This window comes from Athene noctua, chromosome 16, assembly GCF_965140245.1.
Source record: "Athene noctua chromosome 16, bAthNoc1.hap1.1, whole genome shotgun sequence".
Lineage (NCBI taxonomy): Eukaryota > Metazoa > Chordata > Aves > Strigiformes > Strigidae > Athene > Athene noctua.
Window position 1 is genome coordinate 887,619 of NC_134052.1, and position 50,998 is coordinate 938,616.

The window sequence follows — 50,998 nt, forward strand, 5'->3', positions numbered from 1 at the left end:
TGCAGCGAGGTGCACTGTAGGCAGATCTCCAGAGCTGAGCACAGACTGGATCCACACTGCATAGCTTAAACTTTTCTAGACCTCACCTGGCCTCTGTACACCATATCCAAGACAGGAGGTCTTTTGGGGCTAGATCTGTCCTGTCATTCTGTGTTTGTGGAGCCCTTCCATAAGCAGAGCCTCATTTTGGTTTGGATTGTGAATCTTTACTGCAAAACAAGTGATACATACTAATAGTACAACATCACCTGTAGAGGAGGGCTACGTACAGTACGCTGAGACAGCTGTTTGAGCTCCTCCATTGTCTGAAAACAGAACACAGAAATGCATTTGAGATCACAACAATCAAAATTGTGGTTATATTTACATGTATTTACATATGGCAGTATGTTCACAGGAAAGGCATTATACAAAAGAAGTAGGTAGACTCATGACCAGCTTCAGATTTTTCCAAACTTAAGAATTATACAATGACTTGAACGAAATAATTTCTCCTCTAATAGTGGTACAATACCTTAGAGAGAAGGGAGACTTTTTGCATTGCAGTCACAATCACTTTTGATCTGGGATTTTGTGAAAACTGAGTGTGGCAGGAAAGAGAACAGTGGGCGATTTGCTACAGACACGGTAGGTAGTGTGGGGATACACAGGAGTCATCCTCTCCTTCTCGACTCCGAGGAGGTGGAGAGGTGAGAGCGGCCGGATGGGGAGCCCCCGGCTGTGCTAGGGACAGTCCTGGAGGATGAAGCAGGTGTTGTCAAATGGGATATTTCCCCCTAGGCAGCAGGGCCAGCTCTGCGAGGACAGGCTGCATCTAAAAATTCTGTGGCCACTGGAGGGCCCTTCTTGGGCAGCATGTTTCAGTGCTCAAGTGCTCCCACTCCAGAAGCTCTTCTGCTCTCCGCACAGATGTTTCATTTTTAGATCGTGCCCTTCCTCTCTGGGAACCAGCTTTGCCTGTCAGAGCTCTTCTTTCCCTGGTTAGTGTGCAGATGTCCGCCACTGGAGACGAAGGATCTTTCCAAAACCACTGTGATGAAAATACCTGTGTGTTACAGGAGCTCTTCCTACATCACCTGATTTTTTGCAAAACTTCACAAAATCTTTAGTGTTTTTGATTTGTTCATGAAAGAGCTCCAGGTTTCATCTCATGGTGTTTACTGAGGCCTGACTCCCTTCTCTCCGACAAGTCAGCGTTCAGCATAAGCCCGTGGAAGCCTGTCGAGTTGTGCATCAGGTGGAAGGAGGCTCTGAGATGGTCCAGCCAGAGGGACCCAGCAGCACCCTGGTGGGTGCAGCTCTCCCCTGGCAGCTTAGCCGACCAGCTCACACTGAACAGGCTCTTTTGGACCCCCCACCCCAGCTGAGGGACTCCTCAGAGAGATGCTGGCAGAGCTGCAGCAGAGCTGCAGGACACCCGTCGTCATCCCTGAAAACCAGGGACCTGCACCCGCTGCCCCGGGTACAGCCGCAGCGGCTGCTCTGCCCTCACCTGCCCCCGGCAGCCCCCGCTCCCCCCCAGGCACAGTGTGGGGCGAGCTGCTGGCTGGAGTGCAGAAACACACGGCCTGCCCAGGGCTGCTCCTCGGCTGGTCTCACACCCGTGCCCAGGGACAGCAGGGGACCCCCGGCCCTTCCTCTGCACCTGTGGCGGGCGTGGTGCCAAGCCGCACCGGCAGCGTGGATCTACCCACCCCGACAACCCCAGCAGCATCTGTCCCATCCCGGCCGGTGGGAGCAGGGCAGGCTCCATCCCCTCGCAGCATCTGGGCACTGAACAGGAGGACAGTGATGGAAACAAAATAGTGCAGCTGAGGGGCCAGAGCATCCTCGTCCCCACAGCTGCAGGACAGTGGTGCTGACTTCTGTGTTGTCTCCCCTTCAGGCTTTACACACAGCTCGATGCACACAGGTGAACAGTGGTACCTAAGGCTAGAGAAGCACTGCCTGTTACCTGTGCTCATGAACGGCATCAAGACTTTGTGAGAAATACTGCTAAACCGAGCTAACATGTAGCAGCAGAGCCTGTCTGCAGCTTATCCCGATGAAAAACCAGCATGCGTCGACAGGAAGCAATGCAAACGTGGGCAGAGATGAGCTGATCACACTCCAGATCATAACAGTCACATTTGGAAAAGGCATCTTTTTTCTTTATTTTGTTTGGGTTTATTTCATTCCTTTAAAAATTTTCTTTATTGTTTTTCTCAGACACTTTGTATTTTGTATTTTGTGTTCTGAGCTCCTTACTGACACTTTCATGTAAAAGTTTCAGGACAAATTCTGCTTCAGAGCTGCTAGATGTCTGCAATAGCCAGGCTGAAATCAATGCAGTTACTCTGCACACACGCATCTCCAGAATACGGCCCTTTATTTCACAATGTCTATCATCTCACCTGTACAGAAGGAAACATCAGGTTTTTCTTGGTACCTCACATGAAATTAATCAGCTCTCATCACAACAGATGGACTCAAGTATCAGAGACACTGAGCCAATTAGTAGATTAAAGGTTTCAGTATCGAATACATCTGTGCTATACTGATTCTGTTTTTAAACAAAGAAACTGGGAAATAATTGAAAATATCTTTATGTCTCTTAGCTGTGACCTAGGGGCCATCTTCCCATCTTCCAATTATTTTAAATTTTCTCTTTTTTGCAACACAGGCCATGATCCAGCAGAGCACTTAGGAACATGCTTTATTTTAGGATTCTGGATAATTGCTGTGAAATTGTACCTTGGGTCATGTAAGCGCCCTTTTGAATCAAGACCAGAGTCTTTAACTCGCAAATGAATACACGGTTTCCAGCATCAGAAGCGAGTTGGTGAATTCAGTTAATAAGGAGGAATCTTATCTTTCAAGTGTTTTGTGATATGCCATGCAAAATACTGAAGCAATGACTCGACCACTTATTTTGCAGCTGTGCACAGTAAACCTCTGTGCCCAAGGGACAGATCACTGCTGTACCATACCAGAAAACCCCAAATTTCCACCAGTCAAGATTCAACGCACAAAAGTACATCGTCCCCTTCCCGTGAATCCTGAAGAGGTCTGCTCCAAGACACGTCATTTTATGAACGCTCCAGCTTCAGACAGTGACCAACTCTAGTGCTGATGACAGAAAAATCAATAAATAGAGTTGATGTTCCTGTGGTGAAGAAAGTCTCTTCTTGCCCTATGGGCAGTGTGGTGGCACAGAAGACAATTTCCCAAAGACCATGTTGTACTTGTCCTGTCTCTCAGCTGAGGCCATTGATAGATTTGTAACAGCAAATACCATCGAACTTCCCCTCTGCTAGGGAGCTGCTGTGCTCTTCTCATGGGTGGCTGCGCCTCAGCGAAGCATAAAAGCATCTCTGCCCTTCCTCGGCACAACGTGCACGGCCTCATGTAAGATGCTTTGAGATCCTCAGCTGACAGGTGGCAGGAACGATTAGTCCAATTATCTGCTGTAGTGCCCTGACTGCCCCAAAATGACCTATACGCTCCCCGTGTCAAATGGTAACGAGCATTAGAAGGTGTGTTACAGAGGGGTGTTATGGGGCCCCTCGGGAGGAAGGTTGGGGGTGACTGGTATAATCATCAAATGAAAGACTAATACAACCATAAGCAGACATACATATATAATATGTACAGTGGCCATGGATGCATTTGCACCATGAAGGAAATTATCAAATTTTAGACCACAGAAAACGATCAGATTCCAGAATTTTTTAGTGCCAGGTGTCTCTGTCTAACTTGCTAGTAAAAAGAGAAGGAAATGTCCAAATGTGGGTTGAATGAAGTGGTGCAGCTCTCAGTTGTGATATTATTTCTTCACTCTATTTCAGACAAGAAATGCAGAAGTCTTCTTGTATATATATTATATATATTATATATATAATAAATATATATTTATATATATTTGCATTACATGCTGCAGACAGAAAATTATCTCAGTAGTGTTTAGTTTGTTTTGTACCTTTTCTCTCACTCTCTTCAACTTTTCCAGTAGAGCCACCAGTATCAAAATATGGAGCTGAAGTACAGACATGAATGTAGTAAGCAGAAAATCCCAAGCCTCTCTGCAGGGATTACATGATTCAAGCTTTCAGAGCAGACTGAGATAAGGCAGTGTGAGGGAAGTCCTGAACCTACCTAAATGCTCTCCATGTGGTTTTCAGTCTGTGGTCTGTGGATTTTTACAAGTCTGTGGAGTACTGCTAAGATATCTCCAGAAAGTATCTAAGAAAATTAAGCCCATTACCACTAATCTTAAATTCACCATGGAGGAGTCTGAACCTCTGTAAGAAAACTATTGCAGGATCCACAAGTTGTTAAAAGTTAAAACCATTGCTCCAGTTACAAAATGAGACTGCCAGTGAGTCTGCACAGCAACTTGATTCAAAATATTTACTCCCGAAATTCAAGGTATGTAGCGATGTGAGAAAAGGAACTAACACAGGAGGCTGCACGCTGGCAAATATCACTTGTCCCATATATATATATATAAAATACAGAGTATTAAAGGACTCACTGATATTCCAGCTCCAGGCACCTACAAACACTACATTAGGCTGTATTAATTACTGACTTACACAAGAGGCAAAGAATGAACTTGGGAAAGACAGAGAGATGAAGATGACAGGGAGATGAGTATCATCAGCAGCTGGTTTTTTTCCTTTGCTAATGTTCCTGCTCACTAAAATTAAGATGCTGGCTAGAATTAGGCTTTTGAAAAAACTAAAATTACTAACAAGACTCTGCCAAAAGAGAAGTGTGCTCCCTGCATTCCTGTAACAAGGACCAGGCTGCTTGCAATTAAAATAATTTAAAAATAAAAGAAAAAAATCAGGGTGCTGCATGTTTGTGCTACTAACTCCTCTGGTGTCATCCTGGGTGGGGAATGCAGAAAGTCTACTCAGCAGTGTGTATGTGGGGCTCCGGCCCTGGAAATGGAGCAGGGGTCATTTCAGAACATGCACGTAACTTGGGCCGATTTGTCTAAGCCTTGTTCAGTGCACATGTCATCTGGGAGGTGTTACAATATTGTGGCTCCGGCAGCATCCATGCTCCTGGGGTCCTTCAGGCCAATGATGAAACTGTTGGTTCTCCTGGCCCCATGAACTAGGGAGACCACTTTGACTTTATCCACTTGATGGCCCCTGGATACAAGAAATTCAATATCTTCTTCAGGAAACTCACCTGTAGGGATTTTAAAAGAGGAGTTTGCAACTAAAACCACTGCTGCCTTTGATGCAAAGCTCTGGTCTAGCCTTGTTGGGATCTGCAGTGTGAAGGAAACTGCCCGCAGCCTCTTCAGAAGGGGTCCTGGCCAAGCAGGCGGGAGGACCAGCACTCCCCACCCCACGGAGCCATCTGCCAGCTCCAGCTGCAGAGGCTGCTCAGAGCTAGGCACCGCTCTGCGCAGTGTGGGAAGGGAGAGGATCCAGAAGACCATTTAGAGATGTGGAAGATCCTCCACTTTGGAAAAAGAGGAAAATATATTGTTGGCACCTACTGTGGTTATTCTTCTTATAGCACACAAGGCAGTCCCTGCTCTTAAGAGCTTAGTTACAAATAATAGTATTAAGAGTTATTAGTCAAAAGAAGGTACACGTGAGCTCAAAACAAATGATAGTAAAACAAGTTGCCAAATAACAAACAGTGACAAGCCTTCCAACTTCCCATTCATGTATTCCTTAATCTTCCAACCATCTACTTTAGGCTGCTTGCTCTTCTGCTTTTATTTTGTTTATCTGATGTTTTGTAACTTCTGTGTGAATAGAAGTGCCTGAGGATACAAAGCTGGGGATGCAGCTGGACAAACCGAGCAGGCACACAGAAACCCCACAGTTATTTATGTTATATACATTGCAGATGAGTCTTAACATAGGTCTTGTTAATGCCAAATGTCCAAACCCACAAATTAGGACCTATTACAGTTCTGGATTTGTTTTAATTACATTCTAGTTTCCAAGTCTGCAGATCACACCCAACAGACATTTTCAGATTTTCCTCTGGAACGAGAAGGCCTAGAAACTTTGGCTATTTTGTGTGAAATGAGAACCAAATTTCACGTAATGGTTAACTCTGGTAAGGTATGGGGCTTTGTGAAAAACACCAAGCAGACCAAGACTTGTAATAGTAAGGACAAGAGCTGGCAGTACAGTCTCCAGAGTGCAGCACTGATGCTGCATTTCCACTGTCAAGCTACAAGCCTTGCCATAAGCCTTGTCTTCTCCCCAGCTGGTGGAGTTAGGGGACATGGACTGGAAAGTGAAAGAACATCATTTATGACAGTGGTAATAAAGTGTAGGAAGATCTGCTAGCTTTCAGGGCCTGTCTGGGTGAAGATGTGGCTGAAATCTCGTTTATTTGCATATACTTGATGGCATCATATCACCAAAAGGTTCTAAGGACAGGACAAGGCTGCTACCAGGAGGTAAGCTGGGACAAGGGGAGGGCTGGGGAGAAGCACCTGGAAGATTTTGTACCAGTGGTGTTGGAGGGGCCAGGGACCATTCCCAGGATGAGAGAGGGCATGGCTCAGCAAGGGTGCCAAGCTCTAGAAGAAGCCAGGTTGCTTCTTCTTGTCTTCTCCAAACCCCTCTGCACCCACTGGGGACCCTAGAACATGGTGAGCTGTGCGCTGGGCTCTCCTACTTCCACAGCAGTGCACTAAGAAAATCCTGCTACTTTTTGAAACACTTTAGGTCTGTAGGCTGCACCACACCCAGTGTCTATACTCACTGTCAACCTGCAAGGTGTTGGACTGAAGCTGTGGGTGAAGTCGACCAAGTGACAAACTTTCACTCAGATTCCTGTTAAATGTTAAAACATTTACCAAAACCTGCAAGAGAATAAAAGATCCTCAATAATAAAAAAAAGTAATGAAGAGAACCAACTTCCCAAGCATTCCCCCGATGGGTGGCTCCACATCTGCAGATACAGCAGGCAGTGAAGATTTTGAACCATTTACCAAACTGCATGAACTAATGCAGGGTTTTGCACATATGAAGAGGCCCTTGAAATATGGCCTGTATATTGTTTGTGGAAAAGCAGTACTTTTCAGGATTGCCTGGGCTTTTTGTCACACAGTTCCTGCTAAATTAGGAGAGTTGTGTGTCTGGAACGTGTTTGTTACAGCCAAAAGCTCAGCATGTGACTTCTCCAAACAAAGCATTAGGAAGCAATGGTTGGCTTTAGTTCTGCTCTGAATAATGCCTTCCAAAAGGTAAGGAAAATCTGAGCCATTCTTGTGCCTTTCTTTTAGCAATCCCTTGCTGTTGTGCATGCAATCAATCTATTGGCCAGTACATCATACCTCATTACAAATCATAAATTTGGAGGAGCTGCCCAATTTATAGCAAGTGTTGAGCATGGAGGAATTCAGTCTGGAATGCACTAAAAGAAGCTTTTCATAGGGAAAAGGGCTTAAGGGCTGTCAGTCTCCTGCAGTTCTCTGAATACCAAATGCTCCTTTTTTATCCTAACAATCCCTAAGATGAGATTTGAACAGGTATTAGAATGACACAAAAACATTATAGATTTTACCAGATACTTTTCCTCTACAATTAATAGTGGTGACACCAGGAAAGGTGGAACAGAAGTAAACCAGGAACCGGTGACATCAAAGATTGAACTAATTCTGAACTAACGACAAAGACTGAACTAAGGATTACTGAGTAATCCCAGGGTCATCAGTTTCGGCAGAGCCTGGGACATTAGGAAGGGCAAGTCTGTACTGCAGGAAGGGACCCTGCCCAGTGTTGAGCTCAACAGCTGCTGTGAGAGGCGGGTTCCTGGACACAGCACTGACCTGCACGATGCTGCTCAAGGCTCTGTCCCCATTGTTAGCTCCCAGACACAGGTACGTCCCGCACATCCCCTCCGACGGTCTCACGATGGTGGGCAACAGAAAAGACAGGGGCCGTTTCCGAGGCTGAATGAGATTTTGCTGCAGTTGAAGAAAAGACACACCAAAAAAATTTCAACAAGCTAGCTAAAGCTTTGCTGGTGCTCAAGTTGCGCAGGTTAACTTCTTACTCTAAGCTTCAGTTAGCAATTGCACTCGTGTAGTTTTACAGTCCTCACTGATATAATAATGCTCTCTGATTTTAATAGAATCCATCCCATTTCACACCATTGCTCTTTTACAGAAGGTATATGGAGCCATTCACCCACTTCTAAAGTACCAACTCAGAAAAGTGGAATGGTTTTGCAATACATGGCAAGAAGAAACAGCAAGGCAGCACTGGAAGCCACTAGTACTGATCTGTAATTGTTTCTTTCCAAGAGCTGAAGATTTTTTTTCTGCTGTTACTTTTAAACCTGAAGAGCAACAATTCATAAAAAGAATCCTTAATTCAAGTCCACAGAAAAGGACGGTTGCTTTTAAGTGCTTCTGGACTGCAGGGAAAATAGATGTGCAGGGTCATTTGATAAAACTGCATTATAATGATAACTGATACATATGAGCCACTATGTTTTAGTGGCTCATATAATGAAAAAATAGGAGCTTTCTACAGACTGTTGTCTCTCAGTTATTAATAAGGCATTAAATAGCCTCGCTGTTGTGGAGGTGAGAATAAAATTGGAAAAAATGGTACGGACAGCTCAAATAAAGAATTTGTCATGTAATTCATTACCGGCCTGGGAATGGAGTGGTTCACTGTTTTATTCTGCCAGGAGAAGTCCAACATCTGGCTGTTCAGGAGGACTCCAGATGATGTTATTATTCCACTGCCAAAGGGACGATTCAAAGAACTGAAAAGAAACATGAAGAAATCTCATAAAAATCCTCCCAGCAACTTTTGTACACCTTGAGGCTTTCAGGGCTCCAATTTTCTGTTCCATCTTGGCTTGATAGAGACTCTTTGGTCGTTCTTTAGGGCTGGTTAGATGTGAGGAGTGACAGTCTCCATGTACTAAGGAGCAGGAACCCTGTGGGTGATAGCAGCTCTGTCGCTCCCTATGTTTAAGGATTCCCCTCTAGGTGATGGATCTGTCTCCATGCCCCCATCAGTCCTCAGATCTGGCCATCACCTCTTCTCCAGGGAGAAGATTTAGGCCAATCCCGACATGTTTCATTGTGAGAGGGCTGCAGGATTGCACAGGGCAGAGCAGCACCAGCTCACACATCTCCACCCCGTCTTCCCCATTTCTCCTGCTGCAGGACTAACTGGGACAGAGCAGCCCAGCTGCTCCAGGTCTGGTCCTATCCTGTCCTGCTGAACCTGCTTTCTTGTCCCTGCTCCCACCCTCTGAGTACATTATGGAGGGAAGAAGTAAATCCTTTACCTTACAACTGCAACAATGAAGTCATCGGGTCCCATGACAAGGACCTGGCTAGCAGCAGGTCCACTATCCATGGAGAAGTGAGGCACGTGAAGATCAGACGAGAAGGACTGGGAGTCATTAATCAGCTGGCGCAGGGAATTAGCTTCTGATTTACTTCAGCAGTGAGGGAGAGAAAGAGGAAAGCAAGCCATGAGCCTAGGAAGCTAAGTGTCTCTTGGCTAAGCTGTGGGGGTACATCTACACAGTTACGGGCAGTACCTCCCTGAGGGGGCTGGCACTGAGGACAGGGAGCCCCTCTGGTTCACCAGATGGAAGGAGACAAGATCCTCAGGCTGCACAGAGAAGCAATGCCAAGCACCTCCCAGGCTCTGTCCACAGTGGTAAACTCAGCCTCCATGGACAAGGGGTGGCACCACCCAGGTGAACACCAGTCCTCCAGGAGGAGGTCAAGTCATGTCCAGCTCTGGCCACCAACCATGGCTAAACCTGGCTCTGAGGTGAGGCTGCCATGGGTGCACTGCAAAGGCACTGAGCCCCATGGTGTGGAAGGGAGAACCAGAAACTGCACGTGTGGTCATGACCACGTGGATGGCCATTTGTCCAACCTGCTCAGAAGGAATACTCAGAGGGGTGAGGATGTGGGAGGAACCCTCAAGATCAAGCTGGCTCTTCTGTGTGAGGACATCCCACCAACCCTTCCCCAGAGGCCTGTGCTATCAGCTGTGATCCTTGTGGAAGAGGGACCCCTGGGAGGACACTCAAGGACTGACCTTTCCTCAATAAAACAGAGGTAGAAAAACCTCCGGTTTCCTTGTGCACTGAAAAGAGCAAATCCAGGCATGATATCCAAACCACACATCTTGCAACTGTCACCGTGCCTGTCAGCCTCAGACCTACCTCACCATGCCTTCTGCGGCGTGAGTGATGGATACATCATCAGATGGGTCTCCCAGGTTGCTAGCTAGACTCAGAGCTATTTTTAATGTCTAAATTGAACACACAGAGAAAGAAAAGAAAGAAGGAAAGAAAGAAAGAAAATCATTTAGGTGGCCCTGGAAATACAACTTTTGATACTCCAAACGGGAAGAGGTATCTGGTCTCCTGGCATGTTGGCTAAAGCCTGTGAAGAAAAATGTCTAAAAGCCTGGTCCTGGGAATACCTCAGTGCAAAGGGCTACCACACGTGTGTATGGGGACCAAAGGGCATCAGTTTGGCACGGCAAACTGTGCAAGGGGGAGCTGAGCATACCCAGCAGCAATCGTACAAGGTGAAATAGGCCTGGCAGGAGCTGACCGGCTGGCTCAGCCCAGCTCAGTGGTTCAGCTGCATTGCCAGCTGGCAGACTGGGTCACCAGGATGACACTTACTTTCTATTTCCATTCCTGAGTGGTCACCATAACAGCAGAGATCACACTGAATCCCAGTGAGACAGTGGGTCCTGGGCTCACCGCTGCATGTGGGCAGCAGCTCCACTGGCACAGCACCACTGACAAGCAGAAATGAGCTATTCCACTCACCGGCTGGTACCCATGTTCCTAGTTATAAGTCATCCAAAGTCTTTGAACAGAAAGCATTAGTCCCAGCATGCTTAAGGGAATGACGGTGTAAAAAGTGGAAGGGATCTGGTTTCTTATACATGCAGAATCCTGCCTAAGCCAGTCCATTGAGAATGGGAAGATGCAATTTCGAAAGACAGTTTATCCAGCCCTGGTTTTACAGTGCGTAGCCAGAGGACAGACACAAGAAATATGCTCTTCAATCAAGCCAGCTTGTGCCTAGCAGAAGTGCATTAGACTCAGCCTGCAGGCCATGCCATTTTCATTCAAGATTCAAGGTAGATAGCTAGATGTGACTTCTGTTTTGAGATGTGTCATGCATCAACAACTTGTCCTGAAGTGTCATCATTTATCTTCTGATGTACAGTGTAGAACATGATCAACTTTTGGAGAAGGTGGCATTTCCATGAAACAGTCTCCTGACCGCTGTACCATACAGAAGAGGCTTGGTGGCAAAGGAAGAGCTCTACTGAAACAAGCAGCCCATATCCACCCCACAGGCACCAGTTAAGAACATCTTGGTCATGGCTGTCCCAGGGCTGGACTATCTGGTGCTGACCTAGCACTGAGTCTCAGCCATGTGATCCCAAGTAATCAGGTTTACACATCTTCTGACGTGACTGCCCTTTATCTGGAGGTTGCTGTTCCTCAGCTGAGACATGATAACCAATGAGTGAAACTCTCAGCCTCGTGCAAATACAAAGAAAATAGATTCATCCAAAGCTTTCTGAAGAGAGCTCAAAAATAACTTAGGTGAGTCACCTTCTCTGCCTCTGCACAGGCCTAGCAGCATGTAACATCTCCAACTGTTGCATTTTTGCTGAGAGGCAGTAACTTCCAAGCACCTACTGTCCTGTCTGCTACGAGGATGTGGTTATATCCTTGCTTAAAATTCCCAACTCATAAAACCCAGCTGTGGATCCTTTAAGCATCCAAGAACATAACTCCGCTTACAGAGCAGGAAATGGAGCACTTGCTTGACTTTTTGGGAAGCTGGAATGTTTTTGTAGGGCTGACAGCCCTAAACACTGGAAGAATCATTATCGGGACCACTGAGATCATGAGGTTGGCTAAAATGTAAAGCTTTAAAAAAATACAAGTGTTGGGAGAGTTTTCCTTGTCATCACCACGTACAGGTTTTTGCTTGTGGCATCACATTGCTGACTCTTCTTGCAGTGCCCTAGCAGTGCTCTGGTATGGTCAGGGCCACTGGAGCATAAGAGCTGGAGGAAATAGGTGGTACCACTCTCAGCTGCTGTGGGGTCATTCTGAAGAGATGATCATACATACAAGAAATGGGCAGAAGCCAGTTTGTTCTTCTGAAAGAGCTCTGCTTAAGCGATAAAGATCTCAGCTGAGCAGGAGGCTCCAGCATCTGCACCTACCTGAGGCAGCAGCACAGCTCAGATTTACACCTTAGCAGTCTATTTGCTCATTCTCCTCTGGGAATTACCTACAAACATTTTTGTACAACCAAGAAATAAATAAATTCTTCTCTAGCACCACAAGAAATGCAGTCAAATGTTGAACCTCCTCTTACCTCTGCCATCCAGTGCAAGATATTCCCCCTGGATACTTGACTTGTGATGTTAAAGTCCTCAAGGATATTCAGTGCTGTGATCAGTGCAGGACCTGCATGCGGAGGTGGGGGACTGAAAACAAGATGACCTGTGAAGGGAAGAAGAGGGGAGTGAAGCTGCTTTCGTCAAATACTGTCCAGTTATACTTTCTCATAAGCCAGTGTCCTTGAGGACAGGGAAAACTTTCCAGATTTGAGGGGAAATAATGGAAAGCAACATGATTTGAAAAGGATTTCCCAAAACGTTCCTGTTGTATCTTTTTGTTTCTTTATGATGGATGAAGGAAGCCCAAATAGGGTTGCTTTTTTTTACATCTGAAATTCAATTCTTGTTGGTTGGCTGTTTTTTCTGGATTGCAGTTGGAAGAATGGAGATAAAATGGGTTTGCAACATTACAGCTATAAGGAGAGTAAATATAGGGATTTCTAGAAAAAAAAAAGACATTTTAGAAACTTGTTGCATAAAGTAAGTTTTTTCTCCCTTGTAGATCAGCTTTGGGAACTGTCTTCAGACACAGGTGCTAGCCTATGGTCCAGCTTCTATCTAGATATTGCATCAGTATGTAATCATGTTGTAGCTTTACACTCTATCAAAACACCATCAGTCACTATCAAGGAAAAACCAGGCCCATTTAAAAGTGCTGAAAACCTCTCGAGCTGCCTATGATGCATCAGTGTCAGTGAGCAATAGCAGGAAACTCCCCAGAGGGATTTTCTGCAGATGCCTCAGTGCAGTTTTGACTTCAACTCTTGTTAAATTCTGTCACCACCTCTTGCCAGGTGAAGCAAATTTTTAACTAGTCACATGGTAACGGGTCAAGCATTTACCTCGGTAGACTGTGTGGACAGGATTCTCCACTGTGACACTGTAATTGCTGAAGTCTTCCTCCACCAAGACTCCTCCATAGTTGTGGACCTACACAGGAATGCAAAGCAGTGCACGCTGAGAAAGCTGGGTCAAGGCTTTCTGTGTTCCTTGTGCTGGCCCAGGTGAACACACACCATATTGTCAAACAAATACCATTGAGATTCCTGTGCCAAGTGCCAGGTTCCTCAGGATACCCTCAAAATCTGTGCTTTCATAGCCTCGGTGGCCTGGCTCACCAGTCAGCACTGCTGGAAGGCTCTGCAGCTCACCTCCAAAAGGTCACCCACCTCATGGGTGCTCTGATGACATTCTGCCTGTCCATGAGGATGAGGACTGGCACGGCCTCGCAGCCTTCCCTCCTCTGGGTGGCAAGCACGAGTATGTTAAAGGTTATGAAATATTTGAATACTGCCAGGATAAAAGATATATATCGATCCAGGAGAGAAAGAACCTGGGTGTAGCAGATTGCCATAGAAATCTTTAGCGTATAATTCCCATCCTATTTTTAACTATTTCAGATGATAGTAGGTCTGCTGTATCCTTGGTCTTTCTGTAGGATACTCCTAGAGGTACAATTTACTGGTTTGGTAGTTTTCATGAACACAGCAAAGACAGGCAATTCCCTCCACTGCAGGTCTCCTGTGGTTGAGCCATGATGGAGATGAGCTAGGACCATTATAACTTCACTCTGACGATCTTAAAATACCTTGGAGTAGGTAATACTCTCAGTCAGCATACAGATGCTACTGTGCTCATGGGCCAGCTCTTTCCTTCCACCCAGGAGAAGCCACACAACCTGGTGAGAGGTTCTGCTGGGGTGAGTTGTGGCTGTGAGTCCTCTGGATTTCCATCCAAAAGTGGGCAAGAACAAATAACACAGAATCACAGAATCATCTCGGCTAGAAAAGACCCTGAAGCTCCTCCAGTCCAACCATGAACCTCACACTGACCGTTCCCAACTCCCCCAGATCCCTCAGCGCTGGGTCAGCCCGACTCTTCAACCCCTCCAGGGATGGAGACTCCTCCTCTGCCCTGGGCAGCCCATTTCAACGCCCAACAACCCCTTCTGCAAAGAAATGCTTCCTAATATCTAGTCTAAACCTTCCCTTAACCTGTGAATGCTCCAATTTCTAAACTAGCCAGCTAACTTGGCAAGAAAACTCCTTCTCTGGCAGACATGGATGAATCACTGGAGCAGGAAAGCTAATGCAGGGCACATTGCGGAGGGCAGCATATCAAACCACTCCAAAGCTGCAAAAGATGCATCCCCTACTTAGGATCCCTTCCTGAAGCAGTTCCAGAGCACAGGCCAGGTTGGACCTGACCCAGCTGAGCTGGCGGGTGCCTCCCTGGGGCTGAGCCAGCCCCAAGTCTGGGCAAAGCCACGGGGAGTGGGGCAGGAGGAGCGTGATGGCACAGAAAGGGGAGAGACCCTGATCAGCCACACACTGCAGACATCATCTCAAATTCCCCCGAGAGCATTTTTTTCCACATGTGCTTTCCTGCCATGGGGTGGAAACAAAGGGTAGGGTGTTTTGGAGCTCTACTTGATTTCATCACATGGGTGCCCTCCCTTTGCTGGAACAATAAACACTGTGGGAAGCCAGCACTTGGCTCTGCTCCAGAACCAAAGCTGGAATTGTGCACTTGAACCCAGAGCCTGCCAGGGTCTTTGGTGTTGCAACCCTGGGCCTCTCTACAGAGAGTTTGTGCTTCCCTGCAGCAGCCCTTGGGTCGGGGGAATGGAGTGATAAAGCAGGGTTTAGCTGTGGAGATGCACCACAAGCCTGGGACTTTCCCTGTTTCTTGGTCTCCAACTCTGCTGTGGTTCAGGTGAATTGTAGGAGATTTCCAAACACAGAGCTCAAACAAATGTCTAAGGCCTGAGCTGAATTCCAGACTACTGATGACATGTGCATCACTTGAACCATGGTGGTACGGAAAAATGGTGCCATCAACCACCCTGACTGCAGCTACAACGGTATAAAAGTTGGGCACCTTTTTTTTACCAGAGTAATTACTTTGTTTGTTGCTGCTATTTTTTTCAGAACACCTCTAACAACAGAAGTTAAACTAGGGCAACCCTAAGTGGGACCAAGCCTGTCTGATCCTCTGCTCACTAGGCTCACAGTTTTATTTTAAAACCATCTTCCCAGAGTCTATATCTTACAGTCTCATTAAGACAAAAATTGTTCGCAACAGTGGGGCACCTCTTGTTATGGAGGAAAAGGGGTTGTCACTAACACAGCCCAAAGGGGGCCTTGAAATTAACTCTTTTTTTTTTACCTTTGAAAAAACAGTCTGTCCTGATTATAGAGCAAATGGAGGTTTCACTTCTGTAGGCTGTGGAAGTGACCTGTGTGTCACTTACACCACTGCAGTGACAGGGACAGGAGAGAAAAAGGAGGCTCCACGCATTTGTCCTCATCATTGTGTTGACTCTTGGCTATGGCTTATCTCCAGGCTGTCACCTTAAGCAGGTGACATCGCAGGTGGTACCCCCAGCGTGGGCTGTGCCACGCAGTCTGGGGCAGAGACAGGGACATACGTGGCTCACCTCGGAGATTATCTCCTGGGTCAAGTTTCCGCTGTAGAAAGCTGACACCCCTTCTGCACCCACCAGCTCCAGGACGGCTGCGAGGTCCAGGCGCCTGACAAACGTGCCGGGCAGCAAGGGCTGGCCATCCGGCAGGAAGGTCTCCTGGAATTTGTCAGAGTAGTTCAGGTCCTTCAGCTCACTTATGGCTTTGGCTGTGGGCAAGAAGGGGAAGAACATCCAGAAAAGCCAGGGTGCAGGAGCACGCAGGGGACCTGGAGTCACTGTGCACCTGACAGGGATGTTGGAGACTTGCTGCTGCCTCTTGCCCTGTTTCAAAACTAGAGGGAGTCTGGATCATGCATCCATTAGAGCCGGGAAGGAAACCCAAAAAACCCCAGTGCCCTGCCCTGGCTGGCCCTGGGCAGCTGCTCTGACCTGCCTCTGACCAGACCTCAGAAAGGCCTCCAGTTTTGCTGGCACCATGCCCTCCCCTTGCAGACCATGGTTCACACATTGCTCAGCTCCCGACACCATCCATCTCCAGGTCCAAAGAGCCTTAATTTCTCATGAATAACCATCTACACCCCCCACTGCCTCCCACCCGAGCACAATGGCCAGTGTGCTCCTCCACATTGAGCAGCCACTCTTGGTTCCCCACCAGGTACTCACCCAAATCATGTGTGACATTAAACCCATCCTGGGCGACACTGGCTGCGAGGCCTAGCAGCTCTGACCACGGGAGTCTGCCAGAGGAGAAAGGCCAAGGAGAAACACGCCTTGAAGGGGTGCAGCAGGGCAGGGTGGTGGGGAGCAAGTGCAGGGCTTGGCTCTGCAGTCAGGGGGCTCCTGAAAGACCAGGCTGTGGGGCCAGTGGGAGCCAAACGGAGCACTGAGCTTTCAGCAGGTTGTTTCTTTCTAGCAGGATCATCTCAGTGCTCCATGATGTGCACCAGAGAGTAACGTCAGTGCAAGGACAGGGGAAGGGGCATCTCTGAAGCAAAATCTCAAGCCAGGCTCTGGCCCTGAGCAAGTCATTCAGATCCCTCCCTCCCTGTCCCAACAGGGAATCAAGGACAGTCACACTTCTTAGGGTCCAGCTAAAGAGAGAATGAAAATACACAAGATATGCATAAAAGTGTTCTGTGCCTATTTCTAAGAGAACACCTGGCTAGCCAAAATTTCACTTTGCAGAAAACCTGACCAAACTGAATTCTTTCTTTTGCTAAATGAAGTACCAAAAAATGAACATATTTTTCAACACAAGCCTCCAAGTACCCCTTAGCTAATGGTTTTAACTGGTGGCTGAGAACGTGGTCTGATGATGAGGGCTCGTGTGGTTCCAGCTCCCCCGCTCGGACCCTGATGCCCAGCCTGTGCAGCACAAGCACAGCCTGCCTTGTGTCAGCCTTGTGTCTTACCTCCCATGTAACTGGTGCGCCTGGTGCATTCCTTGTATCATGCCGGGCACCCCCACGAGCAGACCTGGCTGTAAGATAGGAAGGACAAAAAGGAAGAGTAGTCTCCCTCCCATGAGGACATGGGACATTGTTCCCAATTTCAAGTGAGGAGATGCACATTATGTATGGGTGGGAAGTGTCTGCATGGCCTTTAGGAGAGGGGAAGACGTCTGTATCAACACACTAAATTAGGGAATAAAAGGTTTGGGAAGGAAAGAGGCAAATTCAATCCTGGTCTCAAGTCAGTTTGATCAGGAGAAATAACTCAGCAGAACAACATGGGATTGTGCTCCTTCCTGGGACTCTTGTTCTCCTGGCTCCCCACTGCCAGAGGGACATGCCTCTTTACTCCCCAGGCTCCGCAGGCTCCAGGAATTTTGAGGCTGCCAAAGAAGTATCTTCCCTGGACTCTCCATGTCTGTAGAGTCTGGGACCTCCCACGGTGGAAGAGGCCTCCTCCCACTTCCCTGCGAACCTCGCCCTCCACCCAAGAGTTGCAGGGAGAGGAGAGCTGGAGACATCATCCAGCTACAGCCCTGGAGGGGTCGGCTGTGGAACACTGCTCCTCACCTTGGTGTCCTTCTGCAGGTCCCCCTCCAGTGGGACGCCCAGGGGAGCCACCTCACGGAAGTCAATCACCCAGCTCCTGTTCTTCCGGATGTCGTGGACGAGCATCACCCCACCCCTGCAGCAAGATGGGGTCACAGCATGGCACTGGTCCCCGCGGCAGCCGCTGCCGTAAAGCCAAAATGAAAGGCATGGGTGCCACGGGAGCCACGGCCAGTCCCAGCATGATGTGGGCCACCAGCATAGCAGGCCACCAGCCTCAGCAGTGACCCAGGGCTGGCCAGTGGTGCAGGGGAATGCTGCTGCCCTTCCCCAGAGAGCAGCTCAGGACAACCAAGCCAGGGCTGGTGCCGGATGCAGGCACCTCCTGTGCTGAGCCTGCAGCGGGGCTAGATAAGGGCCACTGGCTCTGTTCCATGCCAGACTAGGACTATCTGGGATTTTATTTCTAATCCGAGCAGTTTTGCAACAAAACAGGGTTTTTGCTTACAAGAGCAATCAGTGGTGCAGCCTGGAGGAGCTATCAGGTGGCGGGTTTTATGCAATGCTCCCAGGACCTCCTGCAGAGCCAAGAGCACCAGGCTCACTTGGCTGTCCTGCCGGGGATGAGGGCTGGGAGGAAGGCCACCCCTCGCTGTCATGCCTCCCCTGGCTGCTGCCTGGAGCCAGACTCGGGCCTCAGCCTCCTGCTGTACCTTATGGAGGGAAATGCTCAATCTCTGAAAACACTGGGACTGAGCCCAGGACGTTGCAAGCTCCTGGCACGCTCAAAGAGGGGCTTGGCAGCCTGCGGTCACTTTTTCAACCTTCTTGAGCCTGACGCTTGGACCTTCCTGGCAGTCACTATGGCAGATGCAGTTTTTACCTCCCTCAGGGTCTCTGCCCCTCACTGCCAACTTGGTGCATGGGAAGGGTCCCCAACCCTGTGCAGGTGTAGACACATCCACTGCCTGACGTGGTACCATGCACTTGGGACTCAGGCTACCGTGAAGGCACGTCTCAGCTGGCGGGGAAACTACCTGCTTGAGGACAACCTGGGGGTGAGGGATCAACACTTACCCACCAATACCCGACGTGTGGGGGTTGACGATTCCTGCGCAGAGGGCCGAGGCGATGGCCGCGTCCACCGAGGAGCCCTGCTTGTTGAGCACCTCGATGCCAAGTGCTGTGCAGCGGGCAGCGTCTGTGACCACAGCGCCTCGGTGGAAGATCTGCCGGAAGAGGAGAGCAGTTGTGCCCGGGGAGGGGGGCTGAGGCCACCCAGATCTTTGCTCAGCTCTGCGGGACCTGAAGCTTGAGGCCAGCACCAAGGCTGATCAGTACCTTCAGGTGCCTCCAAACACCAGTAGGAGTAACATGTCCCTTGGCACGTTCCTGCACCAGGGTGGCTGTGGCTGCTCCGCATGCCACCATGGCCATCAGCTCAGCTGGCTTTCAACACTAGACATGCTCAGTTTGTGGGCCATGTCTCAGCCTGTCTTCCACAACCTCAGAGCAGGGTTGGACTAATCCTCAAGAGCAATGGGCGATGGCATGCTGTCACTGCGCTCAGCAATGCAGCTGGAGACAAAGAATGCAGCATCCCCCCCTCTGCTATGGCTTGTTTTCATCCTTCCCCGGTGCCAGTGCCAGTGCTAATGCAGCCACAGAAAGTTTTAAAAGATTCATTTTAACCCTCTGGTAGAAACTTCAGCATCTCAGCATGAGTCAGAGTGGCCTTGGGAAGTGTGAAGATGGAAGGGCCACAGCAGGCTGGGGGGAAGGACTGGCCCTCCCAGTGGTGCCACAGAAGGGGCTGTGTTGCAAAGCCTCCCTCCAGCGCTGCACCTCAGCCAGCTGTGGGGCTGAGCCACTCCACTTCCAAGGGCTGCATTTTGCATACTAGGGAGAGAGTCACACCTTTTAAAAAAGTAAATCTCTTTCACATGGACTCACAGGCAACTCTGTGCTGCTGGGTGGCATATAGAGAAGGTGATGGTGAGTGCTGGCTGCCCCTTGGCCCTTCTCAGGCAGGAGATGTTCTGCAGAAAGGTATGACCCCATGGCCATGCTGCCTTTGCTCTGCATTTTAGCACTGGTCTGTGGGACAGATTAGTGGGAGGTTCAGCTCTGTTTACAGCTACTCCCCTGCTTCATCCTGGATGGATCCTTCCAGAGGTGAGCCTAGGCATACAGATCCATAAAACTCTCTCCAAGTGAAGATGTATGAAAGATGCCTACTGCTTAACTAAGGATTGCCTTCTGAGAGCATGTACATCTGGCTCAAACCACAGCCAGAGATACAGCAGCAGGGCTGCCTGTGTACCCCTGCCAGCACCCCCAAACACGCCAGGCACACAGGGCAGGTGCCGAGAGCCCAGCTCACCTCTCCAAGCACAACCCCCAGCTGCAGGAAAAAGCTTGTGAGACAATTTGGGGTGGAATCACAGAGACTCAGTACCCAGGGTTCACCAGCTGGGGCTCAGCAGCACTTACCCCGCTAAACTGCTGGCAAGGTGGAAAGTTAGGGAGCTTCTCCTATTTTCAGAGCCAAAGTCTGACTTGCAAAGCCATTGTTTCATCTTACCTGAGGGTCCCCAAAATAGATCTGCATGATCAAGGCCACCGTGACCCCTGTGGCAAAGGTCAGGCAGGCAGTGATGATTACAGTCAGCCCATCCTGCCGGCAGCTGCAGTCTCCAGAAAAAGGGTCCTTGCTGGTCTCCTGGAGAGGGGACACGTCCTGGCTTCCCATCTCTGATGAGGATGAGGGCAGGCGCTGGAGACGTGCAGACTTCAGGAAGGAGTCTGGGTCTTTGTGGGCAGCAGGGAGAAAACAAGTGTTAGTTATTGAGCAACACAGGGCTCTTATTGCAGTGTTTACCCAGTACTAACATTACACCATGCCCTTCCATCAAGGCTATTACCTTCCCTATTGATCCCAGTTCTCAGGAGACTTTCTGGCTCAGATGCTGCTTTAGGTCATTTACTGATTCTTTCCTTTAACTCTAGTTATCCCAAACTGACTCCCCTGGAGATTAAGAGGGGCAAAACCCCATGAATTTTGCTCCTTTTCAGTCCATTCATCAGTCTTCAGTGATGGGACCAGTTACTGCTCCATTTGGAGGGTTTCTTAACACAGCACTGATTTACAATCAGGTTTCTGAAATGCATCAGGACTGAAGAAGAGGAAATTATAAGAAGGGGAAGTTATAAAAAAAAAAAAATCCAGCAGCCTTATTTGGAGCTATGCTTGAGCTAATACACCTGAACAAAACAGAGGCAAAGCAAAACACGTAGCCTGGGCACAGGAAATACCTCTTTGGAAGCACAGCAAAGTGAGGGCAGAGAGGAGCAAAATTGCAAACCAGAGGGCCTCGGGGTGTCCACCCGCTCTGATGGCAGGAAAGACTCTGCTTTAATTTCTTGCTTCCTCCAGCTGATGAGGCCCACTGTGAAATAAAGCCGCTTGCCCAATGCCCAGCTCCGAGCTGTCAAATGCAATGGGGCAGGGTTTTGCTGGGCATCTGCCCGACAGCAAGCAATGCTCAGCAGGATGAAAAAGTCTCTCATTTGCTCTGAAAGATGCCTTGAATCTCTGCTTGCGTCCTTTGTGGTGGGGAGGACGTCAGCTGAGCATGCCCTGCCTGTGCACAGGTGCTGCCAGGCACACAGACCTGCTGGGGCAGCCACGGGGACATGCCTGTCCCCCGACTGGGATCAAGTGGCTCAGGACATCACGGAGGGCTCCTGGATGAATTTTTTTGGAGACTGCTGACAGTCAGCAGGAACTGCAGTGCCTTGCGCATCCATGGTGGGAAGAAGAGGAGCACTGAGTGGAAAAGACAAGAAGCTTGTCCCTCCACACAGGGGATGTTTCCCAGGTGTGGGATAAGGGAGAAGGGAGCAAACACGAACTTCCACATCCCCCATCACCCTGCCATGCCTCCATCTGCTCTGCCAGGCAGCATCTGCCCAGGGACTGCCAGCCCTGTCCTTGCCATGGCATTAAAAAAGCCCCCTGGGTGCGGCTCTCCTGGGAGCAAGCAGGGAGTTTCATTTTAGTCATGCTGCAGTCAGGAGTAAAGCCCCTGCAGCCAGGAAATCCCCTTAGGGTGAATTTAATCTCATTCAAGCAGTGGTGATTTAGGAGCATGACTGGGAAAGGCTCAGCTTGGTTGCCCCTCTGAGCACACACAGAGCCCCTCACCTGTACATCTGGTCTGAGTGACTGGGCCTGCAGTGTGCAGGCAGAGTGGGCCTGGCTGGGAGGGGCAATGGGCTGGGGTGCCTCCAGTGGTGGCCACGACAGGCCTGGCAGGAGCTGCCACTGGGGAGAGATGTCACAAACAGACCCTGGCACCCCCAGTGGGGCAGCAGCCACACCAGTGGGGAAACAGTGAGGAGCGAGCTGGGCTCCTCCACCCGTCCCCTCTGGGATGCCCATCCCTCTGCTCTGCTGCAGCGCTGGTGACAGACCAGCCAAGTGCAAGGGGACACCAACATCCAGGGAGTCACTGTGAAAGAGGACAGGCTACAGCATTCCAGGGTGTCCTCTCCCTGCCACGTGTAAGTCCCTTTGTTTTCTGCTACAGCTATCCCGTGTGGCCTTGGCCAAGCCACTTAGTCTCTGTGACCACTGGTGCTGCACGGGGACAGCAGGGCTGTGGTTTGGGGACAGGAACGGCTGCAAGGGGTCAGTTGGGAGCACAGAGGGCAAGGAGCAGCCTGCAAGGCCAACGCACAGCTGCCCACCCCACCACCAATGTCCAAGTTTGAAAGTGAAGCCACCAAACCCTACTTGGCTTCTGTGGGGGCTGTGACACAGATGTAGCTTCATGGGGCAAACCAGCACTTTGGGGAACCAGGGACACCTCAGCTCTGGAGCCACTCCGGAGGGGACAGCAGAGCGTGGAGCTGCTCACGGGCTCTGGCACGCACTGCAATGTGGGACCGTTCAGTTCTTGGGGGGTCTGACCCCAGCACCGACAGAACAGCGGGGGCTTCCTTCTTTTAATGAGGGTCTTCTGGGGGTAGAAACCAAAGGTCTGTCTGGGTCCCCTCCCTGCCGCTCCAGCAGATAAAGTGGCATGGAGACAGCCAGCTGGCACATGGCGTCGGGTGAGCGCGATGGCAGGAAGGCAGCAGCTCTTCCAGTCACCCCACCCGCGGATACCCGGGGAGGCCGAGCCCCTGTGCCCAGCACAGCCAAAACTGCACCAAACTCTGCCCGTGGGCCCAGAGGCCTCATGCGGTTCCAGCAAACCTGCGCGCAGTGGCTTCGCCCCAGCAGCGTGGGACGGCAGCGGGCAGTGGGGATGTCACCCCGCGGGTGCAGCGGGATGGGGTGGAGAGCAAGTGGGTCTTGCTCAAACATGGGCCTCGGGGTTTTGGGGTTGATGGGGCAGAGACCTGCACACGGACTGCGAAGCGGCCCTGGGGGTGATGGGCAACATCGCCTGGAGAAACATGGCACAGGGGAGAAAACACGTTTCTCTGAACTACTGCGAAGGAAGCAATCCATTAAAAACAGGCAAAGGGTTTTCTGCAGGACCAAGGGACCACCGGAGTTTATTAGAGCGGTGCAGCTGGCGGGAGGGAGCACAGCTCCGTGCCAGCCCCCATGTCTCTGGCGGCTCCTGGCGTGGCCCCGGACGGGAAACGAAGGTTCGGGGCCCTCGGGAGCCCAGTGGGGAGGGAGCCCCTCGGCCCAGCCGAGGGCGAGCAGGGGCTGCGGTTTGAGCGGAGACCCGGGCCCGGCCTGCTGCAGGCCGAAGGCGGAGCGGGGGCCCGAGGGGGGCCGGCGGGGACCGGGGGCATGCGGGGCCGCGGGCGGGCTCGGCCGCCGCCCCTCACCCGTGTCCTGCTCGCCCAGGAACGCGTCCTCCTCCTTCCGGGCGCGGAGGCCGCCCTCGGCCGCGCCGCCCGCCTCCTCCTCGGGCAGCCGGGGGAAGCTGGTGATGCTCATGTAGTCCACGGGCGAGCCAGCGGCCAGGGCCCGCTGCCGGCCTCCCCCCGCCTCCGCGGGCACCGGCACCGCCATCGCCGCCGCCGCCACACGCCGGAAGGGGCCGGGCCGGGCCGCGCCGCTCCTCCCCGCGGCGGGGCCTGCCGAGGGAGCGTTGGGCGCGGCCTGCGCGGGCCGGAGGCCAAAGCCACCCCCGGGCGCGGTCCCCTCCGCGCTGCCCGTGTCCGAGGGGCCCGGGAGAAGGGCCGGTGGCGCTGAGCCCCCCCTCGGCTGGGTCAGAGGCGGAGGGACGGGGCAGCGTGTGGATCCCCCCGGCCCCACGCAAAGCGGGGCACCGGCGCTCCAGGCCAGGCCTCCAGGATCAGAGATTTCTCAATCCCGTCTCCAGAGACTGGAAGTTTTGTTATAAATGCAGAGGCAGAACCAGAAAATAACTTCCAGCAGCACCCGTGCTCCTCATATTCAAGTCATTGTATTTTTAACACGAATCACCACCATGTTCTTCACAGTTTCTAAGTGACCTGCACGTACTTTGTGTCTTTGCATATTGAAGCAAACCTCTAGCACGTGCTGAGGGGCGGGGGGGGCTCACCTACCACCCTTTCACCCACTGCTGCAGCAGCAGGTGGGGTCCAGCCCCCCATGGGAGACCATGGGCAAGGGACGCCGTGACCCAAAGCAGGCTGGTGTGTTCTCTCTCACAGCCAGCTCGGCCTTCCAACATGGACCTCTCACAGAATCATTCATGTTGGAAAAGCCCCTCGGGATCATCGAGTCCAACCCTCAGCCCGACTCTACGAAGTTCTCCCTTACCCCACATCCCCCACAGCTCATCCAAACGACCCTTAAACACCCCCAGGGATGGGGACTCCCCCCCCCTCCCTGGGCAGCCTGTTCCACTCTGACCACTCTGTCCGGGAAACATTTTCTCCTCGTGTCCAGTCTGACCCTCCCCTGTTGCAGTTTAAAGCCGTTCCCTCTTGTTCTGTCACTAATCCCCTGTGAGAAGAGACCAGCACCAACCCCTCTGCAATGTCCTTTCAGGGAGCTGCAGAGGGATGAGGTCTCCCCTCAGCCTCCTCCTCCTCACACTGAACACTCCCAGCAGCTTCACTGGCTCCTCACAGGTTTTGTTCTCCAGACCCTTCACCAGCCTCATCGCGTGGCCATCTGGAGGTGGGAGCTGAAGATAGAGGTCCCCCCGCAGCAGGTTTGCAGGTGCAGCTGGGCAGGCTCAGCCCTGGCACATGTGGCTCTCACTGCTGCTTGCTGCAGCAGCACCCACGGGTGTACGGGGACAGGCTGAGGCTGCCAGGCAGCGCAGTGCCCAGCACGGAGCCAGATGGGTGCAGGCAGAGCCTCAGCTGGGGCCACAGACCCAGCCGTGCCTGGGGCAAACCTGAGCTATGGTTACCAACAGCTCCCATTTCGCAGAGTTCTGATTGAAATACATACAACGAGGGAGGCCTGCTTTACACAGACATTTCTGAAATCAAACTGGCTGAAAAATTTAATATTTTCCCCCTACGCTTGTTTCACAGGTTGACCTAAAAAACGCCAGTAAAATAACCGGCAGATGGAAGAGGTTGTTTCATTCTGGGCTGAACAAAATGCTACAGGGTTGTGCAAATTACTTCCCCCCGCAAGGACACCAACCTCTCCCTCTCAGCTTGGAACACGTGCTTGGCTGTTTGGCTGCCAGATCTGAAAAATCCATCCTCTGCCTGATCTATTTTGGACATAATGCTGTTGTAGGAGACAGAGCGTGTTGAGCTGTTTGGCTCTGGGGAAGTCTCACCTGACAGGTACGTGTCCTATTTTCTCATCTGCCAACAAGCCAGCTAATGCCCCCTGCTCTTCCCTGCATTAACAGCTCCACTAGCTCACTCAGTGCTTCATAATTCAGGGGGATGTAAACCTTTCTTTACTCTGGCAGTGGCAAGGTTTTGCTAGTGCCCTCCAGCAGCCCAAGGGCATAATGGGCTCTATTTATTTAGTTATTAACTAAATACTCTTGTGAGGATAGTTTAGCTTTTACAAGCCAGTCTCAGCCTGCTCCATTTTCAGACATCTCTCCAGTCTTCCCATACCCAGTAGCTGCAGGTGGTCCCTTCCCCACCAAAGCAGCTACTCCAAGGCCAGAAGCTTTGTGTATACTGCATCCTCCTCCACCCATTTGCCTGGAGGATTATTAACAGATGTCCTTGAAATGAAACACCCTAGAAAGTGTGGGCAGGGACACTGCTGTCCCAGAAGGTCTCAGCAAGCACTATACCCAGCTGTAAGATACATGTGTGCTTGAAGACAAAGCTCTGCTTCATGCTTCTTGGGTTTTAGAGACTCTGCTTGCCCCAGATCAATCCAGCCTCTGCTACTCTTGTGTTTCCGACAAACCAAACCCAATTAGCTCTGTCACCTGCAGGCAGCTGAGTCTCAGCAATTGTGAGCAGAGCCTTCATCAGCTTGGAAATGCAGAGGTGATGACACCTCCACAGAGGGACAGAGGTTCCTCAGTGGTGTGTCCCTAGCCCCAACAGGCACCACTTGCTTTAAGGACATCCCAAGCACTGTTAAAGACAAGTGACATCCGCAGCTTTCCCTTGCTGGACCAAAACCACAGGTAACAAATTTACATCATGCTGCATGCCCAGCCTTCACCACTGCAGAGCCACCCTGCAGTGGGCAGCAGCTGCTTTCACTTGGGTCTGACAACTGATGTTGCCAAGACACAAGATGCCCAGCCCTGCCACCTCCCAACACCTGTTAGCACATCTTTGCACCCATGCTGTTTTTCCCCTTTAACACCAAAAATAACTTTAAAGTTTTAACAGATACTATGCTTGAAGCCCAAGAAAGACCGCAAGAAATTTCTCTGCCAGTTCCACACCAGAACACACTTGCTCCTCTCCTCACAGCAAGGTTAGGCCAGGGAATATCTCACCGTCATTCCTGATAGGAACTGGCTTTTTCCTGAAAGCCAAAGCAATGTTCCTCCAGGTGTGCAGCTAGCAGTGAGCTTCCCAGAACCTGCAGGCTGTACAGCCTCTTCTCCTGCAGACCCCATGCAGCCTCCTGACAGCTGTGGCTCCCACAGCTCAGCTCTCCAGTGCAGGAAAGGCTTTGTTCTGAGTCACTGCCCCATCACGGTGCAGACCCCGCACCAGCCACTGGTTTAGTCCCCTGCCCTTCAAGGAGAGAAGAGCATGGAACAAACATGCACATTGTGCCACAGAGGTGCTGCCCAAGCCCCTGTTCCCGCAGTGCAGTCCCTGTTACGGTCAGCTGCTGCTCTTCTGTCCTCCTAGCACTCAACTGCACACTCCCTGCTACATCATCCCTATGTCAATCTCTCTCGTCTCTGCAAAACCCCCTTGTTTTTACAGTGCTCATCATTATAAGATGCTCAGCTCCATTCTACGGGATGCCACATCCCCTTGAGCTTCTTAAAATGAGCCTCATTTCTTCAGGAGCAGATGCCATAGCTTTAAGTTCTCTTGGTGATCAGCACTAGGGATACCTGCTTCTAGCCATTGAGGCACCCCTTAAAACAGAAACCTCAAGAGGTTAAAAGCTTGCAGCTGAGCAACTGCAATCACTAGCTTACCAGGAGCCTTGAGGAGACCAGTGTCTCTTCTGCAGAGAGTCGTGATGCTCCTCAACTCTGGTTCTGCCTCAGCTGCCAGCCACTAGAACTGTAGAGAACTTCCAAGAAACTCAGCTGGTGGGACTGCAGGCAGGCAGGCAAGGAGTAAAACAAAGGTGCAGGTAAGTAACTCTCCAGCTCTGCACATTTTACAGCAGTTATTGAAGTCCTGCTCTGGCCCAGACTTAGGCACCCTGCAACGCAGCAGTGCTTCTGCCATGAGCATGTCATGGGGCAGGGGCAGCTGCTGAAGAAGCAGAACAGCTTACACAGAGGCAATGTTTGGCTTAACCACCCATTAAAGCATGGATCTAAACATTAGCTACTACTTCCACTACAAATGCTTCTGGCCCCTTCTAAAAGTGCAGGACTCAAGCCTGCAGCACAAGAGACCCGAGAATCCCAAAGAGCTGCTGGCTTAGATATTTACCAAAAATAAAACTCAAAGGAATCCCACACTCCCATCATTTTACAAAATTTCAAAGACGAGAGGATACAGAAGCTGCGCAGTGGATTATCCAGGTGACATTTATTAGACCATTTCAAGTATACAATGATTTTACTGATGGATGTAAGTAGCTAAGATGCAAAAAAAAGCCAATAGGAAAGGGTGACCTAGAAGTAGCAGGCTATGCAATTCTTGTGGGAAATTGATGCTTTCAGATGAAAAGGAGAGGAATAGAAAGTATCAGACTAGAAGACTGAGCAAGTTTGGAGATGGGGAGGAGAAAATATGAAATTTGAGATCACTTACTTAAATTGGCAACTCACAAGTAGCAGAAGCTGCCTGCTATGGCACTCTTCCCTTGGCATCCCAAGGGCCTAAAATAGCCAAGTGTGCTTTCTCCACCAAGAACAGACAGCATTTTCCCTGGTAAGAACGGAGGCCTGCACCAGTGGGCAGTTCTGGAGCCCAAGCTCAGCACTTAAGAGATTTAGATCCCTGGCTTTGCATACTCACATGAGAGAACCAGGCTGTTGGACTTCTATCAGCAAGGAAACAATGCAGACTTTCAGCAAGAGCACACTAAAATTATCAGCTCCTCACTATAAGGCAGCTTTAGGTCAGGACTCCTTTGGATGCCTGAGCTGTTGTTTAGAAAAGCAAGGACTACATGGCAACAAGACTACAAGGTCCTCTGACAATAACAAGGACTGTGCGTGTTTCCCAATAACTATTTCTGAAAGACACATCCTTAAAAATATCTTAAAGCAGAGACTCCCCATTGATGCACAAAAAGGGCATGACTAGGGAGGAACTGAGCTATGAAGTGATCAGCTCATAAAGAGCACCTCACAAACCAGAGGCTATGTACTTTGCCTGATTTGCAAGTTAGAAATCCTGCATTTAAGATAATAGCTGCCTCAATTATGTCTTAGTCTCCTGCATTTATTAACAAGGAGCAGTTGAATTCAAGACCTTAAAAAAAAAGCATTTAAATGCTTAATATTTAAAAGGGAATCTCCAGAATGACTGTCCTTTGAGACTACTAAGCTCTGAGGTATGTGATGGCAACTCAGTAGTCAGGCTAGCAGAATGCAGCAGAGTTTCTAAGCCTGCTGAACACACCATCGTTAACCAAATGAATCACAATTCTTTCTAGCAAAATTGCTTAAAAATTTGTCTTCGGTAAAGACCATTTAAAAGTTCTGGTAAACAACTGATTTGCAAGTAAAACTAATATTAGAAATGATAACAACACGGTTTGCTTAAATCAGATCTGATTACTACAAAAACATGCTAAGGACAGCCACTCATATCCTGGATGCTGCAGTGCCTCCCACATACCCTACAACTGCTTTTTAAAAACTTGTTTGTCTAAAGGACAACAATGGAAGACAAATCAGGATTTAATGACAGATTTCAAACAGAAGGGCATACATACATTAAATTAACAGATTCAACCATCAGCACACAGGAGTTTGATAGAGTTACTGGCTAGAGTCACAGAAAGTTCCAAATTTGAACAGTCTTGAACCACTTCCAAAAATTCCAATGGCTTTTTAATAGTTCCAACAATTATTGGGTATATAAAACCGAGACAGACTTCTTCAGCAGAAGAGATGGGGCTCTTCCAGGCTAATCAGACCACTGGTACAGAAGGGAGTTGATTTATCTCATCTTCCCACCAGTCCACAAAAGACTATGATTTATCAAAACCTTCTCGATTTACTGACGATTGATTTAACAGGCAAAAGCTGCAGACTGTGTCAATCATAGTGGATGGCAGTATAGAAGATTATCCAAACAACCTGTGGAGAAAAAGGAAGTGAAGGTTATTTTGATGCCTCTGGAGAAGGTTCAGATATGGAAAAGGAGCTCTCAATAGAGGACTGGGGACTGAATTCCAGCTTTACGATGGTCTCGGAGAGATGTTAGGATCACCGCATGCCACAAATGGTGGCATTCAACCTGCTTGCTTTCTGGGGTGACCAGCCTCTCCACATTAAAACTTCACTGCAGTCCCTCTAGTGATTTCAAAACACCAAACCAAGTGCTGAGCATATTCAGAGACCTGGGGGAGAAGAGCAAGGGAAAAACAAAGACATCCAAAACACCAGTTTGAGTGTAACTAGCTCTAGATGAAACTCCACCAGGACACCTGGGACAGAGGGGGGGGGGAAGACATAAAAGTTCAATGGTAGCTGCAGAAGTATAGCTGCCTGTTCCTACATCCTACAGAGAAATCCCAGGCATTAATAGCCAGTAGCCATCAGATTTTGATATTTTCTTTCCCAATCAACTCCACTTATTAGATGATGTTAACACATGTCTCCTATCAGTGCATCACATCACCTGCTTTTCTCCCAGGTCTTTGCCCTCAGAAAGCATACCAACACAATTCACTAATCAACTTAAAGGAAGCAAGAGGTATTACCAGAAACAGTGCAAAAGATGTCATGAATCCTTCCTTCGTTAGCTCCCACGTCCCACCATACTCCTCCTCATCTATCTGCTGGAAGCTACTGAAGTAGAGGTATAGAACACCAGCATTGATCAGGCAGAATCTGGAAGAAAGATATTAGGACCAGTCATTTCAGCTATACATGGTGCAGGTATCCAACATGCCATTCAGCAACGTGGCAGTGAAAAGTCTTCCTTCTGCAGCAGAGAAGCAGCAAAGAGGAACACTGTTCCTGCAACACTTCCCAGGCAGCTCAGTTACTTCCTCAGAAGACCATCTCCAGGTCAGCTTGCCATAGTATGCTACGTTTGGGTGAAGGTCACCTCTCAAGGCACAGCCTACTCCTAGTAAGGCTCAACAGGCTGTAGTCAAAAGCTGGAGGTATCAGATCTGCAAACCCTGAAAGTTTTCCTATCCTGCAGATCAGCTGCAGTCCTGCTCCCAGACAGAATCCAATTTCCTCGTGTGTGCTACTTGATTTTGAGGCTGCTAAGAGGGAACACTGTTAGACTTTATGCTCAGTTAGATCCCTGCTGGCATCCCATGACCAAATGCAGTGACTTAGAGATGAGAGCCAAAGCACTGGAGTTCAACTTGAGACAACTCTTACTGCTCTATAGTCTGTGCCAGCAATTACACTGCAATGGAGAGAAAAAAATGTGATCTGTTTGTCATTCAATACGTTTGGCTTTACCCCACCCCAGCTTAGGGCTGGGGCAACCTGGGAAGTGACAGGTACACGTCCTGGAAAGACGGCTGATAGGAGGAGCAATATGGGAAGACATACACACAAGTTCAGTGACCAGCAGTAAGCTGTGAGCAGCTGTACACCACAGAAACCATGCACACGGTTCTAGAGGTTTTTAGTTTTTCCACTGTACACCAAATGACTTTTATTAACATTTAGCACAGGAATTGGTTTAGGTGGCTGAAGGTGCCTTGTGAATTAATGAATGACTAAGTAAGAACAATGCTTCTCAGCTACTCCACATCTGCTACGGGGAATATGTTAGATTTAACTGTTTGCATGTAGCTATTGAGTTCCTTTACAGCCCCTTATCCCTAAATTTCAAATTCTTTTTTTCTTAGAGACACTTGCTGCTATTCCCTCCACTTTCTTGCCACAGCCAGGACACTCAGAAGGAGGTACAAGATAGTAAGTCAATTTTGCCCAAGAAGAGCTGTGGGGTTGTGAGCTTCACGAGGAGACCTTGTCTAGGCAGAGACATTTGCAGAGTCCCCAGAGCAGACACGGCATCTTCCCACACCTGGTGTTCAGAGAGCAGGGCTGTTTCCCATCTCTGGTGTCCCTCCAGAGGCTTTCAGGCACATGCCAGGGCCAAACAAGTTTTTATTTCATAACTGAGTGCTCATTGCAGCCTTTGGACACCTGCTGGGAGGTGACGCGAATCCCACATCTCAGTGTACACACCCTGCTGGGCACTGCCCTCCCCACACATCATGGCTGGAAGAGCAACTTGAGCAAGCTGGGAGCACTGCAGAGGCACTGACAACGGTGCCACTTTGCCTGCTTGTGAACTACGGTCTTTGGTGTTTGGAAGAAACCTTCTCCTTTCCAAAGAGAAGACGCCCCTCTTGTCTACTAACAGAACCTCCTCTTTGAGGAGGGCTCCTGACTCAAAGAGAAGGATGACCACACCTTCCCCTCCATGGGCCTTACCCCTCAGGTGGCCACACTAGGCACCACACTCACAGCCCCTATTCACACATGCCTCTTCACAAGCCCTCTTGTTCCCTCCTTCTACCCCAGCCCCCTTTAATAATAATAAAATAAATAATGATTTTAAAAAGCATTAACCAGGCTGAGGAGAGAGAAAAAGGCTGATGAAGGCATGTTATGATTTATATGAATTTGAAGACAAATAACAGTCAGGAATGCAACGCTGGCTTTAAGATGCACAGCAGACAGAGACTGCATTTGGCCAGCCCATTGTTTATAGCACAACTTTAAACCACACATCAAGTAAAGTCCAAATGTGGGAAAGTACATGAGACAGAAAAAGAAATAAACCTTACACTGCTATTCCCACGAATCCCTTCAGTGGAACTACTCCCCAGATGATTCCCAAAATAACTGCAATGATCTGCCGGAACCAGTAGATCACATCTAAAAACTCGTCCTGAAGAGATAAAGCACAAGAAAGTTTTTAGTATTTACTAAGTTTCCTTTTTTTAAAACATCATGCAATTAACAGGTGAAAATCTAACACGCCGAATTCTTAGTTTTCCATTCAAAGTATAAGATACTGTACTCAGAGCAGATGAAAGCAGCTTACGGCATCACGCACCCTCCACTTCTCTGCTTCCAAATTAAATACAGGCTTTGTCTTCCAATGGGCTAACTGCAGAGGTGAACAACTATCTAGTCCCCTTGCTTTCTAAAGATTGAATTTTTAAAACTTTTATTCCAGTGAATTTTTATAGAACTGTTTATGCTTTAAGACTGTTACAGCCACTCTCAGTGCCCCAGGCAGGCCCTCCCCTATACAGAAACAAGCGCTGCCAGTAGCCAGTACTCATACCAAAACCGCAAACCACAAACCATCTCTCGCACACACTACAAGTGCATCTGCATTCTTCCAGAGCAGCAGTGAAGTGGTCCTGCCTGTTTGTCTGTAGGCCCAATACAACGGCAAGTATTGCAGCTGGACAATGCTGACTCACACTTTAAATAAAATTCACTTGCAACTTTTTCTCTAGCCTCGCCAAGGACAGGATTCCCAGCATACCCCCCAAACACCAATGGCCTTCATGATTTTACTGCAGACTGTGCAAATTTGTTTGACTAGAGGTAAAAGACTAGAATCAATGTCAGATATGACTGTTTTTCTCAGTCCCTACATTTCTGTCATTTTAGCCTTCAGCTCGCATCCTATTGCATTAAAACATTGGGACAGCCCGTCGTTCCTCCCCTCACTAACTCTGAAATTCCTGCCCAGTTTGGCAGAGGGGGATGAGGCTGAGCACAGGAGAGCCCCACCAGTTCCATGCACAACAGCAGCTGGTAAGAAAAAAGTGACACAGATTCGTGTCTGTGCCCCCAGGAAAAGCAGGGCAGAGCCTGCACCTTCTCCACGCTGACAGGGGGAAGCAAACAGGGAGCTGACGTCCCTGGCACATGGGCCCTGTGCCCAGGCCATGCTGGGGATACAGCAGCACCCGGGATGCTGCAGGAGCTCAGAGCACCGTGTGAGTGTGGTGCTGGTGGGCAGCAGCACGAAGAGGCTCTGCCCAGGAGCATCACAGCACATGGAGGATAGGCACAGGGGAAAAAGGCTTCACTAGTTTCACTAGTGCTAAAAACACCAGGAAGTCCGTGGCTGATGTTTCTTTCACTCACTCGTGGAAGGTTTGCTGACAAGCGAGCAAATCATGCAAGTTAAGCACACACATGAAATTCTGTAGAAACCAAATCACTTCTTGCAAATGAGACGTTGAGGCTAGGAACAGCAAAGCAGACTGCAAATGGCTAAACAACCACCATGACATACCCATGCTGTGACACTAACGGAGAAACTCTCACAAGCCTTTTTCTTGCTGCTGTCCTTTCCCTTGAGGGGTGACACGTCAGCTGGATTTGCAAATACATTTTTCATGCAACTTCTTAAAGTAGAATATATTTCTGGTTTTCTTTTAATTACAGAAAGTAGATTTTTGATTAATCCAAACCCCAGCTTTATCTGAGGTATCTTAATATAAGTGCAGCTTCTGTTTGCTTTGGCTCCACGCCCAAGTAGCAGAAAAGAGCCGGGTCTGCTGTAGGCTACAGCACAGCAGATGCGCCACATCTGCCTTCAGAAAGTACTTGGAGGGCAAGTTCTGGGGGTAAGGAAGGACACAAAAGCACTGAGCACCGGCTGTCCAGTTGTGAGAGCTGCAGCTGGATTTAAAGAAGAATGCTGTGCTTACCCAGGATGTCTGACAGGTGACACCCTGGCCTCACCTGCGAGGCCTCCCCAGCGGCTCGGCAGCACCCAGCCGCCGCAGGCCGCCCCGGGGAGGAAACCCGACCTCCCGACGGGCGAGGGCGGGGGGAGAAGCGCAGGCGGGCTGGAGCGCGGCGAAGCCACCCGCGCCCCCCGCAAGAGGTACTTAAACAGACTGAAAAGCCGCCTGCCCGGCACCCGCGGGGAGGCTTCTCCGGCACCTTGCCGCGGCCCTTCGAGGGCTGCCGGAGCTCCACACGCCCCGAGCGGGGCGGGAGCCGCCGCGTCGGGCACTGCTGCGGCCTAAGCCTGCGCCCCGCAGAGCCCCGCCCGCGGCGGGGGCTGCTTCTGGCCCTGCCGGCGGAGCCTTCCCCGCCCACACACCCGGGGACAAGCGGCGGAGGGCCCCGGGCCGGGCGGACAGGTCGCGGCCGGGGCAGCGGCGCCAGCGACCGGCCCCGGGAGCGCCAGGCGAGAGCAGCCCCCCCCGCGCCCGCCCCTGGCGGGAGATCCCCGGGGCACCCCCCGCGGCCACACCTTGTCGTGCCAGGCGGAGTCGCTCCGCAGCGCTTTGCCCCACACGGAGCCGCGCCCGGCCGCGCCGCCGTTGGCCACCGCGTGCTGCTGCGCGTGCGGCGGCTCCTCCCTGCGCCGCGCGCCGCTCATCCTCCTTCGGGCCTTCCCTCCGCCCGCCCCGCTCCGGCCCCGCCGCCGGCCCGGAAGCGGCCGCCGCGCAGCGTCGCCCGCCCGCTCCCCCCCTCCGCCAATCGTGACGGGGCATTCGATCACGTGACAGAGGCGAGCACCGCCCCCCTACGGCGGGGGAGAGGGGCCAGGCTGGAGCGCGCCGCGCTTCGTCTCGAGGGGCGGGGATGGGCGGAGCCTCGGCCCGGTGAGGGGTGGGGCCTTCCCCCGCCGACCCTGGAGCGGCCTCGGCGCCGAGCGAGCCCCGGCCCCGGGGGAGGCCAAGGAGGGACACCCGGTGTGCAGGGCGGCCCCTCGGCCGGGCTCCCTCCGCCAGGCCGCTGGCAGCGCTGGGCCGGGGCCTGTCCGGCCGCTGGGCCCGGGCGGATATGGCGGATGGAACGGCTTCTGCCCGGTGTGACGGCAGCGCCTGGGCTGGCAGCGGCCGTGAAGTCACAGAATCCCAGAATCATTCATGTTGGAAAAGCCCCTCGGGATCATCGAGTCCAACCCTCAGCCCGACTCTACAAAGTTCTCCCCTACCCCACATCCCCCACAGCTCATCCAAACGGCCCTGAAACCCCCCCAGGGATGGGGACTCCCCCCTCCCTGGGCAGCCTGTTCCACTCTCTGACCACTCTGTCTGGGAAACATTTTCTCCTCGTGTCCAGTCTGACCCTCCCCTGTTGCAGTTTAAAGCCGTTCCCTCTTGTTCTGTCACTAATCCCCTGTGAGAAGAGACCAGCACCAACCCCTCTGCAATGTCCTTTCAGGGAGCTGCAGAGGGATGAGGTCTCCCCTCAGCCTCCTCCTCCTCACACTGAACACTCCCAGCTCCTTCCCTGGCTCCTCACAGGATTTATTCTCCAGGCCCTTCCCCAGCCTCGTTGCCCTCCTCTGCCCTCGCTCCAGCCCCTCGAGATCTCTCTCGTATTGAGGTGCCCAAAACTGGACACAACGCTCCAGGTGTGGCCTCCCCAGTGCAGAGCACAGGGGGACTGTCACCTCCCTGATTCTGCTGGTCACGCTATTTCTAATAGAAGCCAGGATGTCGTTGGCTTCCTTGGCCACCTGGGCTCACTGCCGGCTCATGCTCATCTGCTTGTCACTGAGAACCCCCAGACCCTTCTCTCCCAGACAGCTCCAGCCACCCCTCCCCGAGCCTGTAGCCATGCAGGGGGTGGTTGTGGCCCAAGGGCAGGACCTGGCACTTGGCCTTGTTGAAGCTCATCCCATTGACGTTGGCCACCGATCCAATCTATCCAGGTCTCTCTGCAGAGCCTCCCTGTCCTCATGCAGATCGACACTCCCGCTTCACTTGGTGCCATCTGCAAATTTACTGATGATCCACTCTGTGTCCTTATCAAGATCATCAATAAAGATGTTGATCCGAAATGGTCCCAACACTGAGCCCGGAGGTCACCACTTGTGACCGGCCGCTAGCTGGATTTAGCTCCACTGACCACCCCTCTCTGGGACCAGCCAGCCAGTCAGTGCTTGACCCAGCAGACCATTCGCTCATCCAGGCCATGGGCAGACAGTTTTTCTATGAGAATCCTATGGGGAACTGTGTCGAATGCTTTTCGAAAATCCAGGTAGACACAGCGTTTCCCTCATCCAATCATTGTTCTTGCACCCTTGGATGGGTGAGGGAACAGCCCCTCGCACCCCCACATGCACGCACAGCAGCACCTGGTGCTGGGCCGTGCAAGCTGTGCTGGCTGGTCAAAATCCACACTTCCGAGACTCTCCATAGTTCCTTCCTGGCTGCAGGACTGAAGGTGTTTGGAGTGGGAGAGCCTTTAAAATAAAACACAGTTGTGCGGGTCACTACAGCTTGTTATCTCTGTTTATTTGAGCAGGCATTGCAGCAGACAAGCATTGCCGTCTGCAGAAATTATGTTCTTGGAATGTATGCAAAGAAAATAATTACATGCGGAGTCCTAAAGATTTGACTGTATTTTTATATTCTTGCCTTACAAGAGGAATGGTTTTCAACTTAAACCAGTTGCATTCCTCACGAAAAAACATGTTGGGAATTACTTCTTCAGCATGGGGTGGGCAGGGTGTTTGGTTGAGGCTGATTCACTATTATCCTCCTCAGGGTGTGTTTATGTGGGCAGGTGGGCAAATTCCCATTAAATATTAGGAGAATTTGCTCACACTGAGGGTGATAAAACAGTGCAAAAGGTTGACCAATATCCTCTTGGACATACTCAAAAAATCAGTGATCTGACTCTAACCAACCTGATGCAACTTTGGAATTGGACCTAACCTCAAAGTTGATCCTGCTTTGAGCAGGGGTTCAGACCAGATGATGTCCAGAAATTTCTTCCAAACTAAACTATTCTACGACTCTGTTATAACTGGGAGACTGGAGAAAAGTCATAGACTGTTTCTCTCATGAACATTTCAGATGTAAAGCTGGACATAGATTGAAACTCTTGGATGAATATTGTGATGATAAATGATGGAATTTCCTGTCTGTGCGTGGGTGTGGGTCTGGATTCCTCCTTCTGGTGGGCTGCGTGATGAGCCGCTCAGCTCGGCAGTGCTGGGGCTACTCATGGCGTTGCTGGAAGACCTTGATCCTGCAGTGAACCTTGCTGGTGGTGGTGAGGCCTGAGTCCTGCAAAGATACCTTGTAGGGAGCCATTCCTTCCTCGCTTGCCCATGCACATCCATGCTGGTGCTGACCCAGCGTGAGCTTCACTGTTTCTTTTCCCCATTAACAAACCCTGGGCCCAAGGTCCTGCATTTCTGTTGCACAAACGAGCAAATGCGTGACATGCTGAGCATCTCAGGAGCCCAGCTGCTCGCTGTTCACAGCACTAAATACTTCAGTAGCAGCGACCTTGCTGTTGATTTCAGCAGGACCTGGGAACCTTCAGGAGTAGGCTGGACCTACCTGAGCCATGTGTGGTTATCACAGAGGGGAGCAGGCAGATGAGTCCTTGTCCCAGACTTCCAGTCACTTCCAGAGGGTCCATGTAATTTAAATACAGGTTAGGCAAATAGTTTTGGACTTCAGAAGTGTCTTGCCCTGCTCCAGCTATCAGGCCCTTGAGCACATGTCCAACCCCTTGAGCATTTGCCACAATCCAAAGGCTGGTCCAGTCAATGGACTCATGTTGCATCAGCAGGAAGGGGACGCGCAGTGGGGGGTCATTGCTGTATCTCCGACAGGACCTTTGCCTCTGACACCCCCACGATGACAGGGCCCTTCACTGAGGGGCTGGGTCTCACATGTCCCAGCTCCAGCCTCGCTCCCAGGGTGCTCCTCAGGTGCTTGGAGCATGGCAGCCCCCCTCCTGCTTCGTGCCCTCCGTTCTGTGATGGACACGGTCACTGAGCGTGGGAGGTGACTGCCACTGGACGCCAGGGCTGATCTCTTCCAGGACTTCAGGCTCTGTCCTAGGCATTGTCCCCAGCTCCGTGCTTCTGCCCCGGGCCACTTTGCAGGGGTGGAAGCGCTTGCATGGTGATGAGACACCTGGACCAGTGAACTAATCTAAAATTCACACGCTACAAGAAAAACTGTCTTGTTTTACTCCGCCTCCATTGCCTGACCCACTGTTCAGAGAGAAAAGCAAATTAAATTGGGTCTTGAAAGAATGACAAGGAGGCAGGAAAGGTGCCAGAGGATGACACAGGGGTACAGACAGGCCCCTGGTAAGGGATGTGTATTGGCAGGCATGTGGAAGTAGAAGGATTACGTGGGGAGCCCTGGGCACAGTCAGGGGAAGGTGGAAGGGCTGGATGGGGCTCAAAGGAGAGCCCGAGGGTCTGTGCAAAGCAGCACAACATCAGCCCCTTCTGTGCACGTAACTTCAGAGGCTGCAAAGCCTGCAAGGAGCTCCACGTCCATACTGCCCCTCTTCGCCAGTTCTAGACCCCAGGACCGGCCTGACACCTGCCCACTGGTGAGGAACTGGGGCTTGGTGAGGGATAGTGGCCACCCCAGAGGGGCTAAAGGGGGGACCTGCCTCCTGCCAGGCTCCTGGGGACCACCTGTACACGGCTGAGGCCAGGCCTTTCCTCCAGCACAGAAAAACCTGAGACTAGCCACGGAGTGGGAGTTCAATCTGACTCTTGGGATTTATTCTTTTTCTTCTTTCTTTTTTCTCTTTCCTTACATTTTTATTAAAAAGCCAAACCTTCTTGGGACTTCCCTGGCCAGATCTTGGGCATGGCAAAGGCTCTGAGCTCTTCCTGGCTTGAGTCTGCCCCAGCACGGCGCTTGGTGGCCTTTTCCACCCCATCTCCACGTTTGGCTGGCTCCTGATTCCCCCTCCAGCACAAACTGTCCTTCGGAGGGGATGCAGACGGGACACCTGCCACCAGCAAAGGCTGAATGACCTCCATGGCTTCCCCGCTCCCTGGGGGAGGCAATGCCCTGGCAGATTTTGTCCTAGCAGCACAGGGACAGGGTTAGGATGTCCCCAAGTCTGGCAGGTTGTTGGCAGAGCAGGTCGCTGCTCTTCTGAGCCAGCAGGAAGAAAATCCATGCCCTAGTCAGGGTCTGGCCAGGCTGCTGCAGGGCATGGCCATTGATTTTGCACCAAACAGGGTTTTTGGCTTTTTAACTGTTGTTTGCAGTGATGCACCACAGGAGAATGGCAGCTGGAGAGCAATTTGTGTCACTGCTCATTCACCTGTGCTGCTGTGAGTGCAGCCCATGTGCTCCATGCTGTCCTCTTGGCACGGCTCTGCCATGCTGGGAAGGGCCCAGGGGTGACGGCAGGGTGGGGTCCCTGTCTCTTGCGTGCTTGGGCAGAGCAGCTCTGCTCCAGGGTGGGTGAATCCCTCTCAGAAACAGTCCCGGTGTCTCCCACTCGCCTGCTCCTCTGCAGACTGAATTCTGGCCCTGGTGTTGTGGGCTCCTGCAAACCGAAGATAAATCCCCTCTTGGATGATGTCTGGTGGGGGGCACCACCCCCCAATGGGGAGCCCACAGGACCTCTTGGTGCCTGCAGGGCTGGGATGTGGCACAGGGTCGCTGGTGGGAAGGAAAGGGGAGCAAGACCTGCTGCCCCCGAGAGGCGTCCCAGGAGCGGTGCCCGTCCTGGGCCAAGGGTAGGAACTCCCCATTCCTGCGCCTCCGGGCTCCGAACCCCAGCCTGGGAATGGGGCAGGTCTGCGTCACTTTTCAGAGAACCCTCGAGGGGCCGTTCAAGCGGGTCCGGGGACTTCCAGCCTGGGGCAAGGCAGGGCTCAGCGCTGACTGGGTGGTCCTTCTGGCCTCGGTTCCCCTCGCAGCGTGGTTTCACCGGACTGTCCACAGAGGCCCGGTGCAGCCTTGGGGTGCCCTCGGCGCCTCTCCCTGTAACCCAAAGGAGCCGCTGCTCCACGGGGACCTGCCCCGGCCCTGCTGCCGCAGCCAGAGCTGCCCCGGGAAGCCCAGGGTGAAGCACCACCCGTGGGCCCCTGGCTGGTGTCATCCGCGGGTGCCCACGGCTCCGCAGGACACAGCGGCTCCCGGTGTCCTCAGGCTGGGGAGACGCAGGGTGGCCCCCGGGGACGCCGGGACGTGCCAGTTCGCAGCCCCCCGGGCGCCCGCCCCGAGCTGCCCATCTCCCCGCGGGAAAGCGGACACGCGCGGGCCGCTCCCGCGCCCTTTCGTCTATATAAGGCCGGAGCGCCGTGCCACCGGCCCGGCCCCGCGGCCGCGGCCCCGCCGCATTCTTCTGCCTTGTAAGGGCCGAGCCGGGCCGGGCGGGATGGGGCGGGCAGGGCCGCGCCGCGACGGGGCGGGCGGCACCGCCCCGGGCCCCCGCCGCCCGCCCGCCCCTAGGGCCGCGCCGCGGGACGGGCCCCGGCAGAGCAGCGCCGGCCGCCCCGCAGCTCCCCCGCTCCGAGCCAGGTGAGGCGGCCCCGCCGCTCCCCGCTCCGCCGGGCGCCACGGGCAGCGGCCGGCCCGGGATGGAGCCGGGCGGGATGGAGCCGGGCGGGATGGAGCCGGGCGGGGTGGAGCTGGGGACAGCTCGGAGGGGAAGCGGCAGGACGCGGGGAGCGGCTGCCCCGGGGAGAGCGGGAGGGAGCAGCCCCCGGCCGCCCCCCGCCGCTGCGGTGCCGGAGCCAGTGCTGGGTCAGCCCTGGGGAGGGGACGATGCGGCGGCAGGAGAGGCCCCGGTGCGTCCCAGCCGGGCCCCCCCCTGCCCGGGCAGGCGGGGAGAGCATCGCTCCGGGGCCCGGCAGGGATGTCCCGGCTAGGGGGGGCGAGCATCGGTCTCCAGAAAAGTTCTCGGTAACCTCCTGCGGTGACTTGGAGCTGGGATTCCCCGGGATGGCAGCGCTGCCAGAGCAGATCCTGTTGCCCGGGGCTTCACCTGCCTCCTGGTTTGTGAGAGCTATTCCTGTCTGGAACATCTGCTTTTCCCCCAAGTCTTTTTGCTGGTGGCCAGAGCCAAGATCCAGATGCAAACGTGATGCTCCAGAGATCTCCCCAGTCACTCGAGAGCAACTTCGGGCAATTAACTGTTGTAAGGCAGAAAAACTTTATTTAGCTTATTTCCCTCAGTCTTAAACACAGAGGAACGTTGTGTTTCGTTTAGCCTTGCCCATGAAACCTCGAGGTCCTCTTGGCTTGCCTCCCTGCATGCCCTTTTGGTACAAAATGTTACGACTGTGATAAAAGCCAGGGAGGCTTTAGAACATGGATGTGTAGGAGCAGGCGGCTGCTGAAGCAGCATTCTTTGGAGTGGAACATCCCTAAGTGTCAACAACCACCACTGCTGACCAAAGATGGTTGGGTTTCTTCAGTCACTTGAATTTTTTTCCTCTCCTCACTGGCAGGCTCTGTGTGGCTGTAGGAGGAGTTTGCGGTCACCTCCCCCTCCAAGGCGCTGCGGACAGATTCCCCTGCCAAGGTGAGCCCCTTAAATCTCCTGGGAAAATATCAAACCCACTCCAGGGCATGTTATGCTGGTGGCCCAAGACCATGAACACCTTCTGCCCTACGGTCCTGTTTCCCAGCCTACCTATCCGAAGGGTGCTGGGTGCCAGGTCTTTTGCATGGTGATGGTGTTGGTGCTCTGTCTGCTTGTGATGGCCCCAGAAGTTACCCTTTGGAAGGGTTTGTGCGTGCCATATGGGCACGGGGAGGTCCTTGTCCCCTGAACTTGTCAGGAAGGACCTTGCCCAGAAACATGTGCTGGACTTGCAGCTGAGCCCCAAAACTGCACATAGGCCTGGACGGGTTCCTGGTGTGTGGTGGGAGCTGAAGGAGGGCTGGGATCAAGTCTCCCTCCCAGGGGTCACTGCATGCTTTCCTCTGGCTCCCTGACGCTGCCCTGCTCCTCCCTGTTTGCACAGGAAAACTGCTCACTGGTTTGTGAGTGCTGGTGGACGCGGCTGGGCCAGGGACACAGCCCAGGGTTTGGGTTCTGCTTTCTCCTCGCCTCCAAACTCCCTCTTCCACAATCATCTCTAATAAGGCCAAAAAAGGAGCAGAATGGCTGCCCACCTCTGGTCCTGCAGTGCTGAGGGAGATGGGGGGCTCATCCTGCAGCTCCCAGTGCCTCTGGCTGGCAGCGTGCCCCCCCCAGCACCGACACCCCTTGGCAGAAGGCACAGAGCGGAGCAATCCTGAGGGTATACTGGGCAGGGCTGTGCTGGAGAAAAGGGGTGGTTTAATAACAGATTAGGCATGGAAGATGAGCTGCTCCCTGCTCCCTCCTCCAGCGTATGACAACCTGGTCCGCGTGTCCCGCTGGCCCCGGAGGCAGGATGTCCGCTCCCGGGCAGTGCCGGTGCTGTGAGAGGTGCCTGGCAGACAGCAAACCTTTATGGGCGGAAGGATGCCCTGGCTGCAGCGCTGCCCTGCAGCCTCCTGTGCCAGTGTGGGATGCTGCAAGGTGTCACCCACACTGGCCCTTGTGCCTCCCTGGGCGAGGGGATCGAACTGCTGCCTGTGCTCCACTCCCTGCGGTGCTGTCCTGTGTCAGGGAGTGCCTGGCTGTGCACGGTGGAGGGACAGCCCTTGCACATGAGTAAACCCGGCCGTGTTGTGGCTCACTGGTATTAGCAATTAATTTGAGGAAGTGCCATTGGGCAGAGATTTAAAGACAGTCCCCCCAGGGTGCCATCCTTCACCCTGAAGCCCTCTGGGACTGCCGGGGCTGTTTGAGTTCCTCTTTCCCCACCCAGACCAAAAGTATCCAGCAGATGCACATCAAGCATCTTGTGGCAGAGAGGAGCTCTCTGTGAGCAGGTGATGTCCCTCTCTGGCTGTGCCGCAGGGCAGCCCCACGTGGTGCCGGAGCCTCTGCAGCACTTTTAGAGGTGGCTCCTGCAGTTGCATGGCCAGCTTTGGGGGAGCCACCCTTGGGGAGCCCTTAGCAGCATATCCCGGGTGTTTGTAGCTTCTGAATGCATGGGAACACCCACCCGGGGCCCGGGAACAGGCTGCTGCCACCTCAAGGGGAGCTGCCTCGTTCCCTCCCCGCCTGGGCACCCTTCTTCATGCCACCCAGCCCACTGGCCCAGTAGCAGGTCCCGGCCGTTTTATTTCTCAGCTGGGATAGTGAGCTGGAGCAGCACAGGAGATGCCGGGTAAGGAAGGGTGGAAGCAGGCAGGAGAAAGGAGGATGGGGCCTGCCTGCCCTGGCAGCACTGCCATGTCCCTCTGGCTTATCCCACCCTCCCCAGCACGGTCAGGAAGCAGCACCAGGATGGAGCTGCTCGTTTGGTTTTTACCAAGGAGGAAACACATGGTGGTTTATTTTTCCGATAACTGTGGGTCTTTGCACTTTCTCTTTAAAACTAAACTATTTTCCTTACTAACTTAAAGACTTTTTAAGCCAGCCCTGTGACCCCTTGGGTCAGACTCTCAGGTGGGGAAGACAGAGGCCCAGTGGTGCAGGAGGCAGGGAGATCATCTCAGCACAAGCGGTGGCAGAAGGACGAGGGAATAAGGGCAGGCAGTGATGTGTGATCAGAGCAGTGCATGGCTCTCATGCCAGGCTGGCTGGGGTCTCACCCCAGTGCTAACCTCCTCGGTTCTGCTGCCTGAGATCAGCAGCTTCTGGGCTGGGCTGGGGCTTTCAGTGTGGGGTGGCAGGAGTGGGACCAGTCTCTGTGGGTTTCCTTCTTGCTGAGGAGGAAGCTGGAGGTTTGGTGGCTGCACCAGCTGGCTCAGCTGAGTCCACCCCAGCATGCAGGGCGTCATGGTCAGGCATTCCCTGAAACGCTCTGGGCATTGGTTTTTCAGGAATCCCAAAAAGGCGTGGGCTCACAGAGCAGGGGACTGTGGCTGCTGAGCCCCTGTGCACAGCACGGATCGCCCCCATCGAATCAGGCCTCACTGTGAATCACTTCTGTCTCATGCAAGAGGCACCTTTCCCTGCACTGACCCAAAAAAGTCCCAGCCAGCCCGAAAGGGTCTGCTAACAGCAGAAATAGAATAGATTAGGAGATGACCTGGCCAAGCTGGACCCTGGGACAAAGCATCTTTCCAGGGCATATTTTGGATCAAACAGCAAAACCATGTGCTGTCAAAATCGTACTTAATCTCCCTAACGAGAACCATCTCTCTGGAGAGGGTGCCAAGCCGCGCTTCTGCTGCTGGTCACAGCCGGGGCAGGGTAAATATTTGGATAATATTAATTCATGTGGTGAGAGCAAAACTCCTGCTTATTTCTCTAGTCTTCTGCTAATATTTCTGCTAATAATTTGTCGTGTTTTGAAAGCTGAGCCCAGTGCCGTGGGCCAGCAGCAGAGCTTTTATTGCTGGCTCTGACCTGGCACAGAGAAGTTGTGGTGCTCAGCTGAGCTTCCCCGCGCTGCTGCCTGGGGGATGGTGATGGGCCGGCAGCGCCCGCGGGTGTCTGGCAGGGCAGGCAGAAACAGGCTGGCTGGCTGCAAAGAGCTTCATGGAGCAGCAAGGCTGGAGGAAGCAGTGGGCGAGAGATGGCCTGTGCTGGGCTGAGATCTGCCCACACAGGGGTGGGCATGGCTGGGCTCTCCAGTCCTGCTGCTCTCCTCAGCTGGCTGGTGACCAATGTCTCTTTCCTCGGGGGTGCTGGGAAAGGACTGAGTGTCTGGGGGATGGTGGGGTGATTTGATGGCTGCTGTTAGGCACTGGGTGCCAGTCAGGGCAGCTCGGGGCAGTGCGGTTTCCATCCCAGTGCCTGCAGCCGCTGGAGCTCATGGGGGATGAGGTGGGGACTGTCTCCCCGGGACATGGAGCACATCCCTGGCAGATGAAGGTCCCAGCTTGGGCTTGACGGGTGCCGTCAGGCTCTGTGGTGTGGTGCGCTGCTCCCGCAGTGGGACAGGAGCGGGTGTCAGGGTGGGGGGAGAGTCCTCAGCCCCCTCGGAGCTTGGCTGGGCACCATGGTGCCAGGCAGCCCTGCCAGCACTGACGCGGTGGCTGAGATTTGGCAGTTACACAGCCCCTGGGATGTCCTTCCAGCGCAGGCCAGTTAGGGGAGCCTGGGGACCACAGCGGGGTGGGGACCAGGCTGGTGGCTGCTCTGACCCTTCCTCTGCAAGCCCTTGAAAGAGGGATAGCAGGTGGGGAGGGAAAGATCTGGAAAGTGGGTAAGGTCTGGGGGGCTGGCAGGAGCTGTGGGGGTGCAGGGGAAGGCCATCTGCTCTGCCCTAGTCCCTGACAGCGCTGGGTCCTGCTGGGACAGAAGGTCTCCAGGGCCCTGCGGTCCACCAGGGTGCATCAGCATTAAGGACCCAGCCGGGAAGTGGATCCTGGGGCAGCACGCCCAGGGTGGCCAGGCCAGCCGGGCACGATTGCTGGCACACAGCTCCCTGGGCTTTTTGCTTTGTGCTGCTTTATGCAACATGATGTAGTTCCTTAACTGCTCTGTGTCCCCTGCGAGAGAAGGCAGGAACCCAGGCAGCCATGGCATGGGGCACACAGCAGAGCAGAGTAGTAATAAAAAATCCCCCATGGAATTAATTTATGATCCTTTAATTTAACATTGCCCCCCATGCCAGACGTTGACCCAGATGGGGAAACTAAGGCACAGGACTGTGTGTGAGGGAGAAATGACTGTGGTAGAAACATGAGTGCTCTGAGCAGCATCTCAGCAGGGACGTGTGGCTGGAGCTGTCTGGGAGAGAAGGGTCTGGGGGTTCTCAGTGACAAGCAGATGAACATGAGCCGGCAGTGAGCCCAGGTGGCCAAGGAAGCCAACGACATCCTGGCTTCTATTAGAAATAGCGTGACCAGCAGAATCAGGGAGGTGACAGTCCCCCTGTGCTCTGCACTGGTGAGGCCACACCTGGAGCGTTGTGTCCAGGTTTGGGCACCTCAATACGAGAGAGATCTCGAGGGGCTGGAGCGAGGGCAGAGGAGGGCAACGAGGCTGGGGAAGGGCCTGGAGAATAAATCCTGTGAGGAGCCAGGGAAGGAGCTGGGAGTGTTCAGTGTGAGGAGGAGGAGGCTGAGGGGAGACCTCATCCCTCTGCAGCTCCCTGAAAGGACATTGCAGAGGGGTTGGTGCTGGTCTCTTCTCACAGGGGATTAGTGACAGAACAAGAGGGAACGGCTTTAAACTGCAACAGGGGAGGGTCAGACTGGACATGAGGAGAAAATGTTTCCCGGACAGAGTGGTCAGAGAGTGGAACAGGCTGCCCAGGGAGGGGGGAGTCCCCATCCCTGGGGGTGTTTAAGGGCCGTTGGGATGAGCTGTGGGGGATGTGGGGTAGGGGAGAACTTTGTCGGGCTGAGGGTTGGACTCGATGATCCCGAGGGGCTTTTCCAACATGAATGATTCTGGGATTCTGATCTCTCCCTTGGGCTGATCTCGCCCCAGATTTTCTCTTAGTGCCGTGCTGAGCTGGCAGCTGACACTGTCCCTCTGCCAGGCTGGTCTTTGCTGGCATCTTGCTGAGTTCTGCTTGGCAGGATTTGACTGGGAGAGGTCTGAGCATCCTCCTCTCAGGCAACATCACTGGTTGCTGGGGGTGCTGAGCACCCCATGTAAGTCCTGTTTGGGTTCCCAGCACTCATGGCTCAGTGTGTGTTAAATACTGACAGCATCCCTCAGCCTGGCAGCATGGGGGAATATCACTGATCTCCAGCTCGGAGGTTATGAAGGGACTTGGGCACCATCTCAAGGTGGAAATGGGCTCTCAGCTCCAGCCTGACTCTGCTGGGCGCTCGCCAGCACGGGCTGGGGGCAGGAGCCCCACTTTGAAAGAGCAGGTTTTCCTGCCACGGTCCTGTCTCAGTGGAGTTTGGGGTCCACATGGTCCCTTTGCCATTCCCCACGGGACATGCATTGTCCCAGCCGTATCCTCAAAGGTCTGTCCATCCCGCTGCTGCCCCCCTCTTTGCCAGGAGAAGGGAACAGCCTGGAGGGGCAAAGCACCAGCCCTCAGCACCCCGCGGTCCTGGCGGTGTCTGGCCGCTCCCCCCTGCCCCACAGGGGCTCTGCAGCCTCCCAGGGTTCCACTAGCCCTCTGTCCCCTCCACTTCGGGGCCCCTTCCGTGGGATCCCCGGGCAGAGCGAGGGGCACAGCCGGGCACTGGGGTGGGGAGGGAGGCGGCGAGCGGCCTTTGGCCTGGCCAGACCCGGCAGTGAGGTGGGAGGATGGAGGGGGAGGGGAGGCGGTGGTATGTGAGGAATGTGCCCGGAGCAGATAACCCCTTCCCACTGGGTGCTGGGTGCTGTGCTCAGCCCACCTCACGGGACGGCGCCGGGGGCTGCTTCTGAGCAGTGAAAAGGAGGAGGCCAGGGAGACCCATCGCCCCGGGAGCTGCGCTGGGGAGGGCTGTGGAGAGCCCTTGCCAGAGGAGGGAAGACTGGCGGGAAGGGGGGGGCACAGCTAAGCTCTGCCCAAAATGCTGAGGCACCCACCCCCATGGCCCCCCTGGGAGTGACGGCAGTGGGGGGACACCGGGTGCTGGGCTCAGCGTCTTTCCTTGTGCCTGGGATGCAAAGGGGACAGGCAGCAAGTGGGTTTGGGGTTTGGGGGCCGAGGGTGTGGGCAGGGAGCCCTGCCCGTGGGGCAGCCCTGGGGAGGGGGTGCCAGTGAGCGCTGCCTGCTCCTGTGACTTCCCAGGGGACTCATTAGAGCCTGAGTCTCGCCTGTCCCCACGTCTGACCCTGCGACTGCCTTATCCCACTGTTGCCAAACCGTGACAGCCAGGGAAACTGAGGCACGGGACTGGAGGTGCCAGGAGCTGTGTGGCCCTGCCTCTGCTCCAGACCCCCAGCCCCAGCCTGCCCCAGCCCTCCTGACACTCCTGCCTGCTGCCCTGCCCCTAGGTACCACCCCACCCGCCAACATGTCCAGCAAACGTGCCAAAGCCAAGACCACCAAGAAGCGCCCCCAGCGCGCCACCTCCAACGTCTTCGCCATGTTCGACCAGTCGCAGATCCAGGAGTTCAAGGAAGCCTTCAACATGATCGACCAGAACCGCGATGGCTTCATTGACAAGGAGGATCTGCACGACATGCTGGCTTCCCTCGGTGAGGAGATCCTTTCCTCATGCCCGCACGTGTCCCTCAGCCCCTTCTGCCCTCAACGCCTCCTTGGCAAGTGGGGAGAGCTGCTGGGTGACCTAATGCCTCACACCTGGTGTTGAAGACCAGCTTTGGTGGGATGAGGCACAGCCCTCCTGCTTTGGGACAGCCTGATGCTGGCTGCAAAATCTGGGAGATTCTGTGCTGGCACCAGTTGACCGTAGAAGGTCCATTTGTGGAGGCACCCCAGGGCACACAGCTTGGTGTGTTGCTCTTACAGCTCTGCTCACTAGAAGGGAGGAGAGCTCCCTTGGGGGAGAAGCTCTATCCTAGGAGCAACCACCAGATGCAGCCATTGTTTGAGTAGTCTCACCCCAGAATACTGCTTGGGGTCATCCCTGTGGGACAAAGCCCTCCTGTTGCTCTCAGCCTGAGTGACAGAAGAGACTGGTCCCTGCGCCAGCATGATCCCTTGGCCAGTCAAGGCTTGCAGGTCTGGCCATGCTCCTCACCCAGAGCCTGATCTCTGCTGCAGGCCATGGCTCCCACCTCCTGCTCCCTGCTCCAGCTCCCTGTGGTACCTCCACACACTTTGGGAGGTCTGTCAATGATTGACCTGGCAGCCAAACCTGTTCTGGAGGTCCTACCTGGCTGTGGGAAGGACCTCCCTCCTCCCGGTGAGCCCCAGCTCTGGGAGCAGAGAGGGGCCAGGCACTGGGGGCACACAGACCTCAGCGGAGGAGGTTAAACCAACCCTGGTGCATCCATGGTAGGAAGAGTGCTAGGGACATCAGCAGCACGAGGCTTGTGTGGGGACATCGCTGCCCCTCACCTTGGGTAGTAGTGGGTGTCAGCTGCCAGGGGAAAGGGGAAAAGCCATGGGTTTAGTTCCTGGTCACCCCCAGATGAATTCCTGCATCTCCCTTGAGGCTGAGCCTGGCAGAGCTTGGTTCCAGGTGGCCTCTGGCATGGATTAAAGCATGAGGAGGGATGCCAAGGGGGGACCACCTGGCACTGTGGAAACTCCCTTCCCTTGTTCACGGGGTGGGTGAATGTGCACCAGCAAATTAATTTGCAATTAAAAAAAACCAACAGACGGCTGGGTGTGTGGGCTGGGTGCTGGGGGGAGAGCAGGGCCCTGCACCCACACCCCTGCCTGTGTCCGGCAGGCAAGAACCCCACTGACGAGTACCTGGAGGGCATGATGAGCGAGGCGCCAGGGCCCATCAACTTCACCATGTTCCTCACCATGTTCGGGGAGAAGCTGAACGGCACCGACCCGGAGGATGTCATCCGCAATGCCTTTGCCTGCTTTGACGAGGAGGCGTCGGGTACGGGCACTGCCTGCACAGCCCCATGCTCTGCCTGGGCGCTGTGCCCCTTGGGCATGCAGCCAGGACAAGGGTTGGGGCCAAATCCTTGGGGACAGTCCCCAAGCAACTCCGGAGTGGGAGAACTGGGCAGCAGTGTCCTCAGGAGAGGTGGGGAAGGTCCTGCTGCTCAGCCCTCCCACGGTTCCACTGCTAATGCCACTGTCTGCCATCCCTGCAGGCTTTATTCACGAGGACCATCTGCGTGAGCTGCTGACCACCATGGGAGACAGGTTCACTGATGAGGAGGTGGATGAGATGTACCGGGAGGCGCCCATTGACAAGAAGGGCAACTTCAACTACGTGGAGTTCACCCGCATCCTGAAGCACGGGGCCAAGGACAAGGACGATTAGAGTCCAGGGCCGCTCGTTCCCTCTGTCTCCTCCTGAGCACACCTCCCACCCCTCGGCCCCCCACAGCTGTCTCCCTCCGTGGGAAACACCTCCCAGGACCAGCACCTTGCATCAGGTCACGCTTGGAGGGGAAGTGCTCCCATCACTGCATCGCTGTGTGCCCATCCATCAGCCCCAGGCCTCCCCTCCCATCACCTCTCCCACCCACAGGCTCACTTTGCTGGGAACCCCAGCCTGGCTGGGACCCCCCCCCAAGCACCTGTTGACCCCCAGAGCCACCATGCCGCAGGTCCCCAGGGCCAGGGTGAACATCCCAGGTGAGCGCTTGCCCATGGGGATTTTGGCTGGCTCGAGCCTGAGCGATCCCCGTCTCGGGTCTGTTGCACAGAGAGGAAGCATCTCTCCGCTCTCCTCCCATGCTCCCTTCCTTTGTGAAAGAAAACCCACTTTGTTTCCTCCTCCCTTGCTGTTTTATGGCTTTAGAGCCTGTGATCTGAGGGATTCGGGAAGCTGAAGCGGCGTATAAAATCTGTTGGGTGTGATACGGAGACATGTGGAGTGTGGGTCCCTCATGGGCCGACGCCGTGCCGTGCCATGCTGCCCGCCTGCCTGGTTGCTTTGGAGGGCATCCCCCACCTCACTGCCATTGCCACCTGGGGCCCCTTCCAGTGGGGCAGCCTGTTTTCAAAGCCCAATTGCTCCCAACTCAGGTTAAATCAGCTTGAGCACCATTTCCCACCTTTGCTGATAGGATGGGGGTCGCTCTGCTCAGCCCCAGCATTGGGGTGGGCAGACGGGTAGACTGAGACACACTTGGCAAGGTGCTAGCCACACTCCCCCCATAAGTTGGTTCAGGGTCCCAGGGGCTTGG

At 53.1% G+C, this 50,998-nt stretch overlaps 3 protein-coding genes across 5 annotated transcripts; 1 reads left to right on the forward strand and 2 right to left on the reverse strand.

Annotated features, from left to right (window-relative positions):
* Positions 1-1,515: 1,515 nt before the first annotated feature.
* GGT7 (gamma-glutamyltransferase 7) lies at positions 1,516-23,892 on the reverse strand. Of its 2 annotated transcripts, none has more exons than XM_074920158.1 (15): positions 23,682-23,892; positions 20,413-20,639; positions 18,906-19,057; positions 17,850-17,964; positions 17,241-17,308; positions 16,492-16,565; positions 15,841-16,034; positions 13,244-13,331; positions 12,377-12,504; positions 10,177-10,265; positions 9,280-9,432; positions 8,628-8,745; positions 7,799-7,936; positions 6,730-6,829; positions 1,516-5,181 (listed from the first exon to the last, which is right to left on the reverse strand). In XM_074920158.1, exons 1-15 carry the CDS (start codon positions 23,866-23,868, stop codon positions 5,018-5,020), a joined length of 1,995 nt encoding a protein of 664 aa, XP_074776259.1. In that variant the 5' UTR covers positions 23,869-23,892; the 3' UTR covers positions 1,516-5,017. The 2 variants fall into 2 exon arrangements, with proteins under 2 accessions (XP_074776259.1, XP_074776260.1); XM_074920159.1 differs by lacking the exon at positions 1,516-5,181 and adding an exon at positions 5,739-6,248.
* Positions 23,893-27,946: 4,054 nt separating this feature from the next.
* Positions 27,947-35,010, reverse strand: RAB5IF (RAB5 interacting factor). 2 transcript variants are annotated; one of them, XM_074920436.1, is made up of 4 exons: positions 34,827-35,010; positions 32,380-32,483; positions 30,316-30,445; positions 27,947-29,689 (listed from the first exon to the last, which is right to left on the reverse strand). In XM_074920436.1, exons 1-4 carry the CDS (start codon positions 34,953-34,955, stop codon positions 29,648-29,650), a joined length of 405 nt encoding a protein of 134 aa, XP_074776537.1. In that variant the 5' UTR covers positions 34,956-35,010; the 3' UTR covers positions 27,947-29,647. The 2 variants fall into 2 exon arrangements, with proteins under 2 accessions (XP_074776537.1, XP_074776536.1); XM_074920435.1 differs by having other exon boundaries at positions 27,947-29,695; positions 30,294-30,445.
* Positions 35,011-40,777: 5,767 nt separating this feature from the next.
* MYL9 (myosin light chain 9) lies at positions 40,778-50,585 on the forward strand. The gene is made up of 5 exons (XM_074920311.1): positions 40,778-40,836; positions 41,769-41,842; positions 48,206-48,409; positions 49,573-49,734; positions 49,955-50,585. Exons 3-5 carry the CDS (start codon positions 48,226-48,228, stop codon positions 50,125-50,127), a joined length of 519 nt encoding a protein of 172 aa, XP_074776412.1. The 5' UTR covers positions 40,778-40,836; positions 41,769-41,842; positions 48,206-48,225; the 3' UTR covers positions 50,128-50,585.
* Positions 50,586-50,998: the final 413 nt, after the last annotated feature.

What these genes read in the sequence shown, in the direction of transcription:
- GGT7 (XM_074920158.1), bottom strand. Translation starts at nt 23,868, where the DNA reads ATGGCGGTGCCGGTGCCCGCGGAGGCGGGGGGAGGCCGGCAGCGGGCC. An exon ending in ACCTGCAGAAGGACACCAAG is followed by an intron (nt 17,309 to 17,849) that starts GTGAGGAGCAGT and finishes CCTATCTTACAG; the next exon opens with CCAGGTCTGCTCGTGGGGGT. An exon ending in GCGCACCAGTTACATGGGAG is followed by an intron (nt 16,566 to 17,240) that starts GTAAGACACAAG and finishes CTCCTCTGGCAG; the next exon opens with ACTCCCGTGGTCAGAGCTGC.
- MYL9 (XM_074920311.1), top strand. Translation starts at nt 48,226, where the DNA reads ATGTCCAGCAAACGTGCCAAAGCCAAGACCACCAAGAAGCGCCCCCAG. An exon ending in CGACATGCTGGCTTCCCTCG is followed by an intron (nt 48,410 to 49,572) that starts GTGAGGAGATCC and finishes TGTGTCCGGCAG; the next exon opens with GCAAGAACCCCACTGACGAG. An exon ending in CTTTGACGAGGAGGCGTCGG is followed by an intron (nt 49,735 to 49,954) that starts GTACGGGCACTG and finishes CCATCCCTGCAG; the next exon opens with GCTTTATTCACGAGGACCAT.
- RAB5IF (XM_074920435.1), bottom strand. Translation starts at nt 34,955, where the DNA reads ATGAGCGGCGCGCGGCGCAGGGAGGAGCCGCCGCACGCGCAGCAGCAC. An exon ending in GGATTCGTGGGAATAGCAGT is followed by an intron (nt 30,446 to 32,379) that starts GTAAGGTTTATT and finishes TCTTTCTTCCAG; the next exon opens with ATTCTGCCTGATCAATGCTG. An exon ending in AATACCTCTTGCTTCCTTTA is followed by an intron (nt 29,696 to 30,293) that starts AGTTGATTAGTG and finishes CTTCCTTTTTCT; the next exon opens with CCACAGGTTGTTTGGATAAT.